At 40.0% G+C, this 72,089-nt stretch overlaps 1 protein-coding gene and 1 pseudogene across 1 annotated transcript; both read left to right on the forward strand.

The window, feature by feature from the left end:
- The first annotated feature begins 19,986 nt into the window (after positions 1-19,986).
- On the forward strand, positions 19,987-35,023 carry LOC134285567 (polyserase-2-like). Its single transcript, XM_062846605.1, has 3 exons — positions 19,987-20,501; positions 20,571-21,506; positions 34,344-35,023. Exons 1-3 carry the CDS (start codon positions 20,120-20,122, stop codon positions 34,904-34,906), a joined length of 1,881 nt encoding a protein of 626 aa, XP_062702589.1. The 5' UTR covers positions 19,987-20,119; the 3' UTR covers positions 34,907-35,023.
- A 6,394-nt stretch (positions 35,024-41,417) lies between these two features.
- Positions 41,418-58,782, forward strand: LOC109400508 (polyserase-2-like; annotated as a pseudogene).
- Positions 58,783-72,089: the final 13,307 nt, after the last annotated feature.

A 72,089-nucleotide genomic window follows, 5' to 3' on the forward strand; every position in this document is an offset into this window, starting at 1 on the left:
AACTCCGTCAGCGTTTTTAACCGTAATTGTTTGCTTTCCTTTAGATCGACCAAATATTTTATTTATGTTGTTCCACATTTTGGAGTGACATGTTGTGTTAAGTAAATTTTCAAAATATTGTTTTTTACAGGTATATTTGGCATGCTGCACTTTTTTACTAACATGATCCAGCATCTGTTTAAGATTGAGATCATAAGGATTACGTTTCAATCTCTTCAAATAGTTATTTTTTATTTTGATCAATACGCAGAGGTCAAACGACATCCAAGGGCAGTTTCTATTTTTTTAATTTGATGTTTTTTGACACAGTTTTGGTGCATCTAGAAAGAATTGTGTTATAAGCATTTTGTATATTGACGAGGGATTCTGAAACGCTTTCCACTTCATTCACTGTACTCAAAAAATGTTCAAATTCAGCTTGTAATTGTTGATGATTAACTATTCGTTTGGTTACAACAGTTGAAACTCTACCAGTGTACTCTTTTAAAGTTGAAATAACTGGAATATGATCACTAACATCAGAAAATATGGTGTCATTGCGCAAACGGTTCAAATCATCTTGCCGACAAACGACATGATCTAGCAAGTTGTTACTTGAAGGTCTTGTCTCAAAAGTATTAGTGCAGAGCATAGCATAAGATTCAATCAAAGTTTTATACCTGATAACAACGTTATTCTGTATCAAATTCATTGGTATATTCACATCTCCTAATATGAAACAAGGATGACTAGGATTTGAACTGCTAACCCATTCTTCAACCTTATCGAGAAAACAATTTACATCGAACGATGGGGGTCGGTATACTGCATGAACATCATAGAGTTTCTCATGTGACTTCAGTTCAATATGGATATGATGCATTGATGCAAACCATTGTAAACTTCAGAGGATATATTTCGGAATTGTATGTGCTTAGAGATGTAAATTGCCAAACCTCCACTTAGAAGAGTTTCTGCAAGAAAAAATGGATTGGTAGCCGGATATTTCATACAAAGGAGTATTTTCAGCCTTGAGCCATGTTTCACCAATAACAAGAATATCCAGACGTACCTCACAGAGGTCCAAAAATTCTAGAATCGAGTCAAACTTTTTTATATCGTTCATTCCTCTGATGTTCCACTGGAAAAATGTTAGATGCTTTTCAGATTTTTCAGAATAATTCAGATAAAATTCATCTAAATTATCATAGTAAAAATTTTGTAGTGTATTAGCCATTTTTAACAGGAAAAAAAAAACAAACAAACAGTAGACGAAAAACTAATTATTAACAAACTTGCTTCAGGATTTTATCTAGATCTAATCTATTCCTGACCTCCAATAGTTTGGTATTTGTGTCCTTTTTAACCAAAATAACCCCTCCCCGTCCTGGCCAAACATATTTTAGTTTGAGCTTTTCCTGTGCATGACGTAATTCATTCAATAGTTCAGCAGACAAGGGAGTGAGTTCATCACGAATTGTAATAAACGAAGAATTCCTAGTATGTTTCAATGATGGATCAATCAAAGTAGACGGAATTTTGTTAGATTCCTTATTCAATTTGAAAACTAGATCTTTTGACTTTTTGTCCTTAAAGATTATTCTGATTGGCGGCATAGATTTTTTCTCACTCGCATTTATTCTTGATACGGAAATAACTGAATCACAACATGAAACAGCTCCTATATTACCAAGTATTTTTGTGGTTACTTGAAGGAGATTTTCAGATTTTTTAAATGGTACACCAAACACAATGGCATTGTTCATTACGGATTTTTTTCTCTGTTTATCAATTTCTGATTCCTGTTTGTACACCGCAGCTGATAAAGACGATTGAGACGATTTCAACTCCTCGAGCTCTTGTTTGAGTCGAGTATTTTTTTTCTTTCAAGACTTTGAAGTCAACGGGGATGGATTCAAATTTAGACGAAAGAAATTCTTGTGAAGCTTCAATTGCGCTCGTAACTGATTTTACTTGTTCTGTTACCGTTCGAGCATTGGCATGCATAACGCTTTTAATTTCATCGATCAGCTGAGAAATGTTCAGCTCGTTTTTTATTCGCGACGCAGTTACTCGCTCGTAAAGACTAGAACATTTGACGGAGCAAAACTGCATGTTATCATCGGATTTTATTATTTTACCTGTTTTTCTCCGGCATTTGACGTGTTCTCTAACAAAGCAATAATTACAAGTGAAAAGTTGATTGGCATCACTTTCCGTCTTATGGCAACTGATACATGTTTGCATTTGCATCTATCTAACTAACTGTAATTACCATGCGTCAAGGAATCAGCTTCTATAGGAGCTGGAGGATTGCAAAGCATGTGATGATATGACCATTAGGTAATCAATACGAAACTGGCAAATATATTGTGACGCCAGTCGTTCCCGCATAAAATTCGCCCAATACTGGTGATTCTGACGCCACACTTATAATGTCAGTTTGCTCTTCCCATTTTCATTCTTTACTACACCAATGAACCTAACTTCAAAATGACTGACAACTCTCAGGTCATTTTGGCAGATGTAACATGAGCATGAAAAAGACGGCAACAATATCGATAAAGTAGGATACATGATCCGGCTTTTTCGTGCATGTGTGTGTGGTTTGTCAAAATGACCTGACCTTTTCAGGGCTTGCTTTGTTGTACAGCCTGTAGACCTTGAAGGTCCTAATTCCAGAATAGTTTGGAAAGCCTGGAATATCCCATGAACGTACCAAAAGTATTATAGTTGTAAACTGAGGCTCCATCAGCAGTATAGACTACATACATGAATATTTTACATAATCAAAATATGATACAGTATGCAGATATTGTAACCCAAACTTCAAAATGTATTGAAGGCCATTTGCATTTCACGGAATGTTCAACTGCCACAATATCGAGTTGCTCGTAGCAATGCGAGGTCATCATCGTGGCTAAATTTCTTGAACAGAGTGAATACAAATGATAGTAGATCCAGTAGTTTTTTTTTTTCTTCATCTGTAGATCCTTTTAACCACTGCGTGCATTATTTAGAAATATTGTGGTATGACACATATTTAATTTGGTGCTAATCGATTATCCTGTCACAGTTGGGTTTTTAAATTTTAAAAAATGTATTGATTTTTTGATTTTATACAAAATAGCGCTTTTTTCTAAGCCACCATAATTTTTTTTTTAGATTTTTAGAACTTTATTTTGGCACTTAAAATCAATTTTAAAGAGTTTTTTTTTAAACCACTTTTTGACAGCTGGGCAACTGCTTGACAGCTCCACCCAGTACAAAATGCGACGAGGGGTGATCCGACAAATCGCTCTCATACAGACTTCTAATTATTTTTTTAAATAGGTTCTTGGACACCGAAATTCATGAAAATTTGGGTTTCGTCTCAGTTTGACATGCAGATTCAGAATATGGAATTTTCTCAACATCGCTAAAGAAGCCAATTGAGGTGTGTTGGACATTGGGGGCCCATATAGCCGAGGCGGTAAACGCACGGGTATTCAGCATGACCATGCTGAGGTTGACGGGTTCGATTCCCGGTCGATCCAGGATCTTTTCGTAAAGGAAATTTCCTTGACTTCCTTGGGCATAGAGTATCTTCGTGCCTGCCACACGATATACACATTAGGGTGGGTCAAGGGTTATATGGAAAAACGTGAATTCGATCGTATCTAGCCAGATCAAGGTTTTTTCGATTCCATTTGGGGTCCTTAACAACTGGTCAAAATTTGAGAGGGATCGGTTACGCCTACGTTTTGCGCATCGCGATTGAAATTTGTATGTAAATTCGTATGGGAAAACGTGTTTTTTTGTATTTTTCCTATTTCATCTACTAATTTAACTAAAGTCATAATACTAAACCCGTTAAAGTATAGTTCATGATATACCTTACAACTTTGCCGAAGACAGCAGGGTGCTAAAATGCTCACAAAAAAAGTTATTATGCTCCAAAGTGAGGTATATCGAAATATATGCTGAAAATGACTTTTTCTGCCATCACTGCCCGCTGGGTCAATTATAAACTGCTATAGCACTTTGTGGATGCATTCTATCAATTTGGTGTCTTCAGCAAAGTTGTTTGGATTTACATGCTCTTTGAATTGCATTTGGACATTAGTTCGAAATTTCACCGCATAGATGGCGCTGCGATACAAACTTTTTTATTTCGCATCCTAGAGCTTTGGCGTTTTCGGCAATGTTGTAGAACATGAAAAGTTATGAAAATTTGTCGAAGACACCAAAGCTCTAGCACTCAACCCAGCGAAGTTATAGCGAAAATAGTAAATCGTATCTCAAAGTTTACGTTTTTGCACTTTTTTATATACTTCTTATAGTGCCATGAATCGTTTATCTTCTACTAGCTGTCCCGGTAAACGTCGTACTGCCTGCCTACTGTGTTTTTTGACATACAGCTCCATAGGGACGTTTCCCGCAAAGTTATCTGTGCGGGAGCCCCCAAATCAAAGGGGCTACATCCTCAATAGCGTTGGTAGATCGCTTACGCTGAGAGTTTACTACTTGAACATACATACACTGAACTACAAATCAACCCAAATTTAAGTTGTTTTGATATAACTCAAATTTGCGTTAAACAGCGAAAGTGGTGAGTGAGTAGTTCTCGTTTGAGAGCGGCAAAAACATTAACCCAGTGGTAAGTTATTTTCACCCAACGGAGGCCTCAAATGACGCAAATTTGGGTTAATTCAAGAAAACCCAAATTTGGCTTCTTCCACGGAAGAGCAGCGGATGCGTCGGTGCTTCTCTCTTTGTTTTCGACAACATTGCGGTGGGGCGAGGGAGAAAACAACCCAACTTTGAGTTAAAACTTTAAGCAGTTTAGCCAAATTTGAGTTTTTAAAACTTATTCTTTGGGTTATAATATTTTTCCGTGTATACCTCGCACTAAAATGATTAAAAGTAATATCATTCGTAATATATTAGTTATATTGGCATATAAGGAAGGAGTATTCTCAAATATATATTTTAATATGTACAATTACCTACTTTCAAGGTAGCTGCAATGTAGTACATATGTCACACGTAGTACAAAAACGTAAACTTTGAGATATGATTTACTATTTTCGCTATAACTTCGCTAGGTTGAGTGCTAGAGCTTTGGTGTCTTCGACAAATTTTCATAACTTTTCATGTTCTACAACATTGCCGAAAACGCCAAAGCTCTAGGATGCGAAATAAAAAAGTATGTATCGCAGCGCCACCTATGCGGTGAAATTTCGAACTAATGTCCAAATGCAATTCAAAGAGCATGTAAATCCAAACAACTTTGCTGAAGACACCAAATTGATAGAATGCATCCACAAAGTGCTATAGCAGTTTATAATTGACCCAGCGGGCAGTGATGGCAGAAAAAGTCATTTTCAGCATATATTTCGATATACCTCACTTTGGAGCATAATAACTTTTTTTGTGAGCATTTTAGCACCCTGCTGTCTTCGGCAAAGTTGTAAGGTATATCATGAACTATACTTTAACGGGTTTAGTATTATGACTTTAGTTAAATTAGTAGATGAAATAGGAAAAATACAAAAAAGCACGTTTTCCCATACGAATTTCCATACAAATTTCAATCGCGATGCGCAAAACGTAGGCGTAACCGATCCCTCTCAAATTTTGGCCAGTTGTTAAGGACCCCAAATGGAGTCGAAAAAACCTTGATCTGACAAAAATGTTCCGATGACCCACCCTAATACACATGCAAAATGGTCATTGGCAGAGGAAGCTCTCAGTTAAAAACTGTGGAAGTGTTCATAGAACACTAAGCTGAGAAGCAGGGTTTGTCCCAGTGAGGACGTTACGCCAAGAAGAGGAGAGGAGGAGGACATTGGTTGTTAAATCACTTAATCCCAAATATCGCCCTTAAAAAATAGAAATTTACACGTGACGTAAACCATCAACGTGCGTAAACATTTCATAACTGAATGGCAAATTTGACTCAATTCTACATCCATCATGTAAGTTCGAGTTGTTTGCACAAGATGTCCACAAACCTATCTGATCTGATAGGTAGAAACAGTTTGTCTCACAACTTAGTGATACAGTCGAGAGGTATAGTACGTACCTCTCAATCAGCGGACCAGAGTTCGAATCCAGTTCATTATTTACTTACATAGGTTTGATCTCTCGCTTTGGCTCTAGCGATTGCTAAGCTCGACTTAATTAATTTGTGATAGAAGACGTAAATTTGTGTCAAACGGAAACGAAATCTGCAAACAAGCGTTAGACTGGAACCCAGCAGGACATCGCAGCAGAGGCAGACCCAGAGGCTCATGGCGGCGCAGCCTCAATAACGAAATCAAGCAAGTCGACAGAAATTTGACCTGGCCACAGGTCAAGGCGATGGTTGGCAATCGCCGCCGAGGATGGAAATCTTTCAATTCGGCCCGCTGCACCACCGTGGGTGCCCAGGACTGAAACATCATATGTAATTGGTCTTCGTAATCATCCAATCCTCTTGTGTTATAATATCTGAGCTTAAATTGTAGTCTTTGACGATCTTCAATTGTCCTACTAGATCGCCTTCTACACAGAAACCTCCATTTAGGTAGCGTTACCTAAATGGAATTTAATTGTGTTCAGAGCAGTTGGACTACTCAAAATTACAGATAAAGTTGGTATATGGAAAGCAGAATTAAGAGTTAAGGGACGTTGAGGGTTAAATGTTTAAGAGTATCCGAGAACTCCCTGGAGTTTAGGCCATCTGATCTACTAGCGTAATCAGTGATCTATTGGAGCATTATGAATGAAAATAATGCTTACACACACAGCCTCACGTGTTGTCAAGTAATGAATTCATTTCCAGTTTGAGGATCTCTATGAACTTCCTTGCGTCATCGGATCTACCTGTGATTCTTTAAGGTTTTCCAAGAACTCCCTTGAGTATAGGTCATCGAATCTACGAGGGCTATTAGTTGTATCTAAGGATATTAGGAATGTGGTTTCTACTCACACAGCCCCAAGCATCTATGTTCTATCAAGTGGTGGATTCCATGATTGTATACAGTGACGATTCGTTCGTTGAGAGCTCGTTAGATGGGCTGTCTCGATGGTTGAATGTTCACTGGTTGGGGCAAAACCCAACTAAAAAGCACTGTCAATGTCAAAATAGATGTCAAAACGAGTTTGACGTCTGACCGCCGTCGCATCACAGCTCCTGTATACAGAACGTTTACGCAAGTATGTGAGTGTTCTGTGACGTATTTCTCGTCACTTACGTGTGTCTAGAGCGTTTTGATCAGTTGTCAGTTGCCCCAACGAACGAACACGATTCGCTAATCGGGGCGCAGTCGTGACCCAACCAGCGAATCCGGACTGTAGTATTTCCGAGAATTCCCTAGAGTTATGGTCATGTGATCGCCGGGGCCCGTGGCGTAGTAGCTACACGTTTGCTTCATAAGCAGATGGTCATGGGTTCGATCCCAGCCCCGGCACTTTCGTCAGTTGCTCTTTCCTCCTGAGAGCAGCTGACACTGATCCTCTTCTGAGCCAATGGCTCAAATGGACCCGGATACTTGGACAACGGCGAACGGCAACTCATGATGGACCCCCAATCGGACTGTAAACAGGAACAACAGCCACACATCAACATCCTCGTGCTCATCATTCTACCATGATAGGGTAGAACGTGAAAACAGCACACCGGCCACCAGTTCAATGTAGTACAATTAGAAATAGAATACATTTAGGCGCAAAGTGTTTGTACAGCTTCCAATTGGAATCACTCACGCAGTGCCCTAGTGGACAATAGAGCTGAAAATTAGGTTAAGTGATTGAAGAATAAAAGGTCATGTGATCTACAAGCGTAATCAGTGATCTTTTGGAGTAATATGAATGAAATTTATGCTTGGATAGCCTCATGCAACTATGTGATGACAGGTGGCGAGTTTGTTGTCAGTTTGAGGTTCTCCAAGAACTTTCTTGAACGTATTTGGTTGTCTCTAAGAGATTTACGATTAAGGCTCATGCTCACGCAACCTCAGGTAATTATGAGCTATTAAGTTTTAAGTTCGAATAACTTTTAAGGGTCTCCAATAACTCTCTTGGGTATAGGTCATCGAATCTACGAGGGCTACTAAATAGTTGTATCTAAGAGCCTTAAGAATGAGGTTTATACTCACACAGCCCCAGGCATCTATGCTCTATCAAGTGGTGAGTTCTATGATTGTATAGGAGTATTCGAGAACTCCCTGGAGTTTGGGCCATCTGATCTACAAGTGCAATCAGTGATCCATTTGAGCATTATGAATGAAATTTATGCTTACACAGCCTCATATAGGTAGCTATGTGCTATCAAGTGGTGAGTTCATTGTCAGTTTGAGGATCTCCAAGAACTATAGGTCATCGGAGTATAGGTCATCGGATCTACTAACGTATTTGGTTGTCTAAGAGATTTACGCAATAGAGATAAAGTTGATTGGGCTCCTATATTTCGCTGAAACCGCTCTGAAGACCATTGAGATGCCTTGAAACACCGCTAGAAGCCACATGAAATCTCCATGAAATTTACCTGAGAGCCTCTGATCCCCCCTGAAACCACTCTGAAACCTCCTGAAACGCATTGAAACGCCATGAAACGCTATTAAAGGCCTCCGAAACCTTCATAGAACCCCATTAGCCTCTGAGGCCTCCAACCCTCTTGAAACGCTTTGACACGCCTTGAAACGCTTTGTTCAAATTTATCAAGCCCCCGGACTGTAATCCCTGCTGCCCCAACCTAAACTCTGTCTAGTTTTATAAAATGCAACTTCATTCTTATTTTAACCCTTCATTCCCGATATTTGCGTGTACTATTGTACAAGTGTACAAGCCTTATGACAAAGCAATCCGCGGAATACTCGTACGCGCGCACAATTCATCAGAACCTGAGAACCAGAGCAAGTCCCATGAAGCAAGGTGATACTTCATGGGACTTGCTCTGGTTCTCAGGTTCTGATGAATTGTGCGCGCGTTGTTGTTCGACGAAAATGGAAAACAAACAACAACAACGCCTTGCACTTTCACTGGAAATCAAAATCGTTACCTAGTATCAAACGTCGCTTCGTTGGTTTTCGCGGTGATTTGTAAAGCTGATATTTACTCAGCTTTCATTCGGTTCAATGAGTAGCCACACAGAAATATAGCAGAAATTGTGGATTTGTACAATACAAATACAATAGGTACTGAACTGTTTGCTGTAATGACATTTGTTACAACATTCACACGTATATTAATTTCTAGGGAGCTAAATTGGAAAGTATTCAAATTTGCTGTATTTATACAAATCATTTTGTTCTATCATCTGACCTGCAATGAATAACAGAGCATATGACGAAATTTTCAACTAATTTGATAAGCCATCTACGTCATCTCCTCTACCGTGTCTCATATCACCATAGTCTTTTGTCGCTTGAAGACAACAGTTTAGCTTGGCAAAACTTTGAATTGTTCTCATCTTGAAAACTTGCACCGCTGGGACTGGCGGTACATCCGCCAAGGGCTAAAGCCTTCCTGCCGTTGTTGCTGGCTGCCTGCCTATCAAGCTTAGCATCTACAATCTACATATATACCACACGCACGTAAGTCAGGAAGATCCGACCGGGGGGAAACCACACCGGAAGGACGCAGTAGGTACCTACTACCTATACCTGCAGCAAGTTTTCCTTCCCATCCGTCCAAAAAGTTGTGTGACGTGAAGAAGATTCAGCCAGCAGGGCCCGACCAAGCCGGAAGATTTGCCATGCTCTTCGAAACTAAATTCTATTCGGAAGGTTTTTGTTCTGCCGGATGGGGTGGCCACCAGCTAGCAGCGGCTCGCAATACATCAACCAACAGTGAAGGGCGATGGGTGAGATGTTCCATTTATTACAGGAGTTTCCAAACAAATTTTACAAACCAAACATCATCGAATACTTCTGAGTGTTTTCAGCGTATAAGTGGAAACTTTTAGGAGTAAAAAAGTACCAAATGACATAGTGCATCATCAGATGAAGGAAGACTTGATAAAGCTTCATCAGAACTGCTTGAAACAACAACGAACAGTTTCAAGAGCACCTACTGAATTTCGGCGGTTGAAAGCCACTGGTATTACAGTCTCACCATCGGTACCGGAAAGGGCAGACCAAGCTAAATCATGGTATTCTTTCACATACCTACTTCCACCTGCAAAACCATATCATAGTATGTCCTTTTGAGCGGCTCCCATGCTGGGATGTGAATAAATTTAGCAAATTTTACCGCTGTTGCACAACTATGTGTGCGCTGTGATTGTTCACTTCTGTGAATGTTTTGTGCAGCCACAGATAGGCAGGCAGGCAGGTACATGAGTACATGCCTAGGTTAGTTTCCCAAAGGATTCAGCAATTCATGGGGGCATTCCGGGAAACAAAAGACCATTTCAATTACAATTTAACCCGTATGCAAAACGCACAAACCATATCTGTCTTTGCAGGGGAATTTTATTGTCATCGACGTTTATGAAAGAGAGAAAAACTGGGTATGAGTCCTTCCTAGTTCTTGTAAGGGGAATCCCTTTATCTCTGGTCGTACTCGAATTAGTTGCTCCCATTGGAGACTATGTCGACGCTGGAACCGCTCGAACTAGGAAAAATTCAAACCCTGAGCAATCTGTCATCAAGGTTTACATTTAATTGCAACCACCCATTAAAAGCAAATTAAAAATTAAGCTTCCCACGAGTGGAAGTCGTAAGCGAGAGCTTGTTTTTTCTCCGCTGTCATTTGCTAAATCGCCTGCATTGCTCTGCATTCCGGATATGGTAGCATGCATCCCCGCACGTTAAATTAAAATCAAATTAATATGCAATCCGCAGCAGATGGTGAGATGGGGAAAGTTCTACAACGAACCGCAATGTGTCCATTATCCTTTTCGTCATTCTGCATGAATGTATAGGGTGCGACTCGAGAGTGATTCCTGAATAGAAACTTTCCGCCTGTAAAAAGAACGTTCGAAGAACATGTGTTCGATATAATATGGTTTTTAGAGAAGAAAATGAATTATATTCATTTAAATCAATAGTTTTCAGTGTCATCACTAGAGTGGGTCATCGTTTATATGCAAAAATGAAAATTTCAATGGTATCTCATCAGATCAAAGCTTTTTTTATCCCATTTCAGGACCCAAATAAGTGTGCAAAATTTGGGCACGATCGGTTATGTCTACGTTTTGCGCATCGCTTTTGAAGTTTGTATGGCGTTTTACATGGGAAAACACACTTTTTTGCATTTCTCTTATAACAAGCTCGAATTTTTCTAAAACCATGTAACCAATAAAGTGAAAGCATAGCCTAGGGTGTCCTGAAAAACTTTAACTTTAACTTTAACTTTAACTTAAAGTTATAGCGTTAGCGTTGCTTGGCGAAACAGCATGATTTTGTTGCTATTGTTATTCCTTTACATGCTAAAACATAAACACATGCAAGCGGATCGTTGGTTATAACTATTTTCACAAGCATCGGATCGCTTTGCGGTCTTCAACAAAGTTTTTCAGAACATCCTAGGCTATCATTTTACAGTATCAGTTAAAAAGTTTCAGACAAACTTTTTCAACTTATGACAAAAATGCAAATAAGTATGTTTTCCCATACAAAATCCCATACAAATTTCAATTGCAATGCGCAAAGTGTAGACGCAACCAATCGTGCTCAAATTTTGCACAGATACTCAGGACCCGAAACGGAATCAAAAAAGCTTTGATCTGAGAAAACGGTTCCGATGACCCACACTTCATCACACGTACGGCTGGTAAACCTGGCCACTCAATCAACCAACTCGCTCTGATTCACGCAATGTTTATCACAACGATCAAAATAGAGCTTAAGCGTTTTTCATCCTCTAAGAGGCGAGGTTGAATCTGCTCATCAGACATCCGAGCGTAAGGCTCAGCTAGTGTGGGGGTTGGGGACCACCTCCAACAGCCAACGAAGAAGGCAAGACAACATTCCATCCTCCAAGCCCTATAGGGCACTGCATGAAGTTCTCTCCTTCTATTTCACTCTTACAGAAATTTTGTAAACAACAAGGTAAAGAAACATCAAAATCCCATACAAAATCAAAACAGTGCAGTGCCCTATGTCCTTCCGGGCAACATGTAGTCTTAGGAGACATTGCTTCGGGAAGGGACTAGTGCACATCGCACCGCCCTGAGGTTAGCTGCGTAGTCTGCAGCAACCAACATCGATGGCACGCTCGGAGGACATCATGATGTGCTGGCGCAGAGCCACTGCCCGCTTCCCGTGTTGAAAACCAGTCTCATTATTCTCGGAAGAGGGGCAGGATCGGCACCGCGCCTGCTTCTAACTACACAGCAAGTATCAAGAACTGAAACATCGTGTACCCCGATATAACCTTCCCGCAAGTCAGATCCTATCAGTTAGCACACGACTTGGTGATATCGGGTCTCTACCCCGGGGGAGGACCCCTTTCCATCCATGGGCTCCGATTCAACCCAGTATATCGACACAACTCTACCAGGGTATTCTCCTGAGCTTAGAGTAAAGTGGGGCAAAAGTTCGAGTGGGGCCAAAGTTTCTTTTGAAGTTTTCGAGCTCAATTCAAATTATTACTTTCGGGTGTCAAGGTTGTTCAAAGCCTTTTTGAAAAAGAGTCTTTCACTTCAAAAATTATGAAAATTGATCAATATTTCGAAAAGTTATGACAAAATGTTGGTTTTTGATCAAAAAATTGTAATAGGTATGCGATGATCATTCCAACGCATGGAATGTAATTGTAATGAATTCTAATTCGATATTTTATTTTGGGGCGTAACCAGGTATATTTTGAGGATGCTGTAGCATGTTTAATTTTTTGCAAAAAAGATTTGGAAATCATTTTTTACACACAGTGGGGCAAAAGTTCGAGTCATGTGGCAACTTTAGGTAAAAACCTAAAATTCGGCAAAATGTACATATTATCTGCCCTCGAAATCGTGTACATATTGTGCCCTCGAAATCGTGAGTAGGTGCCAAATTCGCCATTGTGGCGGCCATTTTGGGACTCTAACAAATCTGTCCTTAAGTAGAAAATTTGATCCAAGTTTAAAAAAAATGTTTTTTATTTGAATTTGGCGAAAAACTACTAATTTTTGGTGTTGTAAATTTAACCCTGATTTGGGTAAAATCCAGATCGAATTTTAAAGTGTATTCTAGTTCTCACATCAAATCTGGAGCAACATTTGAAAAGGGCATACAAGCATTGGTAAACAATGGCTTCACACGTCACTCCTGAACCCCGCTCAGCTTATTCACAAAACCTTAGACCGTTATCAGATAGAGGAAACATCGATCTTTCGGATAAAGGTGTTCATTTGCGTGGGCGGGCTGCTGTTATGCCCTACGGAGTGTTTCAGACAAAAAGACACAAGACCTCTTGGGCCCTTTTCAAATGTTGCTCCAGAAATATTAAGTGGTTTCAGGTATTCCTATTACCAAAGTGTCAAAATAGTGTGCTACGGTTAGCGAAATTCCAGAAACACTAGATCCGAACTTTTGGCCCAGTGGTGGGGCAAGAGTTCGAATAAAACACACACATACAAAAAGTGTTGTAGCTCAAAATAGGAGGCAATCAGTGAAGTACTAGATTGAAAGTAGTGTGGTGGATTTTTGTATGGTGAGATGATCAATTCTCCATTTCTGCAATGAAATGGTGCAAACAGCGTAGGTCATATGATTTATTGGCTAATTTGATGCTATTTGAGCAAAAGTTTGAATAACTGTGTTGTTGTATTATTTTTTCCTGCAACTTCAACAACACAGTTATCCAAATTTTTGCTCAAACAGCATCAAATTAGTCAATAAATCATATAACCCACGCTGTTTGCACCATTTCATTGCAGAAATGGAGAATTGATCATCTCGCCATACAAAAATCCAGCTCACTACTTTTAATCTAGTACATCACTGATTGCCTCCTATTGAAAAGACATTTGGCGTAACTTTGTTCAGCAAAATTTTAGCTCATAGATGGTAGAATCACCACACGGTATTCATTTATTTTTATCTGCTTCGATTTTTTGAAATGGGTTGAATTTTCAACTAGGGTCGAACTTTTGCCCCACCTTACTTTAGTTCCTTTTGGGATGAAGATACTAGGATGTAAGTTAAAAATTGAATTGTATGATTAGGTAGTTCTATTTGAGTATATAATATATTTCAGCTTTGAAGCTGATCGAAACGTGATCTGCTGTCAAAAAGTATTCCATCATTCCGAAAGTCATCCCAACATATGGGCACACCCGACGCTTCAGGTATTGGACGTGATTATTCCAGGAGAAAGTTGTAGTCAAATGTAACCCTAACAACTTAGCGTTGTATTCGTGTGGGATGCGATTGTTTCCGATGATGATCTTCGGCTCATATACGGGTTTACGCGAAGCAAAAAGCAGGGTATTACATTTGGACGGCGATACTTCTAGTCAAATATTCGTGAGGTCACGCACTACCCCATCCAACGCTTGCATTGTCTATGTATACGTTGAAACACAATGGCCTATGTGGTGAACCTTGTGGAAGCCCTATCCAGATAGTTCGTCTCCGTTCCCGAAACAAGTAGTAGATGATCCTCACAAAATTAACGGGAATACGCCAACGTAAAAGTTCGTCCATCAGTTTATTGATATTAACACAGTCATAAGCACTTCGTATGTCTACCATGGATAAGAGAACATGTGTACGACTGGATGTTTACTATTGCAATGTTTACTATTGAAAACAGGGCATCCTAAGTACCTTTTGCTCTTCCGTAAACAGATCTTCAGATTCCTTTATTCACTCGACCCTCTCTTTGATCATCAATTCTAATTCTTTACGAAAACAGGAAGCAAGAGTAATTGGTCTGTGCGACTTATCAGCTTCTCTACTTTAACGGACTTGTTTTTTTTCGCCACAGGTAGTTGTAGCAAGGCTACCTGTGTCCCTGTCGGGTTCTTCTACAGCCGAACGAACCGTGCCGCAGTGCCGTGACGATCTCTACGCGATAGTGAACTCGTCTAGGTTTTCAACCTTCAAAGTCGCCTCCGCTGTAAGAGCCCTCACCTCGACCCCTTCGCCGAGGACCTCTTCAGTCAGACATTTGTAGACGGCGCCCTTGCGTTCCGTTTTGCCCTTCAGAAGATCATTTCACCTGTACGAGTACGTCTAATGCTACGCACGTCGGCTCCCAGATCCACGGGCTTGGTATCAATCCTCATTGCCTTCAAGTCTTCCGAGTACTTAAACTGTTCAGTCTTGATGACGAGCGCGTCGGCCTCCTCGCATTTGGCACCTGCCCTCGCTCGCAGTTTCCTCCTTTTCTTCCTCCTCTCTTCTTTGGTCCATTGGGCGTCCTTCCCCTCTATCTTGTGGTCGTTGAGGACCAATCAATGGTCGCAACCCTTCGATCTGGGACGGGCTGGCCTTTTTAGGCGGCCCACCCTTCCCATCTTTCCGGGACGCCTAGCTGGGAGTCCGACTTGCCTGCTTTACTACCGACCTTCGAAGTTAACAGCCGTCTAGCCTTGGACGGCACTTCTCCGACATTATCGACGTCAGGACCTATCGTGGCGCTAATATCGACTCTGATCACTACCTGGTGATGGTTAAACGGCGCCCAAAACTCTCCGCTATTATTGTGCGTTGCAAGAAAAGCACAATTATGGCGACTACTTTTCAAGGCCTTCAATGATGGACAAAACTTAATCGCAGTGCAAATGCCACGTGCAGTCGCAGCAGTCATCATATCACCCGGACACGTGGAATTATCAAAGAGCGCTATGATGGAAAATTTGAAAACAGGTTTGTTCTCTTAGGCGACTGTCTCGCGCGTATCTCTGACTGCGGGTAAAAGTAGTCGCAAAAGTAGATTTTATTTTGATTCGTATAATAACAACGTACATTACCGGCGGCCGCCCCGGTACGATCTAGAGCGACTGAAGCAACCGGATGTCACCACCGCATACGCGCAGAATCTCGAGGCAGCGTTGCCGGACGAGGGTGTGCTCGATGTGGCCCCTCTAGAGGACTGCTGGAGTACAGTCAAAGCAGCCATCAACGACGCAGCCGAGAGCACCATCGGGTACGTAGAACGGAGTCGACGAAACGAATGGTTCGACGAGGAGTGCAGAGCGGTTCTGGAGGAGAAGGATGCAGCGTGGGCGGTAATGCTGCAGAATGGAACCCGACAGAATGTGGAGCGATACAGACAGAGGCGGAAACAGCAGACCCGTCTCTGCCGAAAGTGCCGCCTGGAAGAAGCGGAGTGTGAGGAAATGGAACTGCTGTACCGTTCACAAGAAACACGTAAGTTCTACCAGAAGCTCAACGCATCCCGCAAAGGCTACGTGCCGCAAGCCCAAATCTACAGGGATAAGGACGGGAGCCTCCTGACGGATAAACGTGAGGTGATCGAAAGGTGGAAGCAGCACTTCGACGAGCACCTGAATGGCGAAGGGAATGTAGGCACGGGGGATCAAGGCAGCGGAGGAAATGTTGGCACAGCAGAGGACGGTAACGAACCAACTCCCACGCTGAGGGAAGTTAAGGATGCCATCCACCAGCTCAAAAACAACAAAGCGGCTGGTATGGACGGTATCGCAGCAGAAATCATCAAGATGTGCCCGGAAAAGTTGGCCACCTGTCTGCACCAGTTAGTAGTCAAGATCTGGGAAACCGAACAGCTACCGGAGGAGTGGAAAGAAGGGATAATCTGTCCCATCCACAAGAAAGGTGACAACACAGACAAACAGACGTAACTCTTAGAGGAAATTCATCTAAAACTTTTGCCCGGTGTCTTTTTCATGAGCACACTGCCATCTGTTGGTAGAACCGCTCGTGACACTGTTGGCCATGATGGATTTCGATTTGACGTTTGCTAACACGCACACTACTACACAACTTCTTCTTCTTCTTCTTTATGGCTCTACGTCCCAACTGGGACTTGGCCTGCCTCTCTCCAACTTAGTGTTCTTTTGAGCACTTCCACAGTTATTAATTGGAGGGCTTTCTTTGCCAGCCATTGCATGAATTTTGTATATTGTGAGGCAAGCACAATGATACACTATGCCCAGGGAGTCGAGAAAATTTTCCCGACCGGAACGGGAATCGAACCCGCCGTCTCCGGATTGGCGATCCATAGCCTTAACCACTAGGCTAACTGGAGACCCCCTACTACTACACTACTACACAAATCGCCTGTAATTTTCGTTTGCATCATTCAGCAACGTGTACACTGACAAACATCAAAGCGATCGAACACTATCGCCTCTGGTGGAAGGATCGCGTAAATCAAATGAAGTTTGAATTGATCGTTGAATGCATGTGCCAAGCCATTTTGAAGAGTGTTACGTCTGTTTGTCTGTGGTGACAAGTTAATGTGTGGGAACTTTCGAATGATCACCATTTTGAATGCCGCCTACAAAGTGCTATCCCAGATCATCTTCCCACGTCTTTCACCTAAAGTAAATGAGTTCGTGGGAAGTTACCAAGCCGGTTTCATCGACGGCTGGTCGACAACGGACCAGATCTACACCGTACGGCAAATCCTTTAGAAATGCCGTGAATACCAGGTCCCAACGCATCACCTGTTCATCGATTTCAAAGCGGCATACGACAGCACCGACCGCACAGAGCTATGGAAAATCATGGACGAGAACAGCTTTCCCGGGAAGCTTACCAGACTGATAAGAGCAACGATGGACGGTGTGCAGAACAGCGTAAGGGTTTCGGGTGAACTATCCAGTTCATTCGAATCTCGACGGGGACTACGACAAGGCGATGGACTTTCCTGCCTACTATTCAACATCGCCCTGGAAGGTGTGATGCGACGAGCCGGGCTCAACAGTCGGGGTACGATCTTCACGAAATCCGGCCAATTTGTCTGTTTTGCGGATGACATGGATATTATTGCTAGAACATTTGGAACGGTGGCAGAACTGTACCCCCGCCTGAAACGCGAAGCAACAAAGGTCGGACTGGTGGTGAATGCCTCAAAAACAAAGTACATGCTGGTAGGCGGAACCGAAAACGACCGGATCCGTCTGGGTAGTAATGTTACAATAGACGGGGATACTTTCGAGGTGGTGGAGGAATTCATCTACCTCGGATCCTTACTGACGGCTGACAACAACGTGAGACGTGAAATTCGGAGGCGCATCATCAGCGGAAGTCGGGCCTACTGCGGGCTCCAGAAGAAACTGCGGTCGAAAAAGATTCACCCACGCACCAAATGCACCATGTACAAAACGCTAATAAGACCGGTGATCCTCTTCGGACACGAGACATGGACCATGCTCAAGTTTTCGAGCGACGCGTGCTAAGAACGATCTTCGGCGGTGTGCTGGAGAACGGTGTGTGGCGGAGAAGGATGAACCACGAGCTCGCTGCACTTTACTCGAACCCAGCATCCAGAAGGTGGCCATAGCCGGAAGGATACGGTGGGCAGGACATGTTGCAAGAATGCCGGACAACAACCCTGCAAAGCTGGTGTTTGCAACTGATCCGGTTGGCACAAGAACGCGTGGAGCGCAGAGAGCACGATGGGCGGACCAGGTGGAGCGTGACTTGACGAGCATTGGGCGCGACCGAGGATGGAGAGCGGCAGCCACAAACCGAGTATTGTGGCGTACTATTTTTGATTATGTCTTGTCTTAATGATGTTGAACAAATAAATGTATGTACACTCCCGTTCAAAAGTTTGGGGTCACTCCCTCAAAAACATGTCATTTTTTAGGCCCATATCTCCGCCAATTTGCGTCCGATTTCAAAACCCTAGGTTTCATTCAAAAGATAATAAGTCAAAGAAACTTTGAACATGATTTAAAAAAAACTTTTTCAAAAAATTTTGTATGTAAACTTAATCCAAAGTTGCCAAATTTTCTAAAAAAAGAATATAAGCTTACGGTAGTGTCGCTGGAAGTTGGGTCGACCAAATTTTAAGATGATAGCGGTAATATGACCCATTTTCTATTAGCTTTCAACTGCTTTTTACAGAACTTAGCCAAAAAATCTAGAAAAAAAGTTAATAAGTAAATTAATCCTTGATGTCATCGACCAAAAGTTTGGGGTCACCCCTCAATATGATGTATCGGCCAAAAGTTTGGGGTCACTTTCGTAAAACATGGAAAAGTGATTGGTGATATCTTCGTCATCTATAGTTCAATTTAAACTATTTTTGGCTCATTTAAAAGATAATTAACTAAATTTACGTTTGATGTCTTCAACTTAGCGTATTTAACGATTTTTGTAAATAAAAATGTTATGTAAAGTTAGCACATTTTACCACACTTCAAAAAATGAGGCAACTTTACGTTAAGTTTTAGTATGTAAATTTCAACAAATATGTGTGGTTCAATGTCTAAGCAGTAAGTATCATTCATTTAGTTTCAAATAAGCCAAGAAGAATTAAAATTGAATGAAAGATGTCAAAGATATCAACAAATCACTTTTCGGTGTTTTACGATAGTGACCCCAAACTTTTGGCCGATGACATCAAGGATTAATTTACTTAATAACTTTTTTTCTAGATTTTTTAGCTAAGCTCTGTAAAAAGCAGTTCAAAGCTAATAGAAAATGGGTCATATTACCGCTCTCATCTTAAAATTTGGTCGACCCAACTTCCAGCGACACTGCCGTAAGTTTATATTCATTTTTTAGAAAATTTGGCAGCTTTGGGTTAAGTTTACATACAAATTTTTTTGAAAAAGTTTCTTTTAAATCATGTTCAAAGTTTCTTTGACTTATTATCTTTTGAATGAAACCTAGGGTTTTGAAATCGGACGCAAATTGGCGGAGATATGGGCCTAAAAAAATGACATGTTTTTGAGGGGGTGACCCCAAACTTTTGAACGGGAGTGTAAATTGTACGAATTCAATAGCCGGTGCTAACTGTTGCAAGTAAAGCGGCCGCATGGTGTTTTGTAATATTGCTCTCACAGACTCTCTTGTTTTATTTCTTGATCATTGCAGCGTTTTCGTTCTCCCTCTCAAAAAGCGATTGCGATCATCGTGATCGACCGCAACGCAGTCTCGTTCAGCAAACCGGTAGCGCAGTACCAAGCTGTGCGATAGTGTCATACTACGGAACGGTAAAACAACAACGCCGGGGAACTCCCCAGCAATGTATCAAACACATGCGATGAGACCGGTTATCGCGTGTGAAGTGCTGGCTGTGAATGCTCTGCTTTTGCTCAGTTCACTTGAAACGTTCGTGTAGATCAGTTGTGGTCAAGTTGGGTTTGATGGTTGTTTTGTGTTTTGTTAAATCAAGAAGGATTTCTTATCAATCTAGTACCATCATCGGCAAGATGATGACCCCGAAAGTGATTCCACTTTCGCTGGTTCTCCTGACGATCTTCGTCGGATATTCAATTCAGTTGGACCTTCCGAAAGACTGTGGCCAACGAAAGGCGGATACCGTAAACTTGATCGTCGATGGAAAACCAACCACCATCCAAAACTGGCCGTGGCACACAGCGATCCACCATCGCGAGGGAACGGGAGCACCGGTGTACAAGTGCGGTGGCAGCATACTCAACGAGGACACCATTTTAACGGGTGAGTTGCTAAAACTTTTGGACACACAGTCACGACGGTCAGTAATCATATGGCTTTAACCTTTTTCAGCCGGTCACTGCGTCCGCTTGTCCAGCGGTGTGATCCCCCCTGAAAACCTCATCGTACAGGTCGGTCGCCAACGGCTTCACGTCGCTGATGACCGCGCTCAGGAGCATGCGGTAGATAACATTATGGTGCACAAAAAGTTCCGGCTTGGAGCGCTGCAGCACGACATTGCCCTGATAAAGCTGGCGACGCACATCAAGTTTACGCCGTTCATCCAACCGGTTTGTCTGTGGAACAGAGGTGAAGATCGGTTGTTGATCCGCAACAAGGATGGTACGATTGTTGGGTTCGGTGCTACCAGGACGGCGGGTTATTCCGAAACGCTGAATAAAGCCGAACTGAAGGTGGTGGATAATCAGGTCTGTATCGATAGCAATCGAGGAGTGTTTGGACTGGCGTTGACCGGCGACATGTTCTGCGCCGGGAGCAATGATGGCGTCAATGCTTGCAACGGGGACAGCGGAGGTGGGATGTTCTTCGAACTGGATGGTCGCTGGTACGTTCGGGGTATCGTTGCATTTTCACCTTCGCTTGCTAGCGACCAGAGCCGATGCGATCCGTATCAGTATGTAGTGTACATGGACGTTGCTCGGTACATCAGCTGGATTGCAGAACAATTGAACGGTTCTTTCGTAGAAGCTCCGGAACTAACGCACCCGAAGCAGCACCTTCTGAGTCGAGACTGTGGTGAAAACCTGTACCCAACAACCATGGAGTCGGAAAAATCCGTTTTGATGTCGTATCCTTGGGTGGGGTTGATCGAATACAGCCAGGAAGGAGTTCGCGAGAAGCGAGTTCTCTGCCATGCAATGCTAATCAGTGAACGCTACCTGGTGACCGCGGCTGAGTGCGTCTACAATACCGGAAAACTGCGTCCGACGTCGATACGGCTGGGTGAATACGACACTTCTAGCAGTCAGGATTGCGGCGTAGTGGACGGTAAGTAGAAACTTCATTGACATTCATATATTATTTTATACAATTAGAACTATTTGGATAACACATAATCAAGAACTGTACGCTACAACCCTCGGTTTTAGGCTACCGCTCTCCATTGGCGGTCATGCCCAATGCTCGCCGGATCGCTTTTCACCTAGTCCGCCCATCGTGCTCTCTGCGAGGCGTTGTATGTGATTAGCTCACTACCGCTCACACAAGATAACTACGATAAGACAGACACGGACACGTTTAATACTTCCAGTGAGCTATTTGCTCTTTGAAGGAAGCACGACACTAGACAACGGACTAGCGTGCAACGCCCAGTGGCACAACCGAAAACTTTTCCTGACAGCTGCGGCGGGAATCGAACCCGCGCTCCTCAGAACGATGCGACTAAACCCTTGGTGACCTTAGCCTCACGACCACGAAGCCACGATAATCTAACAAGAAGCTTTTGTTACGCAAACAAGTACAAACACTTTTCCAGCTTCCCGAACTGAAACGAGAGAATGACGAGAGAACTTCTTGATCTCACTGATGGTTTTGAATGGGGTAATGAAAACATCTATTACTTGTGCATCAAAGCTACATACATCTATAACTACATATTTAAAATTGAGAATTCTGAAATCCTTCAGCAGTTTGTCCAAGGACTTCCAAAGATAATCTTCCAAAGATTCCTTCAGAAATTCTGCACGGAATTTCTTCGTAAATAATTTAGATTGTTCATCCCACCATATTATTTATTGAATCTTCTATATTCCGTCCAAAATGTCTCTATAGATTTGTTCAGAAATTACTCCAGGAATTGGTTCTTCCAAAGATTGTTTCAGAAATTCTTTTAGGGAATATTTCGGTATTTTTTCCAGGGTCTCTTTAAGATATCCAAGAAACTTCTCCAAGAATTCCTTGAGGAAGTTTTCCATTCTTCCTTATAAAACTCCAAGGTGTCCTTTAAAAATCCTTTCGAAAATAATTCTGACGTAATCATACATTTCTTCAGAATTTTCTTCGTGAAGCTCACCCGAGAGCCTATAGAATTCTCTTAAATCTCTCTACAACTCCTGAGAATCCCTTCAAAATTGTCCTCATAATCCTCTAAGAATTCTTGTCAGAACGCTCTCAGAATTTCTCCTCAGAATCCTTACATAACTTTAACACCAGGATTCTGCAAAGCCTATTAGAAATATCCTCTGAATCTTCTCAGGATGTCATCAGAATCCTCTCAGCATTCTCCTCACAAACCGCTCAGAATTCTGCTCGGAATCCGGTTTGAATTTTTCGATAATCCTTTCAGGATTGACCCCAATATCTTCCTGGAATTCTCCTCAGCATCTCCTTGAGATTCTCCTCAGAATTCTTTGCACATGCTCGAAAGAAGTCCTTTCTGGATTCTCCACGGAATTTTCTCAGAAATCTCTACTGAACTTTCTCAGGATTCGGCTCAGAATACTCTAAGGATACTGCTCAGAGATCTTTTAGGATGCTGCCCAGAAGGATGCCGCTCAGATTCTCCAAAGAATCCCCTCATCATTCACCTCAGAATAGTCCTAGATTTCTGCTTAGAGTCCTCTCAAAATTGAATTTAACATCCTTTCAATATTTTCCCAGAACACCTTCGGAACTCTCCCAGAGATCCCTTCAGAATAATCCAGAGGGACATTTCAGGATTATTATTACAAGATCCCTACACGATATAAGCAAATTCCGCACCGAATTATCGCCAGAATCCTTCAGGGATTCTTCAGAAACTGCTCCACAATTTTTTTCTTAAAATAAATCTTCAGGAATATTTCAGTATTTTTAAGATTCATTCAAGAACTCCAGCAAGGACTTCTTCAAAAGATCTCCATGGATTTTAAAAAAATAATCTTTGGGGATCTCTTTAAGAAATTCTCCGTAAATTCCTTCCGGAGTTCCTTCAGCAATGGGCTTGGGAAATTCTTTTACAAATTTCTACAGAAATTCTTAAAAAAAGGTTATTTTTTAAATAGATCCACAAGGAATCCCAGAAGGAACTTTTAAAGGAATCCTCTAAGGATTTTCTGAAGGAAAAACTCCTGAAGATATCTCTGAAGTTTCCTAGAACAAATTGTGAAAATTTTTGAATTCCTGAATAAAAACTTCTAAAAAAATGAAGTAATATTTGTAGCAATTCGTTAATGAACCTCCAGATGTATCTCTGAATAAATTCCTAAATGAGACATTCTGGAAGTAATTCCAAGGGTAAACTCTTGGTAAAATTTCTGGAGAAATTTCCAAACGAATTTCTGGAGGAGTTTCCGAGAAATTCCCTGGAGGAAACCTAAAACCATCAAAGTATCTCAGGAGAATGCGTGGAGGAATTTCTCAAGCAAACCCTAGAGGATTTCCAACTTCTACAACAATCCTGGAAAAAATTTTGAAGAACCCCAAGAGGAATTTCTCTAAGAATTTCTGAAGTAATCTCTAGCGGCATTCCTGCTAAAATCTCTAGATGAATTCCTGCAAGAATCTGTAAAGAAATTTCTGCTGCCATTTTTTAAGGGATCTCTAGAGAAACACCTGGAGATTTTTCTTAAACCCCTGGTGGAACTTCAACAGGAATTTTTAGAGAAATACCTGAGATACATTCCTAGAGGATCTGACAGTATCCCTGGAGAAAATCCTTCAGACATTTCTGAAGAAACACATATACCAATTTATGAAGCGATCTTTAAAAAAATTTCTTAAGAATCCCTGAAAGGATACCTGGAAAAAAATCCTGAAGGGTCCATTCTGAAGACTCCAAGGACAATTGAAAAACAATTGTGCAAAATGATGTTCTAAAGCCTGTATCCGCAATAATCGGGACACAGAAGTACGCCAATAGCTCTGTAATGAATCGGTAAAATTGGCCAAATAATTGACTGAGAACTCTTTGGTGTATGTTCATTATTTGTGCCAAATTTCATAAAAATCGATGCATTACTTTTAACTGTGGATGAAAAACAAATTGACGTGGTTTTAAGCATTTTGTACAATCATGACTAATTTTCATTCGCATAGTAGATGGTTCTTTTACGCTACAATTCAAAGTTCTGTGATGATAATTATGAAATTTCGTTAGCAGTTATGATACTTATAGAGACACTTTCTTGCAAAATTTCATCAACTTTGACCAATTGGTTTGAAAGCTACTGGTGTTGATAGGGGTGAGTTTTAGTGAAAATTTTTCGTGTTTTTCATGTGCGATTTTTGCCTATTCATAACTTTTAAATTTCTCTGCCAATTTTCATGAAAATTTCACAGAAGCTAGTTTATTATGTGTATATTATGCCTGCAAAATTTGATGATTATTGGTATAGTACTTTCAATAGTACAATCGAAACAATAAAGGGTGCTGACTAATTGCTGTCTGAGGGGCTAACATCACGTTCAGTCCCAAAATATGTTTCGACTATAAAATTGTTGATACTGCATCGATTTTTTTGAAATTTTGCCCATGCAACAAATGTAGATTGAGAGGTTTGTGTTCAAAATTTCAGCCATTTCCTTTGCCAAATCCAAAAGTTACAGCGCTGACAAGCAAAACTTGGGGCTGTACAAAATTCAATGGCGCATATTTTACTCTTTCGTTGCTACAACAAAAAGTACTGCACCGATTCACATGAAATTTTGTAGGTGAAATGAACACATCTTAAGATGTTATGGCTCGGAGGGCCAAGTTATTGCTATCAGCAGTATGAAAACTCCTTCAAGAAGGTTAATGGTACCCATCTTCGGCCTAGTACCACCCATATTCTTCTAATATTGTCCCAAAGACTAAGCCGTTGATATTCATTACTTCGCACCGCCAGATATTTAGATTTTGCAGCATAAAACTAATCACGCCGTCGAATTAAACATTTTTTCAATAATTTATGCAATGTCATTGATTCAATTAAAAACGCTTTAAGATGTGCGAGCAGTTATTGAACCCAAGACATACCTGAGGATCTGCATACAACTTAGGGCATCAATTTCTGTAATTCCAGTGACAAATAGACCTAATTCTGACAAAAAATCCATCCTATATATGTCAGAGTCATAATTACTTAGAGAGTTAGTGTCCTTGGCAAAGTTGTTTGATAAGTCAGAAACTTACAAATGATTTACTATTGGATGTGAGATTCAGACACACTGGGCGACGCATATTAAAAGTTTACAATAGTTTAGAATTTCTCAAAAAGTTTTCAACAAATTTTGATTAGTTGAGAAACTATTTTTTGGCAAAATCTTTATCGTAGTTCCAACATGTTGAATATTTTTTGAATAAATATAAATTGCATTATTTTTCAAAATTTCAACTACCACTAGTCAGTTAGAAACTTGAACCAAACGGCTTTTAAACTGAAAATTCTTGACAAGATAAACAGCTTTTCCAAAGACATCAACATTCTAAAAGTCTAAAGTCTAAGTAATTAGAGTCCCGAGATATATGAGTTTCAATTTCGTAGGTGTTACGTCTGTTTGCCGGTGATTTTTGTTATATCAAAAATAGATGTAACACTGACGTAATATCCATCCCATAGATTTCAAGATCCTAACTATTTAGACGATTGGTGTCCTCGACAAAATTGTTTGGCTGGTCAAGAACTTTCAATTAATGGGCCGTATGATTTCAAATCGTTCCACTAGGAGACGCTAGGGGGCATACACATTTTTAGTTTTACTTATCTCAGGATCGTGATTAATTGAAAAGATGGTTGCATCATTAAAGTTGTTTGGTAGATCACTAGACTTTCAGTTTAATAGCCGTATGGTATTAATTTCTGCCACACAGTGGTGGTATTTGCAAATTTTCAGAAGCATGCCAATTTTATTAATTACCCAAAACACATTCAACAAGCCGTAACGTTTTATAAAATATATCCAAAATGCTCAAATTTTGACTGATAGTTCCTCATCTTGTTATCTGTAATTTCTACAATTTTGGACTTGATTGGTTAGCTCTACACAAAGATGGAGCGCTTTAAGCAGAATCATATTTTTGACTGTGTTCTATTAACTCTTATAAGGAATAAGTAAATCTAATCAAATTAAATTTTGAAAGTTAAGAGTTATTATTTGATTACAGTTTGATTTGAATACAATATGTCCAAAGTGAAAAAAGTTCCAGCTTGTAGAATACTTTTCAAGAAATTCTAATCCCTTGCCTGCTTTTGCAAAATGGAAACTAACGTCTTCTACACGCAACCTGAGATTGGCAGATTCTAATACAGTTGGGTATGAAACATATACAAATATTGTATTAGGGCCTTGCAAATACAAAAATTGGTAGGTGGCAGTATACCAAAAATTGTATTGGCTTCTTAGAATCTGGAAAAGGAAAATTTCGCATGTGTGCGTGTGCTCTGTCGCACTGGTTTCTCATTATTTGTTCTATTTTTAGACTGATCATGGCAGCAGCGGCGGCATCAAATACCAATACATGTTTAAAAAGAAATACGGGCGACAGCGGGAATCGAACCGAGACACTATTATGGTGATACACGGTATCCTGCGCTCTAACCAGCACGGCTATAACTGCACATGATTAGACAAAAGGCTGAAAGCCATCATCATCAACACAAACGTGGCTTGGTGATGGAAGCGATACAGCCGCCACACTGCACAATGGGTCCAGAGCCGTATTTACGAAGACAAAACTGTTCAAGCTTCAGCTTTAAGTTTTTAGACACATATTGTGTTTTAGAAAGTTAATTTTCAATTGTTGATCCTATTCCCTATTATTGTTATGTTAGGGTGGTTCGTCTGGTTAAACTGATTAAAAAATCTGCTTTCTAATAATTTTATTTGCGATGCCATGATGGATGGTGATGGATCGTTTAATTAGAAATTCCACCAATAAACGGCAAATTTTAAATTTCATATATCTCAGGACTCTCACCACTTAGAAAGTTGGTGTCTTCGACAACGTTGTTAAGTGAGTCAAGGGCTTACAGTTAATGGTCCACTAGGCGGCGCTAGTTACACATTTGCAAAATCATTCAAATGATTGATATTTTTTCGTGAAGTAATCAACCAGCTGTAAGTTTGTTTTCTTTGAACAGGTCTAAGTCAAGTCAAAGGTTTTTCAAAGAGCTATGTATTAGTCATAATTGTGCAATGTTGCATTTCATTCGGTTCACTTGATCCAGAGATATAGCAATTAAACGAAGAACACTCAAATATGAACTACTTTATTAGAGTTGCTCCAATTTTATGTAAAGTTATCCAATCGAGCCCAAATTTGTACCGTTTATAGCTTACTAGTTGTGCAACTGGCAGGAAAAATTTGAGAATATTTGGTGCATTATTGAAAAAGTTACAGCTTGCTGAATATATTTGAAATAATAAATAAAAGTTGCATGCTTCAATTAATTCGTAACTAGCGCCGCCTACTGATAGAACCTTGAACCAATCAGCTAATGAACTGAGCGGCCGTAACCAACCTAACAACATCGCCGAAGACATCAACCTTCTAAGTGATCTGAGTCCTGAGATATATGGAATATAATATTTGTTTGCTCACTAGCGCTGCTTTGTGGTGGAATTTTGAATCAAACGGCTCATCATTTGTTAGTTCTTGACCAGCCAAATAATATTGCCGAAGACACCAACTCTCTAAGTAATCAGGATGATGAGATATTTGGTATAAACATTTCATCAGTGTTACGTCTGTTTGTCTCTGGTATGACAGATATCACAGACAGCACTGGCGAAATTTCCATACCGTACATCTTAGCACCATGATTACTTAAATATTCGGTATACTTGGCAAAGTTGTTAGGCCAGCCAAGGTTTTACTGGTGATGGGCCGTTTGATTCAAAATTCCACCACTAGGTAGCGCTGACGATAAATTAATTATTATATTCCATATATCTCAGAACTCTGATTACTTAGAAAGTTGGTTTCTTCGGCAATGTTGTTTTTTTTTTATTAAGGCGTTTCAGTTGATTAGCTGATTGGTTCAGGATTCTGCCAGTAGACGGCGCTAGTTGCAAATTAGTAGAAGCATGTATCTTTTACTTATTCTCTCGAATATATTCAGCAACCTGTAACTTTCTATAATGTGTAGGGAATATTCTCAAATTGTATCTGCTAGTTGCACAACTAATTAGCTATAAATGGTACAAATTTGAGCTCGATTGGATAGTTTTACATGAAGTTGGAGCGACTCTAGTAAAATGTTTCATATTTGAGTGTTCTTCGTTAAACTGCTATATCTCTGGATTAAGTGAACCGAATGAAATAAAATTTTGCACATTTATGACTAATATATAGCTATTTGAAAAACCTTTGGCTTGACTTTAATATGTTCAAAGAAAACTAAATTACAGCTTTTTGATTGCTTTACGATAAAAAACATTCATTTCCATAATTTTGCAAATGTGTAACTTGCGCTTCCTTGTGGCAAAATTTCGAAACAAGTGGACCATTAACTGTAAGCCCTTGACCTACCAAACAACATTGTCAAAGACACCAAGTTTGTAAGTGACCAGAATTCTGAGATATATTAAATTTAAAATTTGCTTGACTTCTAGCACCGCCTAGTGGTATATACAAAAGCATGATAAGTTTTTAAAAATTGCCTTAAACATTTTTAGCAAGTTGTATCCTTTTATAAAGTCCACCAAAACTATTCAAATTTTGATTACTTGTTCCTCAACGAGTTTGATTTAATTGGTGCAAATTTGGGCTTGATTGATTATTCAACTTTACACGAAATTGGAGCCCTTCTATCTATATCTAGTTGTTGACTTCCGTTTATCAAATTACTGTACCTTAGGACTAAGCGAACCGAATTAAATTAAATTTTGAAAGTTTGTGACTAATGTATTGGTCTTCATGTATCGTTGGACTCGACTAAAATATGACCAAAGGCAAAAAAGTTGCAATTTATTGAAAACTTTTCGAAAAGTTCTAATAATTCGAATGTTTTATCCAAGGGCTGAAAGTTTCTTTAATAAAGACAAATCAATCAAATCAATCGAATGTTTTATTTTTGTAAATTTGCTATAACTTTGTAAAACATTCTGATATTGTATAGAGAATAATTAATCAGCAGATTTTTGGATAAGCCACACTTGATTGACCGTAATCATTTCACAATAATGAAAAAAAAAAAGAAATGACAGAGCTTGGCAGAAACATTTTTGTCTTCGTAAATACGACTCTAGACCCATTGTGCACTGAAAAGCCCGCATCCAGCAGGTTGCTGTTTGCTAGTGGAAAATTCCATGTAGACAATAGGACGCGAAGCTCAGCAGCGAAGCGAAAGTTATTTTTAGACGCAACCCGGTTCAACTTCTCGGGTTTGAATGGAGGTGTTTGTGTGTAGTGGTATGGAAGCTATGGAACCGTGTAGCGCATCTTAATACAACGAATGGATTATGATTTATCACATTTTCTGTACGTTTTTAATACATAAATTGGTAGAAAAGGCATATCTCAATTTTTGGTAGCTTTTCTTGTTTTGCGTGTAGTGGCAAAATCTCGCATCTATTGGTAAATCAACTGCAAGTCCTTTACTTACCAAACAACTTTGCCGAAGAAATCGTATTTCTATGCCATTCCTGAGATGTATGAAATTTAAAATTTGTAAGTTCTCTAGCGCCGCCTGTTGGTGGAACTTTAAATCAAACTATCCATCAACTTTGTAATTTCGTCAGTGTTTCAACTGTTGGCCACTCATATCACAGAGATTTTCGGTTTGAGTGGTATTATATCGCAGTACAATTACATCGTAGATTTTGGCCAAACACCATCTCCCCCGTCCTTCAAAAGTCTACGTAGTTTATTAACCGGCAATGGTACACAATTTATAAACGATATCTCGAAAAAGAGCACATACACAACGAGAACGAAACTGTTTTGAATATAGAACTACGTTTGTCCGATTCAGAAGCCGTCCAAGCCAGAAAGATTTGGTCTTTGCCACAGAACTTTTTTTTTTCGTAACGTTACAACGCAAACTTCAACCAGGTGAAAGTCAGGCTTCCTTGAACCGATTTTCTTTTTTTTAGTCTCATTTGAAAGATCTTTTCGAGTACAAAGAGCATACAAAATTTCATATTTGTAACGTTTTCCGTATTTGAATAAAATTTAATAATGTTGATTTTTCGTGACGTTACAACGCAATAAAAACCCATATTATGATCAGCCATATTTCAGAGTTGTAAAGTCTTCCGATTAAAAATCTTTTTATGCTAAAAAATCTACATACATTTATCTACAAATGATGGAAGACTTTTGAAAAATCAGTGTGTTGGTGTTTAAAATACGATAGTTTGGATGAAAAGTGTGCCTAAAAGACTTAAAATTACAATTTTAATGTTAATCTTAATCGTCGTTCAATTTATATTTATTTTCACACTAATATTATGTCGAATACATTTTTGGATGACAAAAGTAATGTAGAATGTGATAAAAATGTCAAATATGCCATAACTCAACTTTGAAAAATTGGTATTGATGATACGGGGCCCGCAGAATGTGTCATGTATGTATAGAACTGAAACAGGACTCAACTGAAGTAGTTTGGTCTCTGGCTCTCATCATATCCTGAAAAAAAAACTATGGATGTTTTGCAGGCGCGGCACTGCACCTTATGATACTTGCCGGATTGTATGGAACGAACACTTCATGTTTACATTTAACATATTCATTCCCATTGTCCAACCTGATTTGCTTGATTTTCTTACCTGTTTGATTCTCAGCGCAGCTGAACACTACTTCTTGTTTTTGATTTCAGGAAATATACATACTTCCTGTTTGGGTTTGTGAGTCTTTGCTTGGATTTGCTCAGGAACGCCGCTCCGCCTTGCTTTATACCGTTTGAAGCTTTCACATTTTGTAGGCTTTTCGCCTTGACTGTGTCCGCGGATGACTTTAGGCATAATAGTAATAATTTGTGTGGCTTCGTGGTCGTGTGGCTAGTGTCACTAAGCATTTAACTTCATCGTGCTGGGTTTGATTCCCGCCGCAGCTGTCAGGAAAAGTTTTCGGCTGTGCCGCTAGGCGTTACATGCTAGTCCGTTGTCTATTGTTGTGCTTGTTTCAAAGAGCGAATAGCTCACTGGAAGTATTAAACGTGTCCGTATTTGAAGTTCATGGACAGCGCTCTTCTTCACTGAACTACAAATCAACCCAAATTTAAGTTGTTTTTTGACGCAATCCCGGTCTTCCGTGGAATAACTCAAATTTTCGTTACATAGCGAAAGTGGTGAGTGAGTAGTTCTCGTTTGAGAGCGGCAAAAAAATTAACCCAGTGGTAAGTTATTTTCACCCAACGGAGGCCTCAAATGACACAAATTTGGGTTAATTCAAGAAAACCCAAATTTGGCTTCTTCCACGGAAGAGCAGCGGATGCGTTGGTGCTTCTCTCTTTGTTTTCGACAACATTGCGGTGGGACGAGGGAGAAAACAACCCAACTTTGAGTTAAACCTTTAAGCAGTTTAGCCAAATTTGAGTTTTTAAAACTTATTCTTTGGGTTATAATATTTTTCCGTGTTAGCGCGACGATACACTGAAAAAAAAAAGTTCATTAGTTTTACATTATTTTCTATATACAGTCGAGTCTCTTACTAAACGAATTCCTATTAAACGGACTCCTATTAAACGAACTCCTACTAGACAGGGGTGAGCGTTATAGGAGACTAAGAGCTTATGGGATTTCGGCATTTTGGGGGTGTGGCCTATTATCTCGGGTGTGTTAAGAGTTAACGCAATACTTTCTTCGGCAAAGTTTTAGGGCTTGATAAGATCTACCATTTAGAACTTTGGTTCATATGATTAGTTGGCAATTTGGCCGCTAGAGGGACCATCAACAATTTGATGCTAAATTGCACTACGGGAACCATATCAGGTTGTCAAGCAAACGTTACGATATGCGACAGCTCAAGACCCTGATAATTTGGAAGGATAGTGTCTTCGGGAATGTTGTTGGGTACGCCAATAACTTACTGACGATGAGTTGCGAAGTTCGAAATTCCTCCACTGGGCGGCGCTAGTGAGCAAGTAAAATTTCAACACTTCATATTTCAGAATCCCGATAACTTGGGAAGATGGTGTCTTCGGCAAAGTTGATCAGTATGACATGAACTTACATAAAAATAAACAATTGGGTTCTTTAGGGGTATCCGGATTATTTCTTAATCGGATTCTCCGCCCAAAGATTAGTCGAAATCCAAAATTTCATAATTTTTGAAGTCCGGGAACTATTTTTAAAATGCATTTAAAGTTTGTATGGGGAAAATTTTTTGTTCGGGTCGAACTGTCACTTTATCGATTGAACTGTCATTCTATCCACGAAAATCAAAACTGTTTTGTTCATTTCACCATCAAAACAAAGGTATTGGAATCCAATAAAATCACGTTATACTCAGAAAAATAAGCTCTTTCGATTAGGCTACAGAAAATAGCAATATTTTTTCCACTAAACAACCCAATTGGTTCAAAATTCTGCCACTAGGAGGCGCTAGTGAACATACAAATTTTAGAAATCTCATAGCTCAGAATCCTGATAACTTAGAAAGTTGGTGTCTTTGGAAAAGTTGATCAGAGTGACATAAACGTACATAAAAATAAACACTTGTTTCGCAATTCTGCCACTAGGCGGCGCTAGTGAACATGCAAAGCCGAAAAACCGCCAAAAAAGTCGAAAAAAGACGAAAAAACTCGGTAAACGCCGCCTAGTGGCAGAATTGCGAAACAAATGTTTATTTTTATGTAAGTTTATGTCATACTGATCAACTTTGCCGAAAACACCAACTTCCTAAGTTATCGGGATTCTGAGCTATGAGATTTCTAAAATTTGCATGTTCATTAGCGCCGCCTAGTGGCAGAGTTGCGAAACAAGTGTTTATTTTTATGTAATTTCATGTCATACTGATCAACTTTGCCGAAGACACCATCTTCCTAAGTTATCGGGATTCTGAGATATGAAGTTTTGAAATTTTACTTGCTCACTAGCGCCGCCCAGTGGAGGAATTTCGAACTTCGCAACTCATCGTCAGTAAGTTATTGGCGTACCCAACAACATTCCCGAAGACACTATCCTTCCAAATTATCAGGGTCTTGAGCTGTCGCATATCGTAACGTTTGCTTGACAACCTGATATGGTTCCCGTAGTGCAATTTAGCATCAAATTGTTGATGGTCCCTCTAGCGGCCAAATTGCCAACTAATCATATGAACCAAAGTTCTAAATGGTAGATCTTATCAAGCCCTAAAACTTTGCCGAAGAAAGTATTGCGTTAACTCTTAACACACCCGAGATAATAGGCCACACCCCCAAAATGCCGAAATCCCATAAGCTCTTAGCCTCCTATTACACCGAGAAAAATTTCTACTCAATGACTGAGTTGGCCTTACTCAGAAATCGAAAAATCCTTTGTTTTTTTACTCAGTTTCGGCTAAAAGTGGGACAACCCATTGGCAATGGGTTGTCCCACTTTTAACAGAAACTGAGTAAGAAAACAAAGGATTTTTCGATTTCTGAGTAGGACCAACTCAGCCACTGAGTAGAAATTTTTCCCCGTGTAAGCGGATTCCTATTGCGCCCCCCGACCAGTGATCTTATAAGAGTCTCGACTGTACCGCATTTAGTTCACTACTGGACTGCGAACTGCGACTTTATAAGTGCGAAAACGTAAATAAAAGTGCGCGATTGCATCAAATCAGGTTGATGTCTTCGGCGCACTATTTCTTCAATCTATGGAGAACAAGTGCTCTGAAGACACCGAGTTGATTTGATGCAATCGCGCACTTTTATTAGCGTTTTCGCACTCGTGAAAACTAGTGCGATAGTCCAGTGGTGAACTAAATGCGCTATACATCGCAATTCTTTTCAGGTTCCAGCACTTGCGCACCCCCAACGCAGTCCATCGGCATCGAAACCATCACCGTGCACCAGCAGTACAACAAGCCCCGCTTCGCGAACAACATAGCCCTGATCCGGCTCTACTCGACGGCCGACGTCGATCGGGAAAACATCGCACCCGTCTGCCTACCGCTGACCAAGGCCCTGCGTAGCTTCAAACCGGCCAGCTACATCCGGTCCGGCTGGAAGAACCACCGGGATCAACCGCGGATGCAACGGGCCGAAGTCAAGGTGGTCGATTCGGTCGAGTGCCAGCGCAAGTACAGCCGCGAGCGAATCCCGCTGGAGAAGACCTTCCGACAGATCTGCATCGAGCAGGACGGCGGCGGCGGATCGGCATCATCCGGGGGCAGTTGTGTGTTCGACACGGCTTCGGCACCGTTGCAGGCGATCCAAAAGGTGGACGGGAGCGATCGGTATGTGCTGCATGGGTTGCTCGCCTTCGGACCGAACAAGTGCCACCTGGACTACCCGAATGTGTACACCAACGTGGGAACGTACGTTACATGGATTTTGGATCATATGCAGAAGTAGTGTTTGGGGTTTTATTTTATTTTTGTTTATTTATTTCGGACCTTATGTCTATTTTATTACTGTGTCATACAGTCATATGTAGAGATTATACACGTTTATCGATAAGAAAAACTTATTATAACACTGATAAGAAATAAATACTTCGAAATCAATTCGAAGTCAATCATCTTGATCATTCTTTGATAGCTGTGCGATATATTCTGCTTTTCCTTAATTGAAAACATAGTTAGCAATTATGGCTTAAGGACAAACGTCATGAAATCCCGCTTCAACATTGCATCGAAACTTCAAACGCACAAATCTCAAGAAGCAAGCTTCAAATAACAATGTATTTCATTATTCTGTTCTTGCTCACTTGTAATTAGCTTAAAATCAAAAGCTCAGGTGCACTGGTTTTGTTTACGAAGAGATTTGTGCCCTCGAAATCGTGAGTAGGTGCCAATGTCGGCCATTGTGGCGGCCATGTTGGGATTCTTACAAGTCTGTCCTTAAACCAAATTCATCGGTCAGGGGGATTAGGGGCATAATGGACACCCGGGGCGAAATGGACACTCCTGTTTTTGTCGAAACCGTTGACTTTTATGTAAAACTTTTAATGCATAAGTGTAAAGGAACAAGTCATTGTTCTATTTTTCAAAAGTACCATTTATATTCCTTCAAAATAGTCAAAATACCATTGAAATTGAAGAATGTTTTTCATATGGTGGATTTCTTATAATTTCGAAGCAGCAGCAAATAAGGTATTACGAGTGTTTGAATGTATTTTATGGTGGAACAAGTGAATTGTTAGCTTATCTACATGTATACACAGATTTATCAATGTATGAAGTATTATATTTTTGATCAGAACTTACTCAAAATAGAAATTTCAATGTTGTAGTCGATTCGGGGCGAAATGAACACTGGCAATTATGAATGGATGTACGCGTGTTGCATACTGTTAGGCGTTTTAGAGAGTTTGGAAAAAATCAGTCCGATTATTTTAGCCTAAAACTTATTTAATTAACTTTGATGTTATGTAAACTCGTCTAAGATGGAGTATAATATCTGTGGTATTGATCTCCGTAGGCAAATTACTTAACTGGTCGATATTATCAAAGATACAGCATAAAATATGCAGGGGAGTCCATTATGCCCCGTACCTTTCCTGCCAGCCCCAAAAAACATTCGGTTTACAATTCATTATTTCTTCACAATTTTGACATTCTCCCTGTTGTAAATGATTAAAATACGTAGGAAACAAGTTAAAGTTGTAAGCCAACTGATAATATGTTAAGTTTTTGTCTGTTATACAGGCCCAACATACTCATTTGCTTAGGGTGTCCATTATGCCCCTAATCACCCTACACCACGTAAGTACAATGATACATATTGCCCATTTTACTGGCATTTTACCAGGTTAGCTGGTATGTCTGAAACATACTGGAAAAACTTGTAATTAGAAGGCACGAAATGTTGCTAATTGGCAAATTGAGAGATGAAATTTGTGAAAAAAATCGCGTTCTGGTGGGATTCGAACCCACGACTTCGTATTCGCTAGACCGGCGCTTTAACCAACTAAGCCACAGAACAGGTAATGGTTCTGCGGAATAGAAAGCCAAACTGACTCCGAAGCCGCACCGTGAACACTCCTATTTCACAAACTCATCTCTCTTTTCGGCTTAGATGCCAATCCACAACACACTCCTGTTTGTGCCCACTACCTACGCACTTGTAGGTAGTGGGCACAAACAGGAGTGTGTTGTGGATTGGCATCTAAGCCGAAAAGAGAGATGAGTTTGTGAAATAGGAGTGTTCACGGTGCGGCTTCGGAGTCAGTTTGGCTTTCTATTCCGCAGAACCATTACCTGTTCTGTGGCTTAGTTGGTTAAAGCGCCGGTCTAGCGAATACGGAGTCGTGGGTTCGAATCCCACCAGAACGCGATTTTTTTCACAAATTTCATCACTCAATTTGCCAATTAGCAACATTTCGTGCCTTCTAATTACAAGTTTTTCCACCACGTAAGTAATCTGTCTGATTACCTATTTTACAAACATTTAATTTTAAATGTCAACAATTTTCGAATGCATCAAGTTACTTTCGTTAAATACCTTTTACTTAAAAAAAACTCGCCAAAATGCCGACTTCGTAGTTAAATTACACCAACAGCCTTACCTGTAATTTTTTTTACCTCGACCAAATCAGCTTCAAAAGTCCTATGTTTCTGCTGAGCATTAACGTTTATCAGATGCACCAGCTGTGGTTTCTCAACTAAACAAACTATTTAATGAGTAATATCATCAAAGACTCGCATGTCTACGCTACGATCGCAGGTGTTGTATTTCTAAGGATAAGTTTAGCTTAAATTAACATCCTTAGAACAGTACTCATATTGAACCGAGTTACATAAGATAAGATTGAAAATAAACTAAATGAAATGTAAACATTTTTCTTACGTATTGCCCTCTACAACTGTGAATATAATATTTGAATAACACAACTAGCACCGATGCACAGAGAGATTAGATATTCAAGGCAAATCCAGAAAGTGAGTAAGAAATATTCCAGTGCAACACATGTAAGAATATCGTATTATGTAATGATAATCTCACTCACACGACTCTCTTACCATTTTTTTTTTCTTGACCGTGCAACCACAGACAAACATACGTAGCACTCTAACCTTTTCCATCGTACACCGATTTAACTGTCCATTCCAAAATTTGATAGTTGGCCAACTGCCCACCACTCGCATCGTTTTTGCACAGAGAACAGACATCTAAGGACTGTTCAATTTATAAAACGGACAACTTGCTTGTGTGATATCTTTTTTATTTTTCAATAAAATCATTATCAGTTTTATGCATAACTTTCTGTAGCTATTCTGAAATGTGGGAAAAATATAATATTAAGCAAAATGTTCTTTATTGTGTAACTGAAGTGGTTTTCGTAAAACATCAATAAAAACCCATTTCTCAAAATTCGACATAACTTTCCACATACTTAACATGCACATTTTCATGAAGTTTTTAATGTATTGGAATCTTATACTATTCTACTTAAGGTAAAGCTCAATAAATGATCAGTTATAATGCACCAAGCATTCTCCAGCTTGATATAGTGAGTTGCCTTGTTTTCATAGAAAATATTAAAAAATGTTCATTTAAGTCCTGTGTTGCAATAGAATCACGGATTCGGCTAAAAATTTGTCCAGAGTAGTACAATATTGCTCTCTGAATGATACAGAAGAAATATTTACTTTTAATTGCATTTTTCATCAAAAATTTAATCCATAAAGATGGTCATATTAAAAAATTTCATACTTTTTGCTCCATTGATGCAGATATTCGACTCTAGCGAATCCTGTTATTATTTATTTGCAACACTGTTGGCCCTATGTTATCGTACACCTTATTAAATAATAATCGGATGCAAAGTTTTTATTTCCAACATCATTGTTATGCAAAATTTGTATTAAGTTGTATGGTTATTTGGAAGAACCTTCAGAGAACGAAACTGTTTTGATTACTGTGTCTGTAATGGCGCACAGTAACCAAACCAGAAATGCTATTAAGAAGCAGTTTTCTGCATTTAAACCCACATTATTCCCACTTTCGACTGGATGCATAAAAAAATTGATTATTTAATATTTTCATGCCCTTTTTGCTTTACAATTGATTTTTATTAAAAAAATCGAATCTCACTTGAGATTTTAATATCTCAATACTTAATTTTCCAATTGAGTTTAAATTTTTTTTTTTTGTTTATTACTTATGCTGCTGCAGCATGGCACATACTTTTCTGGTATTAAAAATGATATAACATATGTGAACAGTAATTTTATATATATACTCAATTTTCAGCAATCGAAAAATTCACCTCATTTAACACCTGGCCGATTTTCTATAAAATAAAACTATTTTTATTCGATTCAAAAATGATTACTATAATGAGAGATGACGTACTGAGCAACGAAGCAAGGGTGGTTAAATTTGAACTACGCGTCTTCTTTTTATAGCCTTGTAAAGTTGTCCGTTTTATAAATTGAACAGTCCTTATGCTGGAACACATTTTTTTTTCGAAAGTCAAAGTCAAAAATTTTTAGCGTTGAGAACACTAGCGTCACATAAGCAGCATGTTGCTAGTCAGTGGTGAGTACGCATATCTAGATAAGTTTTATCACAGAGAACAGACATCCAAGTCCAGTTCCGAAACTGTGTAAAGAATTTAATCGCCATTTGAAATCGGAAACACAAGTGGCAATAGCGAGGCGCTACAATCGGTTAATTTCCCATACTAATTTAATTCATCACTGGAAATGTTTCAATTAACCACTGACTGTGGCAATATGGTGTTTGGTGGCGTTAGTGTTGTCATCGTGTATTGGTTTGCAACCTTACTTAAGTAAAGATTCAAATCCTTACACAACTTTCTGAATGAAATTTGTTCTAGCCTGGATGTCTGTTCTCTGTGGTTTTATATTCACCACTGACAGCAGCGTGGGAACTTTGCGATAGCAGCGCCACTTGTGTTGTCATTTCAAATGACCGTTTAATTCCTTACTTACACAGTTTTGGAACTGAACTTGGATGTCCGTTCTCTGTGGTTTTTGTACGAGTTTAACGTTTGCTCACTACCGCCACCTAGTTGATGGTTGGCCATACTCTGTCCTTGTAGCACTGAGCAAACATGTTTCCGTGGCAATGCTTTGAATCGAAAGTTGTTCGTAGTGTTACGTCTGTTTGTCTGTGGTGCAACCAACACCCTAGAGCTGTAATACCAACGCTACAGCCAAACAAGTAAATGTGTACATTTGACACAGAGGCGGAGCTATTCCAGTCGTACACAAGAATGTCTAAATTCTGTATCCGTGAAGGGTTCATTCAAATATTACGTAACGCAAAATTTGTCAATTTTATACCCCCTCCCTCCCCCACGTAACAATTTTTGTATGGGAGATTTTGAAATTTTGTATGAAGCGTAACACAGCGCTAGACCCCCTCCCTCCCCCCTTAGCGTTACGTAATATTTGAATGAGCCCGAATGTGATCGCGTTTTTACCCTTCCTTTCAAAAAGCAATTGTAACCGTGATCGCGTCCACAACGCAGTCTCGTCTAGCAAACTGGTAGCGCAGTAACCAAGACGAAAAACGGAAACAACAAGCCCGGGAAACTCCGTAGCAATGTATCAATATCAACATGCGATGGGACCGGTTTACGCCCAGAGATGGGAGCATTCACTTACAAAGAGGCAAAGAGTTACATGGATTTGCTACTATCTTAGATGAGAAGCTCGCTATCAAAAAATGTGTATGAAGGGAGCTCCTCCACGACTTTAGTACAGGGGATGGCCAAAATGTTTGGGATAGGCAACTTTTTTTCTCCCACAAAAAAATTCAACATGCTGTAACTTTTCATAGAGTGCATAAAAAAATCTCAAATTTTAACTGTTTGTCAACCTATTATATGTGCATCATTGGTACAAATATGGGCTCGATTGATTAATTATCCGCGAAGTTAGAACCGTTCGGGTAAAACACTATTTTTTAGACAACTATTTTTTGAACTGTCATATCTCGGAAACCAGTGATCCGAATTGAATGAATTTTTTAACGATTATCAACAATATATTGATACTTAATACGACGTTATAAAATGTAATATTTTCTCACGACGAATTAAGTTATACCGGGTTGAAATTTTTACCCATATATAGGAAAATAAGTAAAATTTGCAATACCACACAAAAATTATTAAATGTGTTCTTCCTTCAATCCAAATAGGCCCTGATATATCTGGTTAGAGATAATTTGAGAACAGAAGTGGAAAATCTTTGGATAAGAACACCAAAGTTTATTGACATTAATGTAAAAAAAATACATTTTTTTCGAGAAAAATCCAAAAAATTTCAATCCATGATAACTTTTTTCAACGTTCAGAAAGGACCAATGTTTTAATAGTTTGTGAAGCATTTACATATTGTTAGTGTACGTTCAAAATTTCATTCAATTCGGTTCACTGGTTTCCGAGATATGACAGCTCAAAAATGAGTTGTCTAAAAATAGGTGTTTTACCCGAACGGTTCTAACTTTGCGAAATATTAATCAATCGAGCCCAAATTTGTACCAATGATGCACATACAATAGGTTGACAAACAGTAAAAATTTGAGATTTTTTGATGCGCTCTTTGAAAAGTTATAGCATGTTGAACTTTTTTGTGAGAGAAAAAAAAGTTGTCTATCCCAAATATTTTGGCCATCCCCTGTAGGTATACGTGTGTACGTGTACAATTACAACGTAAAAGTTCTCCATATGCTATTTTTAATGGCATGCTTCTCAACTGAGATCATAGCAAGTGAATGTAACTCTTTGCAAGTGAGTGTTTCCATCCCTGGTTCTCGCATGTGGAGCACTGTCTGTGAATGCTCTGTCCTGGCTCAGTTTATTTGAGACGTTCACGTAGATCATTTGTGATCAAGTTGAGCTTGATGGTTTGTATTCTGCTCAAATAAAAAGAACTTCTTATCTATCAGCAAGATGATGACACCGAAAGCGATTCCGTTTTCGTTGGTTCTCTTGATGGTCCTTATCGGATATTCGATTCAATTGGACCTCCCGAAAGATTGTGGTCAACGAAAGGCGGTACCGTGAACTTGATCGTCGATGGAAAACCGACCACCATCCAAAACTGGCCGTGGCACACAGCGATCCACCATCGCGAGGGAACGAAACCGCCGGTGTACAAGTGCGGTGGCAGCATACTGAACGAGGACACCATTTTGACGGGTGAGTTGCTAACTCTCATTGTGTCATACATTGTGGTACATTGTGTCGTGTCGTAACGTTTATCACGAAGCTGCTTTTGCTCCTCAATCGATTGCTTTTTCGATTGTTTTTTAACGTTGATAAAATTATGTTTAGTTCGGACAATCGTGTATAATCATAATTGTGCCAGTTTAGTGCCGTGGACATCGTTACAATTCAGGAAATAACGAAAATACGAAATTCTTTTGCTCCATATAACTTCAGCAGTAACTTAACTGCCATTTCTGATCGGCGATGGAAAGAGATAGTAGATGCCGAAAATGCTCCATAAGTGTGGACTCTACTACCGAATTATTCACAGTTTGCGAAGGAGATTGTGCGGGACTATATCACGCTAATTGTGTTGGACTAAGCGAGGAAGATGTGTGCACCCTCTCGTTGAACATCATTTGGATGTGCGATATCTGTATGGATAAGTTTCGGAGAGCGAGAGATGGTATCTTGTCCGACCCTACGAGCAGAACGACGAACGCAAAAACGATTGAAGAAGAAGTGGAAGAACTGAAATCATCTGTGGCGGGAATTCTGGAAATGATTTCGAAAGCTACGCTACCGGCTACAGCAGCATCCTCGAGTGGTGTTTCGCTGCTCCATTCGACACCCATCTCATCGTCCAAACCATGCAACGAAACCGAAATAAATGCCCCACACACGAAAAGTAATGAGAAGAAGCGCACTACAGATGACGACGACGACTTCTCATTGTTCGTCACAAACATTGATGAAAGTGCAACCGAATGGGATATACAAGTGATGGTCTCCTCGAGCAATTGGTACACCGCAACCCGAGCGCATCGATGTAGCAAAATTGACTTCCAAATGGAATCGTTTTAGAAAACCCGATTTTATTTCTTTTAAAGTTGTTCTTGATAAGGGATGGAAAACACGAGCAATGGATCCGGGTATATGGCCAAAGAATGTGAGAATCAGAGAATTTGTTAATCGTCACAATGATACATGGAAACCTTTTTGTCAATGAATTTGAATGTCACTAGTTATGTTGTTGCTTGTCTCAAATACTTTGTATCTTCTGAATGTAAATGATATTTCATGATGTCAACTGTGTCGAATGTGATTATTATGTGTAGGTCTGCTTTTATTTCTGAAAAAAGTAAATTCTCGATGATTGTGTAATGTAATAGTATTTTGTGTGCAATAATTGTTCGTAGTTAGTATGTCTCCAATGCAGTTTTGTATCATTAGTTTTAAGGTGAATATATAACGAAGACACACTTTAAATTTTCAAAAGCACAAATCTGAAGAACCGAGGGTTGGTTTGCGCTGAAAAGTTGATCGATTGGTCACCAGCAGCCGCTCACCAATCGATCGACTTTTCAGCGCAATCCGTCTTTTGGTTCCTCAGATTTGTGCTCTTGACAATTCGACGTGTGGCTTCGTTATATATTCACCTTAAGTTATTCAATAAGACTTCTAAGTCAGTTGAATTATGAATAAATAAACAAATAAACAAATAAACTCTCGATTGCAGACATACGAACGACAGTAAGTTATCATCATATGCCTTGAATATTTTCAGCTGGTCACTGCCTCCGCCTGTCCAGCGGTGTGATCCCACCTGAAAATCTCATCGTACAGGTCGGTCGCCAAAGGCTGCATGTTGCAAACGACCGCGCTCAGGAGCATGCGGTCGATCACATTATGGTGCACAAAAAATTCCGGCTTGGCGCTCAGCCACCACAGGTGGGCACATTTCCGTTGATCCGTTAGCCGTTAACAAGTTTGAGCTTGAATTGATTGATCAGCTACACTCACACAAGGAACCAATAAGATATCTGCTGGGGACTAGCAGGCATTATCAGTGTGTGAGTGTGAACTTCTATTTTTGGGCGACAATGGCGTCTACCACGTCAGATTGCAGGTCAATCTGAGGAAGGGGAAAAAAGTGATGATTGCAATCGTTGGACCGCGGTCAGCTGACGGTTTATGTGGGTTTTCAAAACCTCTACAAAACTAATAAGTCATCAAATTGTTACTTGGGCGTATATACCACTGCGTCTGTACAAATTTATGCTTTTTACTGTGACGTTGAAGAATCCCTTTTCATTAGATAGTCTATTATAAAAATTCGCATGACAGTCCCATCTTTGCTTGATTTCCTTTTCACATGAGACTGTTGTGCGCATGTGGGGCAGTAAAGTAATATGTTATATTCTTACAATTAAAAAGGTGGCTATATTTTAGTGTTCTTACATGAATCTGTTCTGTAAACATTTTTCTTTGTGTGAGCTGTTCGATTTCATCTTGTTTTTTTTTCATAATCGTTAACGCTATGAAATAAATATGAACGCTGTGACGTTGAAGCGTTAAATTTTAGATTTCTTACGTTGATGTGATGCTATTACAAAACCAACAACATCATGAATTTTCAAGTGAACAAATCTGAAGAACCAAATGACGATTAAAATTGAGGCTCGTTAAACTTAACGGTTAACGACGTTTAACTTTTTAATAAACAAACGGTGCCATATTTTCCTGCAGCACGACATTGCCCTGATAAAGCTGGCAACGCACATCAAGTTTACGGCGTTCATCCAACCGGTTTGTCTGTGGAACAGAGGAGAAGATCGGATGTTGATCCGTCACAAAGATGGAACGGTTGTGGGGTTCGGGGCTACCAGGACTGCGGGTTATTCCGAAACGCTGAATAAAGCCGAACTGAAGGTGGTGGATAATCAGGTCTGTATCGACAGCAACCGAAGAGTGTTTGGACAGACGTTGACCGGCGACATGTTCTGCGCCGGGAGCAATGATGGCGTCAATGCCTGCAACGGGGACAGCGGCGGTGGGATGTTCTTTGAACTCGATGGTCGTTGGTACGTCCGGGGTATCGTAGCATTTTCAACTTCACTCGCGAGCGACCGGAGCCGATGCGATCCGTATCAGTATGTGGTGTACACGGACGTGGCTCGATACATCAGGTGGATTGCAGAACAACTGAACGGTTCCTTCGTAGAAGCTCCGGAACTAACGCACCCGAAGCAGCACCTTCTGAGCCGGGACTGTGGTGAAAACCTGTACCCAACAACCAGAGAGTCAGAAAAATCCGTTTTGATGTCGTATCCTTGGGTGGGGTTGATCGAGTACAGCCAGGAAGGAGTTCGCGAGAAGCGAGTTCTGTGCCATGCAATGCTGATCAGTGAACGCTACCTGGTGACCGCGGCCGAATGCGTCTACAATACCGGAAAACTGCGTCCGACGTCGATACGGCTGGGTGAATACGATACTTCCAGCAGTCAGGATTGCGGCATAGTAGATGGTATGTAGAACTCAAATATCATTCATATATTTATTTGTACATTTAGGACAATTTTGATAACACATAATCAAGAGTATTACGCCACAATCCTCGGTTTTAGGCTACCGCTCCACATTGTCGATCACGCCCAATGCTCGTCAGATCACGCTCCTTCTGGTTCACCCATTGTGCTCTCTGCGGTCTACGCCTTCGTGTGCCAATTTGATTAATAGCAAATACCAACTTTACAGGGTTGTTGTCCGGCATTCTGGTACCCTGCCCTGCCCTGCCCATCGTATCCTCCCGGCTTTGGCCATCTTCTGGCTGGGTTCGCCGTAGGGGAGACTGGGGAGACTTGATTCCTTTTTCTTAATTAACCTGAAACTTTAAGAAAAAACACAAAACTAGATCCGATTTCCGTACAAAATGGCAGGTAAACATCTATTGCAAGTTAATACACAACAGAAGGCCTTTAAATTATTGTTAAAGTTTTCAAAACTGTGTTTTTATGGAGGCATGGCTTATGATGTATTTTTCAAAAATGGGTGACACATGATCCCTTTTTGATCACATGGTTTATTTAAAGGGAAAATAATTCCAAAATCTTCCTATTCATTTTCTTTACGAGTTCTCTTGTATTTTTGATGAATGTGGAGTGTTTGAAATTGTAAGATTTCCTTAAATTTTTAAGGATGTGCCGTATTTTCAAAATGGGGAGACTTGATCCTCCTTTTCTTGGTTTGTACTAAAGTTATAATTATCTGACACGTTTTATCGTTGAATAGACTAGAATTCCAAGTAAATAGAGGCTTCCGAATAGAATTGTATTTTTCACATGTATAATGTGAGTGTAATCCTCGAGGGATCAAGTCTCCCCATGTCACTGTTGTATATACTAACCTGAATTAATTAAAATATGTGAACAACAACCTCATTTGGATAAATAAGTTTGAAAGTACTTCAATTAAACTCTGTGCTGGAAATTTTGACACGATTTGCTTCAATTTTCACAAAGTTATTGAGGTTTTTCGGATTCGCCTAAAAGATTTCTGAAGGACTGAAAATAAACCATCAGCCGTTAAAAAATAATGCAATGTACAATCGAAATCAATTGTAGCCAAAACAAAGTCGTTTGTCCAGGAGTAGTTTTGGAAAAAATATACTAGAAGAGAAATGTTTTTGATTCCGAGCAAATATGGAGGAAACAAGTCTCCCCAGGGATCAAGTCTCATCAGTCTCCCCTACAGTGAAGCATACAGTACACCGAAGAGCGTTCGGCAAGATCATCGAGCTTACTCTGCATATCAGAGAACCATTGAGCTAATACAGCAACGTCATCAGTCAGTTAGAAGTCCTTTAGGTGCTTCATGGTAATGGGCTGCCACTGCATCCAGTCGACCGGATATGTCGCGGTTTCCCATATTTTTTTCAGAATAATTGATGCAACATTTGTGCACAGGGTTCTACGGGATCAGTTTTGAGCATCTCTACTGATATGCGATCGAAACCCGGCCCCCTTTGCTACCAATGGTTGTTTCAATCTTTCATTCCAGGTGTCATCTGTGAATCACTGCTTTCTGTGGGTGCGTAGCTCACCCAAATTATTCTCGCCGGTGACGATGAAGGCGTTCGTGATAGCGCTCGATTGATCTTCTACACTAACTACACCTTCCGGAATATCCGCAGCGGGATTTCCCAGCTCCTCGACGAAGGATCTTTTCACCGTAGCGTCTTCCAGACTATCAAAAATCCATGAAAGATTTGTTCGTAATTATTCCTTAGAGATTATTTAAGTTATTCTACTAGGGATTACTTCAGAAATGTCACTAGATAAAGCTCCCAAAATTTCTCAAACATTTGTTCTGAAAAATCTGGCATGGATTACATCGGAAATTGCTCCATGAATTTATTTTGATATCCTTTTGGGATAACATTTATCCAAGAACATCCATGGATTCCTAGCTAAATAGTTCCGTTGGAAATGGATTCATATAGAAAATCTTCTATAAGCTTCTCATGTTTTTTTGATAAATCTTCCCTGGATTACTTCAGAAATTGCTCCAGATTTTCCATTAGAAATTCTTGCAGATAATCATTCATAAAGTTCTCCAAGAATTCGTCGAGAAATGGTTCCATGAATTCTTTCAGAAATTTTCCCATGGATTCTTCCATGCAAACCTTTAGAATTTCTTCCAGCGATTTCTTCAGAAAATTAAAAGTTCAAAAATTCCTCAGTGGGTAGTTTCCCTTTGCCAGGGATTCTTTAAGATAATATTTAATGGATTTCTTCAAAAATTACTCCAGGAATTCATTCATAAAATCATCCAAAGATAGTTTAAAAAATTCATCAAAGGAATCTTTAGGTAATACAGGGGATGGCCAAAATGTTTGGGATAGGTAACTTTTTTTTCTCTCACAAAAAAGTTCAACATGCTATAACTTTTCATAGAGCGCATCAAAAAATCTCAAATTTTGACTGTTTGTCAACCTATTATATGTGCATCATTGGTACAAATTTGGGCTCGATTGATAAATTTTTCGCGAAGTTAGAACCGCTCGGGTAAAACACTATTTTTTAGACAACTCATTTTTGAGCTGTCATATCTCGGAAACCAGTAAACCGAATTGAATGAAATTTTGAACGTACACTAACAATATGTAAATGCATCATAAACTATTAAAACATAGGTACTTTTTAAACGTTGAAAAAAGTTATCATAGAATGACACTTTTTGGATTTTTCTCGAAAAAATGTAATTTTTTTACATCAATGTCAATAAATTTTAGTGTTGATATCCAAAGATTTTCCACTTCTGTTCTCAAGTTATCTCTAATCAGATATATTAGAGCCTATTTAGATTGAAGGAAGAACACATTTAGTAATTTTTGTGTGGTATTGTAAATTTGACTTATTTTCCTCTTTATGGGTAAAAATTTCAACCCGGTATAACTTAATTCGTCGTGAGAAAATATTACATTTTAAAACGTCGTATTAAGTATCAATATATTGTTGATGAACGTTAAAAAATTCATTCAATTCGGTTCACTAGTTTCCGAGATGTGACAGTTCAAAAATTACTTGTCTAAAAAATAGTGTTTTACCCGAACGGTTCTAACTTCGCGAAAAATTTATCAATCGAGCCCAAATTTGTACCAATGATACACATATAATAGGTTGACAAACAGTCAAAATTTGAGATTTTTTGATGCACTCTATGAAAAGTTACAGCATGTTGAATTTTTTTGTGGGAGAAAAAAAGTTGCCTATCCCAAACATTTTGGCCATCCCCTGGATATCCAGGGCTTCCTTTAGATATTCCCATGGATATTCCCGAGACGTTTTCGAAGAATCCCCTGAGAAGTTTTAAATTATTCCTTCTAAAGCTCCACCGGAAATTACTTCAGAAATTCTTCTACGGTTTGTTCTACATTTCAACAGAATTTTCTCCGGAGATCCCTTCAGAAAACTACGTAGCCACTAAAAGTTTTCAGTTTCTTTTAAAGATTCTTTCAGAAATTCTTACAGCCAGCAAAATCTTTCGATGGTGGTTCATACAGAGATTTCTTCAGCAATGTTTCCAGAAATTTTCTTTAAAAATTCATCCAGAAATCCAGAGGTTCTTCCAGTGATACTAGCAGCAGCAGCAGTAATTCCTCCAAGAAATTCCTGCTGAATTTCACTCAAAGATTATTTCCAGTTTCCATAGCCATAGTATTCCTCTAAGCATTACTCCTGAAATTTCTCCTGGATTTTTTCCAAGGATACTTCTACGAATTTCTCCGCGGATCTTGCAATCTCTTCATAAATATTTTCAAGGAACCGTCTACCATAAATATTTTCAAGGAACCGTCTACCGCCTTTTTAAGGAAGCTCTCAAGAGATTTTTCTATTTTTTTATAGTAGTTCGAACTTCCAGGGTGCGACTGTTTTGGAGATAACAATTGGTGGGAGTTCAGCTTTGCAGTCAACAGATCTCTAGAACGACCGTTTAGGATTCGTCCCTATGTTTCGGCAATTGTTAGTGCCTTCTCCAGGGGAAAAATCATGAGAAGGCACCAACAATTGCCGAAACGTAAGGACGAATCCTAAGCGGTCGTTCTAGAGATCTGTTGACGGAGAAGCCGAACTCCTACCGATCGCTTTTGTGGAAGTTCATCCAAGTGTTTCTTCAGGTATTTCTACAAAGATTCCTTAAGAATTACGTATACGGGTTCCTTCAGTAACTCTTTCAGGAAATCTTCCACTAGAAAATTCCACCAAGTGTTTTCCGAAAAGTTTATCGATATTTCCTTCAGGGATTCCTCCATAATTCTTACTGGGATTCCATCGTTAAAATCCCAGGGATTCATTCAAGAATACCTCTAGGAAATTGTACAAAGATAAGACAGAAGGTTATGGATTTCTTCTAACATTTTTAGAGATTCCTTGCTGAAACGTTTCTGAAATAACCTGGTGAAACTCTTAATGAAATCATTGAGGAAATGTTTTTTTTTGGAATCTCTAAAGGCATACAATATACAGTCTCCCTCTTAATAGGCACGAACGTCTCTTCCACGGCCCGACGGTCGATTCCGAGGATGTCGATATTGTCCGCGAAGGCCAGGAGCATATGCGACTTCGTGACAATGGTTCCACTCCTGTGCACACCAGCTCTCCTTACCGCTCCTTCTAGTGCTATGTTGAACAGTAAGTTCGAAAGAGTATCGCCCTGCTTCAGTCCGTCAAAGGTTACGAACGATGACGAAATTTCATCGGCAACCCGTTCACTTGATTTCGATCCGTCAAGCGTCGCACGAATCAGTCTAATCAGCTTCGCCGGGAAGCCATAACTCGTTTCTCTTCACTGAATCGTACGCCGCCTTGAAATCAATAAACAGATGATGGGTCTGCAAGTTATACTCCCGAAATTTATCGAGAATCTGCCGTAGGCTGAACATCTGATCCGTCGTTGATCGGCCCTCATGAAATCATGCTTGATATTCGCCGACGGACTCCTCAATCGGCATCAGCCTATGGAACAGAACTTCGGACAAAATTTTGTACGCTGAATTGAGGAGTGTTAGTCCTCTGTAATTCGCGCACTCCAGTCGATGCCCTTTCTTGAAAAGAGGACAAATGAGACCATCCAACAAACTAGCAGGCAGTTCTTCCTCCTCCCATATCTTTAATAAAATACGGTGTAAGAGTTGATACAGCTGCTCACTACCGTTCTTGAGAAGTTCGGCCGGTAGTTTGTCCTTCCCAGCAGCCTTGTTGTTCTTCAGACCCTTAATGGCTGTCTTGACCCCGTCTAGCGTTGGAGGTTCCACAGCTTGTCCATCGTCGTCGATTCGAATTCTGTCCGTCGCTCTTCCACTCCCTCCGTTCAACAATACCTCAAAGTGCTCTGAAAAACGCTAAGCCATCGAAAACACCGTTGAATCCTGGCTACCTTCAGCAGAAGGAGGAGGAGAAGGAACGACGTTTGTCGAGCAACACTCAATATCTGAGTCTCATCAGTTGTCTGCTGTACGTAGCGGTTCACTGTCGACCGGATATAGCAGTAAACGTCTCCATCCTGGCTCGGAAATCAAGCTGCCCTATAGAACTGGACTGGCACGAGGCCACGACGGTATTGAAGCACTTGAAGTCAACTAGAAGCCAACAATTGATACTTGGATCCACAGCTGACGGGCTCGACATGTATGCGGATGCCGATTGAGCCGGCAACCATCGGGACAGGACGTCCAATTTCGGTTTCCGGATACGGCTTAGAGGTGGCATCATTAGTTAGACATCACGTAAGCAAACCTGCGCGGCGCTATCATCAACGAAAGCGAAGCATGCCAAGATTTGAGTTGGTTGAAGATTATGGCTGATGGTCGATCTAGATGAAGACGTGACGTTGCCAATAACCCCATTCGAAGACAACCAGAGCTGTACTGCCGTTCTACGCATAGTTGTCCCATGTTGAAAAACTTGAAACTGAGAAAATCGCGATTGAAGTTTCAAGCAGGTTTTTCATGTTTTTTGACTAAATGGGGCAACAAATCGGATTTAAATTTTCATAGTATCGTTAGAAATCGCTTATATTTTCATGCCTGAAGTATTTCCAATCAAATATTTTTAAAAATATAGTGTTTTATAGCAAAAACATTATTACTGGGACTGTTATGCCTAGAAATGTGGTCCTGTTGGCAAAATTTCTACGCATATCAGTCCCACGATAATTAGTCGTCTCATTTCACGCTCGATGTGGTCTGTTCTATACTTTTTAATTATATTTTTTTAGTAACAAACAATGTTAGCTTCTCAGCTTCTCTTATAACATTATAAGACTCTCATGCATAAGGCCTCTCGAGGCAAAACGGAGCCGAAAGACAACATACGAATGGCTTCACATTTTGACACTTTCTTAATAATCGGTTAAGTAGGAACTAGGTGAGTGAGTTGATTAGTGAATTGATGAGAGGATGAATGTGAGGTGCTCCAAAATTAGGTGAGCGCCTGGTGCATTAAAAGGTCACCAGGCCGATATATCGTTTGGTCGGAAAAACGTCGTGTGACCGCAAAATATTGTTAAATCAAAGTATTTATATGGCCGAATAAGTCATAAGGCCAAAAATTTCATTAAACCGGATTGGTCATAGGCCGAAAACGTCATGAAGCCGAAAAGGTCTTTAGGCCGAAAAGGTCTTTAGGCCGAAAAGGTCTTTAGGCCGAAAAGGTCTTTAGGCCGAAAAGGTCTTTAGGCCGAAAAGGTCTTTAGGCCGAAAAGGTCTTTAGGCCGAAAAGGTCTTTAGGCCGAAAAGGTCTTTAGGCCGAAAAGGTCTTTAGGCCGAAAAGGTCTTTAGGCCGAAAAGGTCTTTAGGCCGAAAAGGTCTTTAGGCCGAAAAGGTCTTTAGGCCGAAAAGGTCTTTAGGCCGAAAAGGTCTTTAGGCCGAAAAGGTCTTTAGGCCGAAAAGGTCTTTAGGCCGAAAAGGTCTTTAGGCCGAAAAGGTCTTTAGGCCGAAAAGGTCTTTAGGCCGAAAAGATCTTTAGGCCGAAAAGGTCTTTAGGCCGAAAAGGTCTTTAGGCCGAAAAGGTCTTTAGGCCGAAAAGGTCTTTAGGCCGAAAAGGTCTATAGGCCGGAAAGGTCTTTAGGCCGAAAAGGTCTTTAGGCCGAAAAGGTCCTTAGGCCGAAAAGGTCTTTAGGCCGAAAAGGTCTTTAGGCCGAAAAGGTCTTTAGGCCGAAAAGGTCTTTAGGCCGAAAAGGTCTTTAGGCCGAAAAGGTCTTTAGGCCGAAAAGGTCTTTAGGCCGAAAAGGTCTTTAGGCCGAAAAGGTCTTTAGGCCGAAAAGGTCTTTAGGCCGAAAAGGTCTTTAGGCCGAAAAGGTCTTTAGGCCGAAAAGGTCTTTAGGCCGAAAAGGTCTTTAGGCCGAAAAGGTCTTTAGGCCGAAAAGGTCTTTAGGCCGAAAAGGTCTTTAGGCCGAAAAGGTCTTTAGGCCGAAAAGGTCTTTAGGCCGAAAAGGTCTTTAGGCCGAAAAGGTCTTTAGGCCGAAAAGGTCTTTAGGCCGAAAAGGTCTTTAGGCCGAAAAGGTCTTTAGGCCGAAAAGGTCTTTAGGCCGAAAAGGTCTTTAGGCCGAAAAGGTCTTTAGGCCGAAAAGGTCTTTAGGCCGAAAAGGTCTTTAGGCCGAAAAGGTCTTTAGGCCGAAAAGGTCTTTAGGCCGAAAAGGTCTTTAGGCCGAAAAGGTCTTTAGGCCGAAAAGGTCTTTAGGCCGAAAAGGTCTTTAGGCCGAAAAGGTCTTTAGGCCGAAAAGGTCTTTAGGCCGAAAAGGTCTTTAGGCCGAAAAGGTCTTTAGGCCGAAATGGTATTTTGGCCAGGTCTTGGCGAAATGACCTTGTTCTATACCTGAATTATTCGGCACTAACGTCCTCTTCGGCCTAATGATTTTTTCGGCCTAATGACCTTTTCGGCCTAATGGACTATTTTGCCTAATGACCAACAAATCATACAACTGATTAAGCTTTTGTATTAATTTTAAATGACTAGAAATATGTACATATCACTGAAATAAAATATGTTTAGAAATTCAACAGCTTAAGTTTTCAAAACATTCTGCACCATGCCTTCCTCTGCTTGTATGGGTCATATGAATAGGAACCCTAGCAAAGATTGGGAGTGATTTGCCATTAGAGGCTTCATGCTTCATGTATCTTTATTTTTATATGAAGGGTCAGAATGCCGTTGATAATGGTACGGTTCTATATTCATCCTATTCGAAAACAAACAGTTACGGTACTATGTTCACTTTTAATACACATACAATAATAACAATATAATCCTTTTGGGCTCTATCATTTCTTTTACATATACACAGAAAGCCGCTTATCTACGACATAACTTACTCATCAAGTCTCTGAGCGTCTAGGTCACTTGTTTATCAAGTTACTCAATAACTCATTAACACATTCATTCAAAACAGTCACTCATTTACCCATCAGCCCAATAATAAATCAACTCACTTATCAAAACACTCGCTTATCATCTTACTCATTTACTCATCAACCCACACACTTACAAAATCTCACTCACCAAGTCACTCACTTACTCTTCAATTCGCTTACTCGGTTGATCTCTCATCAATTGATATATTGATTGCTTGTTCAGTGCCTTTAGCAGTTCATCTTCGATTTGGGTTTAACCCAAAAGTGTTCTTTTTATTTTCTAAATATCCGATAACTAAGCCACTCACTAACCGACACACTAATTCAACCAAATTATTGGGATAACATACTGAAATAAAAAAGTGAAACTCATCAACTCACTTACCAACAATATTTCAAGCTTGCTTAAATTCTGAAAACTTTCACATATACCAGTCATTCAATTCAGCAACCTCTTTGTCATTATATTGGATCGGCTTCGTCATGCTTCACGACATTTGAGCCTCTTAATTAAGTTAAAATGTTTATGTTTGGTTTATGAGCTCAACGCGCATTGCAGCAATATGTATTTGAATTCAGATTGCAACTGCACGTTGCAAAGAAATAACAGTTTTTGTTTAACTGGAAAACAAGTTTTGTTCCAGCTGGACCGTAATGCCAACATAAAAGAAGGGTTTTACCATGCAGTATTGAAATAGCGATGCTATCAGGTGAAGCTAAGTTACTAAAAATGCTTATTGTATCGGTTTTACGTAGAAATTTTATAGTGGGACTGTTATGCGTAGAATTTCGGTTGTGGGACAGACATGCGTAGAAATTCAACAGTGGGACAATTTGACTTGACATGCTTTTCATTGAGTCTTCGAACAAAGTATGTTATTTTTTTATGTTATATGAAAATATACGTATAAATAGAGCGCCTGGTGCAAAAAACTCAAAATCGTCAAAAAGTAACATGGGACAACTATGCTTATAACGGCAGTGTATTCGACTATTCTATTCTATTCTATTCTAGTGCTTGCACAGCCAGTATTGAAAAGCATCCTGGAAATACCAAAATTTCTTTTGATAATTTCTTGTCAGCATTAATATTTGCAGCATGTCAGAGACGTGACACAAATATTAAAATGGCCAGGCCCACTGTGCAGACTACTTGATTAAGAGATAATTCAAAAATTTAAGGCAATCAGGTTATCCACTTATGAATAACATGATTGACATACCTTTTTGAATTGAATGAAGGAAGAAACGAGGACAACCGTACCAGCCGTTTCGTTTTAGGGGAATGGTGTTTGAACATTATAATCGTTGGGAGTGGTGCTGCTAAGAAGGTTAATGCACACTCCGTTAAAGTTGGCGTCGCTTCTCCTGGGATGGGGCACAGGCATTTCTCCGTGTGTCCTGGCTTCAAAGCCTAGGCTTAAGCGCCATTACTCGCTCTCTGAAACGAGAAAAAAGTATAATGATCCCTTCCCCGAGCACAGAAAAATAAGCCCATATACACCGTGTCCAATTAGTTCTCATACAAAATCAAATTGAATTCATTTCACGTCTGTAATTAGGATTTACAAAGTAAATTTATTTATTGAAAGGCCAACTAACATACACTAAATACAGCATATGTTTCGGAACTAACTGTCCTTTATCCTTCTCTGCTGATCGCTTATGTGTCGTAAGTCCATTTCAGCTGGCACGCACGCCATTTCATTGGTATTTCGTCGTATTTTAAAGAATAATGGTTTTAAGTTAAAACAAATTAGGTTCATGTCCTCCCCATTGCTAGTAGTAACTATGACCAGAAGAGAAAAAATATGAGATCCTGTATTGGTAAAGTGTGAGCCGTTTTATTTTGTACAAAATAAAACGTAAATTAAACAAAAATGTCCAATCATCTGTTTTAATAAGATTTGTTATATTGAAGAAGCATGGATGCATCTTATCTGGTTCATTCACACCATTCTCACTTATATAACATGCTTGTATTCCTATTGTGGTGAATATTGTCCAAAATTTACGTTTTATGATGTTTATATTTGATGTAACGGTTATTTTCATGAAAATCAGCCCAAGTTGAGCTTACTTGCATTTTTTTTACCATATCATCACTAAAACTGTATTGTTTCAGCCTTAGTATATCCATTTGGTACATAACTTGGGATACAAACTCAAAATTTATCCTTATGGACTCTTTTTCGCTACCGTAGAATGAACATCTTTTCGAACATTTTTCTTGCGTGCCAGAGAAAACGGATTTCAAAAAATGGAAGTGTACTGCTAGGCTTATAAAAACAAATAGAAAATTAAGTTATTCTAAGCCGTATGCCTAATTTAATAAGTATTATGTGGCCTTTCAATACATGTATTCATTTTGAAAATACGAATCACATATGTGAAATAAAATGATATTTTCTAAATTTGTATTTTGTATGAGAACTTATTGGACACGGTGTAATAAGCACAAAAATAAGTAAATTGATACAAATACAAATGGTAGAGAAATTTAAAATGATTATTTTAGAAAGTCGTAACATGATTTACTGAAATTAATTTCATTCTCAACCTATGTTGGATCTGGCCATTATCACAATTGGTGTTGGTTCGTTTAACAGTGCTCGCAACAGTGCTTATCCAATTCGTTGACGGTTAAAGCTCGATACCGCGGAAGTATTGAACCGAGTAGTTGCCGATTCACCACCTCAAAACACCGCATGCTGACCAAAACCGGCAACGGAACTAAATCGCTTCCATGCTTTTCGAAAACGTACATCCCGTTTAAGACAATCTCTCTAAAACTGGTACTTAAACAGTTCGTCCATAATGAACAAATAATAAAGAACCGAAACAATTTCACGGCGTGTGCATGGGAAAAGTTTATAACAAAAAAATGGGCATCGTCAAATTTTTCGCTATTCAAAAATAGAGGCTATCAGCTTTCATTTGCAGGGTCCCACAAAAAAATCCACCAAGGGATCCCGAACAACTTTTTCAGAATACTGTTTTTCCCCATACAAAATGAACGGTTCCAAATTTATCCCTATTTCTACTTAACAAGCATACCCAATTTTTGTATGAAAAAGTTCCCCCGATGAAATATTTCGATGTTGGGCTTGAATGAAAGCTGGTAGCGTCAACTTTCACGTAGCGTCAACTTTCACCGTGATCTCACCAAAATCATCCGAACCGCTCTGCCATGGAAATTTTCATATATGTAGCTCTTGCATCACTGATCGCAAATTTTCCCATTTCCGTCCTGTCCGTTCCGTCCGTCCGTCAAATTTGAGAACCAGCATCTCCCACTTGCTTGGAACCATACAATCGGTACAAACGAATCTCACAAAGCCTATTTTTCACCACACACCCGCGAAGTGGCGAAACATGGCACCATCGAAATAAAAACAAAGCACACGCGAAGAATCATTTTCGGAAGCTCCATCAATAATCACCCAAATAATGCTTTTTTTGTCTTCAGAAACACAAAATGAATAAACTAAATTCTTCTTGGCGGATGGCATAGTACTACCAGCGTGGCCACTAGCCATATCACTTTTTAACCGACCGAATTGCAATCAACGCGAAACGAGTAAAAATGTCGTCATCTCTAAAAACTTTTTTTGAAAAATTGACAGAAAGCACAACAAAACACGGGAGCGAAAATTTTTGCGTCCATTCTCGGGCGCCACACACTACGATCTCGAAAACAACCAGAGCTATATTCAACTGATGGAAAACGGTAAGAATGAGAAGCGGTCAAAGCACATCGCACAAATTTTTCTACGTTCGTGATCTTCAAGAGCAGCAGCAAATCATTCTGAAGTATTGTCCCACCGAGTTCATGTTGGCTGACATACTGACGAAACCACTGCAGCACCTACGATTGAAGTTAGTAAGAGAAATGTTAGGGTTACTAAACCACATTGTCGAGGAGGATTGCCGAAATTAGACGACATACTATGATTCTTAGTAAGCCATAAAATATGTATGAATAGAACTGAAACAGGACCCAACTGAAGTAGTTTGGTCTCTGGCTCTCATCATATCCTGAAAAAAAAACTATGGATGTTTTGCAGGCGCGGCACTGCACCTTATGATACTTGCCGGATTGTATGGAACGGACACTTCATGTGTACATTTAACATATTCATTCCCATTGTCCAACCTGATTTGCTTGATTCTCTTACCTGTTTGGTTCTCAGCGCAGCTTTTGAAGTCTTGAACACTACTTCCTGTTTTGGATTTCAGGAAATATTCATTCTTCCTGTTTGGGTTTGTGAGTCTTTGCTTGGATTTGCTCAGGAACGCCGCTCCGCCTTGCTTTATACCGTTTGAAGCTTTCACATTTTGTAGGCTTTTCGCCTTGACTGTGTCCACGGATGACTTTAGGCCAAATAGTAAAAATTTGTGTCGCTTCGTGGTCGTGTGGCTAGTGTCACTAAGCATTTAACTTCATCGTGCTGGGTTAGATTCCCGCCGCAGCTGTCAGGAAAAGTTTTCGGCTGTGCCGCTAGGCGTTACATGCTAGTCCGTTGTCTATTGTTGTGCTTGTTTCAAAGAGCGAATAGCTCACTGGAAGTATTAAACGTGTCCGTATTTGAAGTTCATGGACAGCGCCCTTCTTAGCGCGACGATACACTGAAAAAAAAGTTCATTAGTTTTACATTATTTTCTATACATCCCAATTCTTTTCAGGTTCCAACGCTTGCGCACCCCCAACGCAGTCCATCGGCATCGAAACCATCACCGTGCACCAGCAGTACAACAAGCCCCGCTTCGCGAACAACATAGCCCTGATCCGGCTCTACGCGACGGCCGACGTCGATCGGGAAAACATCGCACCCGTCTGTCTACCGCTGACCAAGGCCCTGCGTAGCTTCAAACCGGCCAGCTACATCCGGTCCGGTTGGAAGAACCACCGGGATCAACCGCGGATGCAACGGGCCGAAGTAAAGGTGGTCGATTCGGTCGAGTGCCAGCGCAAGTACAGCCGAGAGCGAATCCCGCTGGAGAAGACCTTCCGGCAGATCTGCATCGAGCAGGACGGCGGCGGCGGATCGGCATCATCCGGGGGCATTTGTTTGTTCGACACGGCTTCGGCACCGTTGCAGGCGATCCAAAAGGTGGACGGGAGCGATCGGTATGTGCTGCATGGGTTGCTCGCCTTCGGACCGAACAAGTGCCACCTGGACTACCCGAATGTGTACACCAACGTGGGGACGTACGTGACATGAATTTTGGATCATATGCAGAAGTAGTGTTTGGGGTTTTATTTTATTTTTGTTTATTTATTTCGGACCTTATGTCTATTTTATTACTGTGTCATACAGTCATATATAGAGATTATACACGTTTATCGATAAGAAAAACTTATTATAATACTGATTAGAAATAAATACATCGCAGATTTGAGAGTCATTGTGACAGCGTTCGCTTTTTTTGTGTAATGTGTTAAGTTCCCTTTGCTTGGTAGTGCTATCTGGAGAAACAGAGACGCTCAACTTCTGTCTTTTTTATATTGAGTACTTTTTTATCTAATGAAATATGACACCAGTTTCGAAGTTAAACGTCTTTGTTAGTCTTCGATAGCTATGCTGAATATTCTCCCTTTCTTTTATTGTAAACATAGCTGGTATTAGTATTAGATGAACGTTAATGACTTCCAGCAACATAAACCACATCCATTGATAACATCGCTTAAGAATTCCTCATCTTTCTGATTACTTCGCAAACCTTTAATTTTGTCTACTTATTACTTCCGAATACATTGTTATACTTAAAAGTCTAGCTATCTTTCACTTAAATCAACATTTCAAAAAATAAAAAGGATGGAATGAGCTCACCAACTAATGCTCCGAATGTGCTTAGTCGAAGCGAATAATAAATAACAATAAATACGAATCATGGCTTGTCACAAGTTTCTAAACTAAAATGTGGTTGAATCACGCCTACAACCTTACCGGTAGCTGTCCTTTTTTAATCAAACCTAGCCAAATTAGCTCCAAAAGTCCTATGTTGCTGCTGAGCATTAACGTTCATCAGATGCACTAGCTTTAGTTTCTCCTGCAAACAGTCTGTTAGGTGAGGAGAGTACATACACCATCGAAGACTCCCGCATATCTTCGCTACGATCGGCATGTGTTGTGTTTTTAAGAACAAATTCAGCTTAAAGTAATATCCTTAGTACTCATATATAGAAGCTAATAAATGCAGTTCAGAGTTTATCCGAGTTGCAGAAAATAAAACTGAAAATAAACTGAATGAAATGTAAACCGTTTTCTTACGAATATCCCATCACAATTGTAAATATAATCTTGGAGTGAAACAACTAGCACCAAAGCATAGAGGAAACGGGCATTCAAATACAATCCAGAGAGTGTTGAAGATATACTTCAGTGCATCAAACTATAGCAACAACGTGTTATTGTGTTATTGTAATTGAAGCGAGGTACCTCAAGAGTTCGTTCTGAAGTTCCTCGAAAATTTCTTCAAGAATTCCTCGGCAATGCCTCCAGAACTTTTCGAGGAGTTCCCCCGCTTAGGAGTAGATCGAGGAGTTGCTGAGGAATTTATCCAGGAGTTCCCCGGGAATCCTTCCAGGAGTTTGTCTGGAATTCTCAGAACTCCTGGAGGAATTCCTGGGGGAATTCCTGAGGAACTCCTGAATTTCTGAAAAACTCCTGGAGGAATACCCGAGAAACTCCTGGAGGAATTCCTGAGTAACTATTGGAGGAATTCCCGGGAAACTCCTGGAGGGATTCCCAAGAAACTCCTGGAGAAATCCCTGAGGAACTCCTGGGGAAATTCCTGAGTAACTCCTGAAGAAATTCCTGAAAAACTCTTGGTGGAATTCCTAAAAAACTCCAGGTGGAATTCCTGAAAAACTCCTGGAGGAATTCCTGAAAAACTTCGGAGGAATTCCCAGGAAACTCCTGGAAAAATTCCCAAGAAACTCCTGGAGGAATTCCTGAGGAACTCTTAGAGGAATTCTTGAAAAATTCCTGGAGGAATTTCTAAAAAAACTCCTGGAGTAATTTCTGAGACACTCCTGGGGAATTCCTGGAAAACTCCTGCAGGAATTCCTGAGGAACTCTTAGAGGAATTCCTGAGAAACTCCTGGAGGAATTCCTAAAAAACTCCGGGAGGAATTCCAGAAAAAAAACTCCTGCAGGAATTCCCAGAAAAGTCCTGGAGAAATTTCAAAGAAACTCCTGGAGGAATTCCCGAGGAACTCTTAGAGAAATTGTTGAGAAACTTCTAGAGGAATACCTAAAAAAAAACTCCTGGAGGAATTTCTGAGAAAGTCCTGGGGAATTCCTGGAAAACTCCTGGAGGAATTCCTGAGGAACTCTTAGAGGACTTCCTCAGAAACTCATGGAGGAATTCCTGAAAAACTCCGGAAGGAATTCCAGAAAAAAAAACTCCTGCAGGAATTCCCAGGAAACTCCTGGAAAAATTCCAAAGAAACTCCTGGAAAAATTCCAAAGAAACTCCTGGAGGAATTCCTGAGGAACTCATGGAGAAATTTCTGAATAACTCCTGGAGGAATTCCAGAGGAATTCCAGAGGAATTCCAGAGGAATTCCCGGGGAACTCCTGGGGGAATACCGAGAAACTCCTGGAGAAATTCCCGGGGAACTCCTGGAGGAATTCCTGAGGAACTCTTAGAGAAATTCTTGAGAAACTTCTAGAGGAATGCCTAAAAAAAACTCCTGGAGGAATTTCTGAGGAACTCCTTAAGGAAATCCTTAAGAACTCCTGGAGGAATTCCTGGGGAACTCCTGGAGGAATTCCTGAGGAACTCCTGGGGAAATTTCTGAGGAACTCCTAAAGGAATTCCTGAGAAACTCCTGGAGGAATTCCTGAGGAACTCCTGGGGAAATTCCTGAGGAACTCCTAGAGGAATTCCTGAAAAACTCCTGGAGGAATTCCTGAAAAACTTCGGAGAAATTCCCAGGAAACTCATGGAGGAATTCCTGAAGACCTCCTGGGGAAATTCCTGAGTTACTCCTGGAGGAATTCCTGAGAAACTCCTGGGGGAATTCCTGCGGAACTCCTAGAGGAATTTCCGGGGAACTCCTGGAGGAATACCCAAGAAACTTCTGGGGGAATTCATGAGGAACTCCTGGGGAAATTCCTGAGTAACCCCTGGAGGAATTCCTGAGGAACTCCTGGAGGAATTCCTGAGGAACTCCTGAAGGAATTCCTGAGGAACTCCTGGAGGAATTCCTGAGGAACTCCTGGAGGAATTCCTCAGGAACTCCTGGAGGAATTCCTGAGGAACTCCTGGGGAAATTCCTGAGGAACTCCTAGAGGAATGCCTTAAAAACTTCGGAGAAATTCCCAGGAAACTCCTGGAGGAATTCCTGATCAACTCCTGGAAGAATTCCTGAGAAACTTTTGGGGAATTCCTGAAGAAATCCTGGAGGAATTCCTGAGGAACTCTTAGAGGAATTCCTGAGAAACTTCTGTAGGAATTCCCACGAAACTCCTGGAGGAATTCCTGAGGAACTCAGGGGGAAATTCCTGAGTAACTCCTGGAGGAATTCCAGAGGAACTCCTGGAGGAATTCCGGGGGAACTCCTGGAGGAATACCGAGAAACTCCTGGAGGAATTCCCGGGAACTCCCGGACGAATTCCTTAGGAACTCTAAGAGGAATTCTCGAGAAACTCCTAAAAGAAATTCTAAAAAAAAAACTACTGGAGGAATTCCTGAGGCACTCCTGGGGAATTCCTGGAGAATTGCTGGAGGAATTCCTGAAGAACCCTCAGAGGGATTCCTGAGAAACTCCTAGAGGAATTCCTGGAGGAATTTCTGAGGAACTCCTGGAGGAATTCCTTAAAAACACCTGGAGGAATTCCTGAAAAACTTCGGAGGAATTCCCAGGAAACTCCTGGAGAAATTCCCAAGAAACTCCTGAAGGGATTCCGAGGAATCTTAGAGGAATTCTGGAGAAATTTCCGGAGGAATTTCTAAAAAAAAACCTCCTGGAGGAATTCCTGAGTTAATCCTGGAGAATTCGTGGAGAACTTCTGGAGGAATTCCTAAGGAACTCTTAGAGGAATTCCTGAGAAACTCCTGGAGGAATTCGTTAAAAACTCCTGGAGTAATTCCTTAAAAACTCCTGGAGGAATTCCTGAAAAACTTCGGAGGAATTTCCAGGAACCTCCTGGAGAAGTTCTCAAGAAACTCCTGGAGGAATTCCTGAGGAACTCTTAGAGGAATTCCTCAGAAACTCCTGGAGGAATTCCTGAAAAATTCCTGGAGGAATTCCTGAAAAACTTCTGGAGGAATTCCTGAGGAACTCTTGGAGGAATTCCTGAAAAACTCCTGGATGAATTCCTGGAAAACTTCTGGAGGAATTCCCGGGAAACTCCTGGAGGAATCCTCGAAAAACTTCTGGAGGAATTTCAGAGGAGCTCATGAGGAAATTCCTGAATAACTCCTGAAGGAATTCCTTAGGAACTCCTACAGGAATACCTTAGGAACTCCTAAAGGAGTTCCGAGAAACTTCTAGAGGAATTCATGAGAAACTCCTGGAGGAATTCTTGAGCAGCTCCTGGAGGAATTCCCGAGGAGCTCCTGGAGAAAAACCCGAGAAATTCCTGGAGGAATTCCTGAGGAACTCCTGGAGGAATTCTTGAGGAGCTCCTGGATGAATGTCCGAGACACTCCTAGAGGAATTACCGAGGAACTTCTGGGGGAATTCCTGAGGAACTTTTGGAAAAATCCGCGAGGAACCCAAAAAAAATTACAAGGATGTTGCTGAGGAATTTATCCAGGAGTTCTCCGGGAATCCTTCCAGGAGTTTGTCTGGAATTCTAAGAACTCCTGGAAGCATTCCCAAGGAAGTCCGGGAGGAATACCCGAGAAACTCTTAGAGGAACACCTGATGAACTCCTGGCGGAATACCCGAGAAACTCCTAGAGAAACTCCTGGAGGAATTGAGCATGAGCATGAGCATGATTGACCGCCCGCGGTTGCTCCTCTGTTATTGCAAGGACAACTGCATTTACACAAAGAACCATCAGATGATGCTTGGGATTAGCTTACTCTTCATTGTGTAAATGCTGGAATCCCAATACTTTTCAATAAGCAATACCAGCGCCGGCCGCGTCCGAATGCAGGTCAATTGAGAATAGGGAAGGAAGTGATGACGTGATTCTCGCTTAGGCCAATAACCGAGGAATTCTCTGCGTTACTACGAGAAATCACTAGGAGTTTGGACAGGGTGAATGGAGATGTGTTGAGGATTTTGTCGTGGTAAACGAGTGTAATGTTTTGATTCGCGATTAATAATGCGCTCGCGAAGAAATACCCTTCTAAACCTTGGACGACGAACGCGATCTTTTGTGCCTCAAAACTCACCCTACATAAGTTATTCATTCGCAACTAAGAAGAACACAATGCTAAACACCGACGCATCTGTAGTTTGCGTTTCCGCGCGTGACAATGCTGAACGTGATCAATTCACAAGTATTAACAAAATAACACGTGATAAATAAATCAGAAAGATCTTACCGCATGGTTTGCCGTCTATCTTTTACCGACCCTCTCTTTTTCCAGAAATTCGTGCAACCTTTATTTGAGTCAAAACATTTATTCATTTGGACTAAAATATTACAAATGTCGACACCGAAGATGACCAACCATTCAAATTTTTATGTTCATGCAAAAAATGAAAGGAATTTATTTATTATCAACTAAATGTGCATTTGGAACTAGCGCCGAAACATGACGTGACGAACTTTTCAATATTTGTTAGATAAATACACAAAAACCAGAGCTGCAGCATCTTCCACTAACTGGCCTCGAAATTACACTGAACTGCTACAGCAACACACGGGTACGACGATGTGCACATTCAAATTGTCGACGACAACGCGGCCGATCCGAATGAAAAAAGCGGCACTTCCTTTGCCTCCAAAAACACACTAAACCGCTTCGTACGACGACGCGATGCAACGACGAACCAAGACGGGCTGAAATGTCATCCGCTGCTGGCATCACACGACCGACTCGCACAAAAACTAGTTTTTTTTCTAAGAGCACGCACACAGAACGACAGCGCGATGCAACGACGAACCAAGACGGACTCTCAGCAACTTTTACTTCAGAGCGTTCATGACTAACAAAAATTCTAACCATGACTAATCATTGATGTTTGATGATGATTAATTTGATTTTTAGGATGATTAAAGATTATGATTAATGATTAAAATTGGTTTTATCTGTGATTATTGATTATGATTAATGATTAAAAATGAGTCATTGATTAAAAATCATGATTAATCATGATTATTCAATCACAAAAAACTGGAAATGATTAAAATATATATATATATATTGTTTAACATGTTTTTGAAGTTTCAAAAGTAAAAGCTAACTCTGTCCGGGAGATTTTTGAAAACAGAATCATAAATTATATTATTTAGAACAGCATTTGAACCAATTTAAATTGGATCATATATTTTATATGATGAATCATTGTGATTAGGATTAATGATTAAAGATTAAATGAGATGTTTTTGTGATAATGATTAATGATTTTGATTAATCTTAATCAATAATCACCAATCATGATTAAACTCATGATCAATCATCAACGCTCTGACTTGAGTCAAAACATTTATTCATTAAAATATTACAAATGTCGACACCGAAGATGACAAACCATTCAAATTTTTATGTAAATGCAAAAAATGAAACAAACATATTTATTATCAACTAAATGTGCATTGGGTACTAACGCCGACACATGACGTGACGAACTTTTCAATATTTGTTAGATAAATACACAAAAACCAGAGCAGAATTGTATAAATCCTTTAGCATTAATTATTATGATAAAATGGAAAGAGCTCACCAATAAACATCCTTCGAAGTGTCCAGTGCGTATGTGCTACAGCATCTTCCACTAACTGGCCTCTTCTCCGAAATCACACTGACCGCTACAACTACACACGGGTACGACGATGTGGACATTCAAATTGACGACGACGACGACGCAGCCGGTTCGAATAAAAAAAGCGACTTTTTCACTTTGCCTCCAAAATCACACTAATCCACCCGTACGAAAATGAGCACAGCCAAATCGGCGACGACGACGACGCGGCAGGCCTTTTTTTATTTTTATTTTTTTTCCCCAACCGACGAGCCCGAGCTAACACTTTTCACTCCCTAGAGAAACTCCTGGAGGAATTCCTGAAAAACTCCTGAAGGAATTCCCGAGAAACTCCTGGAGGAATACTGAGAAACTCCTAGAGGAATTCCTGAGGAACTCCTGGAAGAATTCCTGAGGAGCTCCTGGAGGAATTCCCGGGGAACTCCTGGAGGAATACCCGAGAAACTCCTGGAGGAATTCCTAAGTAACTCCAGGGGGAACTCCCGAGAAACATTTGGAAAAAAAATCCTGAGGAACCCCTAAAAAATCACGAGGAACTCTTGAAGGAATTTCCTAGGAACTTCTGGAGGAATACCAGAGGAATACCTGGAGAAATTTTCGAGGAATACCTGGAGAAATTTTCGAGGAACTCCTGGAGAAATTTCTGAACAATTTCCAAAAAAAATTTGAAGACTTCCTTCAGTTAATTTCGGAAAAGATAAAGGAAGAATTCGCAAGAGAACTTCCTGCAAATATCTTCGGCTACTATTTCAAGAAATCCTGGATAAACCTCCGGATGCATTGCTGAAGTTCTCGGAGGAACTCTCATACGAATATATGGGTAAGTTCCTCGAGGAATGCTTGGAGGAATCACAAGCTTAATCTTTAGAAGCAACTAGAAGGAATTTTTGGAATGGAATCTAGAGGGATATAAATTGAGAATTCTTCAGAGACATCCTCAAAGGGAATTCTGGAGGAATCCTCGGATACGTAACTGGAATATTTTTTGCAATAATTTCGGGAACAAAACTTTGGAAGAGCGATCCCGGGAAAGTTCCAAGAGGAATTCTTAAAAAAATAGAAGAGCTGATGATTAACCTGGGCTTGTTAGGGGAATATTTGTAAATAAAAAGAAAATCGGGTTAAGTACGGTTCCTTTGAATTCCACTAAGAATTTGCATCCTTTGACAGATACGTATTTCGACCTCAACTGTAAGGTCGTCTTCAGTGTCTTGTACTTGACTCGACTGTCGAGTCAAGTACAAGACACTGAAGACGACTTTGCAGTTGAGGTCGAAATACGTATCTGTCAAAGGATGCAAATTCTTAGTGGAATTCAAAGGAACCGTACTTAACCCGATAGAAGAGCTGTTAAAAAATCTTGAATGAAAAGCTAAAAAACAACAAAATGTATCAAATGACATAATTAAAGCCATGTACAGAACTGAAATAGAGAGAACGTCCGAAAACAACAACTGGACCATTGGGATCCAGCTTGTACAGTCTCAATTTTCAACCAGATAGGCTCAAATTTTGGAAGGATGAGCTTAGATCTGGTAACAAATCGAACAAGTGGTGTGGAGTAGAAACGAAATTTGAACCTTGCTACCTATCCAGACATACCTAAGGTGGCGTGTCAGGTTGCCGTTTCAAGTCTTAGTTAGATTGAACCTTTTCTAACAGTATAAATCCTTCACCTTCAAGTACTAGGTTGAGCTAGCTTGACAATCCGACGAAAACAATTAGAGAACGATGGGCGTTGATTCCATATCAACACCTTCGTTACACGATTGGGAGGCGTATCCTTTGTCACATGGTGGCTCCAGAGAGGAAGCTAAAAAGTAGGTACGCGCGCGGGTTGTAACTTTTTCGACTATAACTCGTAAAAAACATACGTATCACTCGTTTAACCGTAATTCGAGGTGTTGCTGACGCTATAAGATCAGCGATAATGCATAAGTAGATTAATAATAACAAATATTGATAACTGATGTTGTTACTATTCTAAAGACGATGCCAACAAGGCTAGAAATTACTTCAAAGAACATAAACCGCAAGAATCTGATTTATCAGAAGACTAAATGTGCCAATATCATGAGTTTTGTGTAAGGCATGTGTAAGACTAAACTAATGTAATAATCAATTACAATATCAGGATATGCACCAGTAGCTACCAGTATTTACTTATTGTGGTAAAGTAACATTTTTCATCAAAGGGCCTTGTAAAGCGGGTATGAGGTGAAAGAAAAGATTACAAAAATGGAAGAGCTGTTGGAAATATTGAATCAAAATGGCTATTTCAAACAACAAAATGTATCCAATGATATAATTGAAGCCATGTACAGAACTGAAATAGAGAGAACGTCCTAAAACAACAAAAAGCTCTACTCTCTAACTGGACCATTGGGATCCAGCTTGTGCGGTCTCAATTCTCAACCAGATAGGCTCAAACTTTGTGGAAGGATGAGGTATAGGATCTGGTAACAAATCGAACAAGCAGTGTGGAGTAGTAATGAATTTTGTACCTTGCTACTATCAAGACATACCTAAAATGGCGTCTCAAGTTGCCATTTCAAGTCTTAGTTAGATTGAACCTTTTCAAACAGTACAAATCCTACACTTTTAAGTAGGATGAACTAGCTTTACAGTCCGTTGATTCCACATCAACACCTTCGTTACACGATTGGGAGGTGTAACCTTTGTTACATGGTGGCTCCAGAGAGGAAGCTACAAAGTAGCTACGCGCGCGGGTTGTAACTTTTTCGACTATAACTCGTAAAAAATACACTTATCACTCGTTTAACCGTAATTCGAGGTGTCGCTGACGCTATAAGATCTGCAATTATGCATGAGTAGATGAATAATAACAAATATTTTTCCAGATGTCGAATCCAAAAAGTGCAACAGAGGACCTTGTAAAGGTGTAAAGCAACACTTCAAATGCAACAGTATAGACAATAGACAGACTGAATAGTTAGACCCTTGCCACTTACGCCCTTAATTACTGGCCCATGAGACTAGGACAACTATTAATGTGCTTAAACGAGCGCGGGAATGAAGGAAAAGAAAAGATTACAAAAATGGAAGAGCTGTTGGAAATCTTGGATCAAAATGGCTATTTCAAACAACAAAATGTATCAAATGACATAATTGAAGCCATATACAGAACTGAAATAGAGAGAACGTCCTAAAACAACAAAAAGCTCCAGGATGTAAAAGTGTTAGAAAAATTAAATGTAAAAGTAAAGTTTTTTTTAAGTTGTTGAAGAACCCGTAAACATAAGCGGCGCAGTCTAAAGGCCTGCTTTACGTCGTAAAAAGTGCTATCTAGACTGAAGATAAGTGAGTGAAACGTCTTCGGAGATCGACCCTGTCCTGAGGATGCCCGGAAAGTCGTTCCATCATCGAGAAGACTACACCACCCCTTGATCCGTAGGCAGTTTGTAACGTTCCCTTTTAGAAGCATCTGTTTCGACGCCTGGATCACTTGAGAGCAGGAGAACATAAAAAGGTGAGTTTCAATTTAAAGCTTTCAAATTCAACTATATGCCTAAATTTCAACCTTTTTCGAAAGTCGGCACAAAAAAAATGTTAACATGGAACAAGTCAATCGCCAACAGTTATACAAAAAGCAACCTTTAGAGCAACGATTAAACACTCTCCAATTGGAAAATGCCCAATTGAGGAATCAAAATGCCGCTCCTGCGCAAGCGCAAGCAGGCATTTTTCGGATCCCAGATCCGATTAAATCCATTCCCACATTCGATGGGAACAAAAACCAAGTGCTTGGTTAGCAACGGTTGAACGCACGTTACAACACTTCGATTGGGAAAGTTATCCCAGATGTACTATCCATCTATGAACAAGAAATTATTAGTAAAATTAATGGGAAAGTTCGTGACACAATTTGTGTCAATGGCAACCCTACAACTATCGATGAAGTTACTACCATACTCAAAAGTTCTTATGGCGACAGAAATGACATGTCCACATATCAAACTCAATTGTGGACACTCAAAATGGAGGAATCTCTCCATTTGTATTATAAGAGGACCAAGAAAATCATGCAATCCATGAAATCTTTGGCGGACCAAAAGCTAACTTAGAGATCACTGGGGTGCTATAAATGAATTTTTAGACCAATAATGCCTTTATCAATGGATTAAATGGAGCATATTTTGGCTACGCTCAGGCGTCTAAACCTGAAGATCTAGAAAGTGGCCGAACAGGGAATTGGCTCTGACGTTGATCCAATTGAGAAGCAGTTGAAAGAAGAGCAACTCGCCAAGGAGAAGGCCTTCCAAATCCTGACAAAATAACGGTAATTCAAAATTGGCCCCTTCCTAAAAACCAAAAAGAACTCAAAAGATTCCTCGCAATCCTAGGATATTATCGCCGGTTCATTTGGGTTTTTGCTAAAATTAGCAAACCTCTCATAGCCCAATTACGCCAAGGTGAAACGGTGGAATACACTCCATTATTCAGAAAAAAACCTTCGAAAGTTGTAAGGAATTGCTCACGCAGATCGTTGGTTAAGCCACTTACTTTTCTACTTTGGAAAGACCAAGAGTTTGAAATCTTTGCCAGTCAACTAAAAATTTCCCAACAAACCTATAATTGAAATGATGAACCTTCTGACCGACATTTACAACAACACAATACACTCAGCTACAAAAAGAAAACCTTGAGACATTATCTTCAATTCATCTAATTCGCCCAACGTACAAGAACTACAGGAAGCTGCAGACAATCTTCAATCAGCAGACAAACAAAAGACAAGGACCCATATAAAACAGTTAAGATTTTAGCCGACAACTTATTGACATTCACGGACACAAACAACATCAAAATCCATAAGAATCGACTTAAAAACTAATACCCATTTATTGTTTTCTTCTTTACTTTTAGATTATTCATAAGCCACTTTGCATTTTCCACAATCTACAGAGATGTAGCGAACGATAACGGAATGGTGGTGATAAAAATTGACACCGTAAGAGTGAAACTGGGTTACGAACGTAGTGTCAAGAAGATTAGTTTAAATTCTATAGAAGCAAATCTTAATAGCATAGGAAAATTAGCTCTAACATTTAGAACACGAAACACTGATTAGGAAGATCGAACTTGCTAGAGGAAAACTTAGCCACATAGACAAAAAAGAGGACTGATTAACGCACTAGGAACAGTAGTCAAGTACATAGCAGGAAACCCCGATCAAGAAGATGTTCAAATCATACAGCAAAGTTTAGGTCAAGAGAACAAAATAATCATGAAACAGGCTAAACTAATTAAAATCAATACCAGTTTCCAAAATCGGATAAACAATGCAACAGATGCTCTAAGGAAGATTTCGTTAATAAACAGCACACTTAGAGAGGACACTATATTAGAACATATCAACCTTACACCCAATACAGATTTGTTAATTCATGCCCTTGACGATGTAGAAGAACAGATAGAATTTGGCAAACAGAACCTCTTGAGTAAAAATATCCTTTCTTTAGAAGATGAAAAGTACATTTTCGAAAGACTAGTTCATCAAAGTTTGAATTTGATGTTTTTAGAATGAAATATTTCAGTTTATCTCAGGGAGTATTACCATCAGCAAAGACAATATCATCATCCTGGTGAAGATCCCGATACTGGATTGTAGTCCCTACGACCTACTCAACCTCCAGACAGTCGGCATCAACCAATCGCGAATCGGTACAGACATCCTGCTGGTAGCCAAACTACAAAACCGCATCATACCACTACGAGAAAGATTTGTGGCGAAGCAACACCATTATGTAGAAGACGAGTGCGTCTACAGAATCTTGACACATCAAAAGCCAAGATGTACAATGGGAAAGGCAGAACAAAGGATCAGCATAAAGGAGATCATAAGAGGTATAATATTTATCGACACAAATACCAACTTAGAAGTTTTCAGCTCTTGCGGCGACTCTAGAGTGTTATCAGAACCAACAGTCATTGAAACGGAGAATTGTACCGTAACCGTTCTGAACCATACCTTCCATAGAGAGGAACAATTTGCGCCCAGAGAAGAGTACCTCGTGCCAACCTACAACCAAAGAGCCAGAAAAAGTCAACAATTTATACGAGGATGTTGAAGACATTCACATCAGATGTACCACAGAACCATAATCATTGGAGGTACATTAATCATCAAAATCATTATTATTCGTAGCAAGCAACATCAGAAAGAAGAAATTTAAACAAGCCAAGGACTTCACCGGAGAACTTCAAGATGACTCTCAGAACGCTGAAGAAGGAACAGTGGAAGATATTTGTTTTTGCTTATTAGGCAGGTTTAGTCTTTAAGTAGGCAAGTGGTAGGAATTTCCGATTCAGTTTTTTTTTGTTTCGTTGAACTTTCGAGTAATTAAATGTTTTGAGTTGAATATTTTTTTTTTATGAAACCGCGATAAATCACGGCATCGCTTGTATATTGCGCAACTAAACGTATTTCTCTCCGTCGTGGACAAAATGTCACGATCCCGAGCAGGGATGGGAAATGTCATAAAAATGTCATTTCGTTATTTTCTAATTTCACAGCACTTAGTCGAAAATGTTAATCGGCGACATCATTGATTATCCATAACTAATCAGCGCTATGGACTGGTGATGCGTACGAACAGAAATTTACACCGAAAGTGGTGTAAATAGAAAAATGTCATGAGACACTGAGCATAATCTCCATACCAGAATACTCCGAGCATATTGATGGCACGATAAATCGATACCGGCGCAGTAACACCGACCATCCAACGCAGCCCAGAACAACCAGGCCAGTTGCCATCCGGTGAACTTTTGCTGACATCGAGAAAGCATCGAACTC

Source organism: Aedes albopictus, chromosome 1 (assembly GCF_035046485.1).
Source record: "Aedes albopictus strain Foshan chromosome 1, AalbF5, whole genome shotgun sequence".
Lineage (NCBI taxonomy): Eukaryota > Metazoa > Arthropoda > Insecta > Diptera > Culicidae > Aedes > Aedes albopictus.

Excerpts from the sequence above, each read along its gene's own strand:
- LOC134285567 (XM_062846605.1), top strand. The coding sequence starts at position 20,120 with ATGCTCTGCTTTTGCTCAGTTCACTTGAAACGTTCGTGTAGATCAGTT. Across the intron at positions 20,502-20,570 it reads CGAGGACACCATTTTAACGG|CCGGTCACTGCGTCCGCTTG; the intron begins GTGAGTTGCTAA and ends AACCTTTTTCAG. Across the intron at positions 21,507-34,343 it reads GGATTGCGGCGTAGTGGACG|GTTCCAGCACTTGCGCACCC; the intron begins GTAAGTAGAAAC and ends AATTCTTTTCAG.